The sequence below is a fragment of the Trematomus bernacchii genome, unplaced genomic scaffold (assembly GCF_902827165.1).
Source record: "Trematomus bernacchii unplaced genomic scaffold, fTreBer1.1, whole genome shotgun sequence".
Taxonomy (NCBI): domain Eukaryota; kingdom Metazoa; phylum Chordata; class Actinopteri; order Perciformes; family Nototheniidae; genus Trematomus; species Trematomus bernacchii.
Window position 1 is genome coordinate 8,566,948 of NW_022987567.1, and position 72,089 is coordinate 8,639,036.

Consider the following 72,089-nt stretch of genomic DNA (forward strand, 5'->3'; position numbering starts at 1 on the left):
ACGGCCATTGCCGTTCGAAAGCGCTGGAGACGCTGTAGTACATATGCCAGGCCTGTAGATGGTGCTGTTCTCACAGAATCAGCCCTTGCAAAAACAGGGGTAAAAAAGTGCAATTTGAGCGAAATGAGGCATGGCTAAAATGCATGATCTGTTTGGTATTTTGAAAAAAAAAAAGTATAAGTATGCCTTATATAGGTATGGTCCTACACTATATTATTATAATATAGCATGATAGGTCCACTTTAAGTGAAGCATGCATACATACATGCACAAAAACCTACAAGGAAAGGGAACACCCCAAAAGCAACAACTTATATATGTATGAGGACGACTTCTGTAATATATTCTATACTTACATGTTAGGCCATATGAAACCCATAAAACTACTTGAAATAGTCCATTAGTAAAGCATTTCCACACAGCATACCAGTAAAGAATAAATGCAACGTGCTTGATTGTACTGGGAGAAAAATTTTATAATGACATTTTAAGATGAAGATATGTGAACAAAGATGACATTCAACAACAGCCGAACTCAGAGGGTTGAATTCCCTCCTCGTGAGGATTTAATGAGAATAAATACAATTAATACATTCTTTGTAGGTCATGCATGCTTCTCCTTTCTTTCTCCTTGGATACAGCAAAACAACTTCCCTTTTTAGCCATTAATGTGCCACATGCGAACGATTAAACACCTTTAATTCTTCGGACCAGTTTGTCTCGTTTCCTTTTTTGTTTTTTTCAAAATGCTAATGATCAGACCTCCTCCAAGAGAAGGCCTTTCTGTCTTTTGACTCTGCATGAAAATGCTGCTTCTGCGCATTACTCATCGGTAACCCAGTACATTTTACTGGAATTGTGGGTAAAAAAAAAAGTGCAATAATCCACAGGGTTATGCTGCCAACATATTGAGTTATGAGAGTGAATGTCAGAGGAGTCGGTCGTATTGGTATCACGATTAAAAATAGACGTGGTGTCAGAGACATTTGAGGCTTTGGTTTTTATCTCCGAGCCAAATGCTGCGTTCACTGTCTGACCTCATCATGATGTGAGTCACAGCGTGCTGCACGGAGGTCTATCTGTGATCCAAACCCCCCAAAACCAGCCTGTAAAGTCTCCGTCTGATGGCAGATACAAGTCTGGGTGTCCTGCTGCTGCACAACACACACTCACAACACACACTCACAACACACACTCACAACACACACTCACAACACACACTCACAACACACACTCACAACACACACTCACAACACACACTCACAACACACCCTCACAACACACACTCACAACACACACTAACAACACACACTCACTAACACACTCACAACACACACTAACACAACACACACTAGACACACTAACAACACACACTCACAACACACACTCACAACACACACACTAACCACACACACTCACTAACCACACACACTCACCACACACACTCACTAGACACACTCACAACATACACTCACCACACACACTCACTAACCACACACACTCACAACACACACTCACCACACACTCACTAGACACACTCACCACACACACTCACAACACACACTCACTACACTAACAACACACAGTCACAACACACACTCACAACACACACTCACAACACACACTAACACACACACACAACACACACAACACACACTCACAAAACACACTAACAACACACACTCACTAGACACACTAACAACACACACTCACAACACACACTCACAACACACACTCACCACACACACTCACCACACACACTCACAACACACACTCACAACACACACTCACAACACACACTCACAACACACACACACCACACAACAACACACACTAACAACACACACTCACAACACACACTCACAACACACACTAACAACACACACTCACCACACACACACACTAACCACACACACTAACCACACACACACACCACACACACTAACCACACACACCTGTGGGATGGAAACAGTGAGTCATGTGCTACTGGGCTTCGGGAGTAACGGATCACATGTAACGGGTAATCAAATCAAAGCAAACTTTATTTATAAAGCACTTCTCAAACACAAAGGTAACTCAAAGTGCTGCACAAACACCAAATATAACACAGAGCTATGTGGCTAAAAAATGACTTTGAATAAAACAGGAATAAAATAATAATTTAAAAATAATTTAAAATAAATTCAAATAAATAAAAATAAATACAATTAATTAAATTAAAAATATATACAAATACAAATAATAAAAGGAATAAAATAAAACATTGGGTCTTGAGTTTGCTCTTAAATGTTCGAATGCTCTCTGCGTTGTGTAATCAGGATACAAAGAAAGGTTACCGTAGATACTTGTGTTTATCCTTCTAAGTGGGATCTTGCAGCCACTGACATTAAGCTTTTACTGAATTGCACCCAATGGCAGAATAAGGCTCCGTTAACTTTAAAAATAGGATGCAGCACTCGTGGAAAAACAAACATCATTAAGGCTTCCTCATCTCTTCCAAATGTGGCAGCTCGCGTGGTGCCAGACTTGCTGACGACCTGAAGCTCCGCTGGCCGGTTGTTAAGGCGGGGAAAATGTGCAGGACGCTCATTTCCTCAATTTGCACCAAGACGGCCGGGGGGAAACGAGGGCAAATGGGAAAGGTGTCACAGATGGCAAAAGTACACACATCCTTCACTCAAGTAGAAGTACAGATACTCGTGTTTAAAAATACTCTGGTGAAAGTAGAAGTACTGACTAAACTTCTTTACTCAAGTAAAAGTAAAGAGGGCTTTGAAATGTACTTCAGTAAAAAGTACCCATAACTAGCAGCTGTTTTAAAGAGTACCTGACCTCCCTTTATATTAATAGAACAATAATGTCATTGTTAGCTAATGAATGTTTCCATGCTGAACAACGGCAACATGACAACGTTTTCATTGGTCCCTCTTCTTTAGAGAAGACCAGGAAATGATGGATACACGGATCGTGTTCAGATCAATAGGCACGCAATGACTCTAAATAGTAATGATCACGCCACCAAACACACATTCAAACTAAAGGAACCAGCCTGTTTGGGAAATGTGAGAAGTAGAAAGTACAGGTATTTGTGTTCAACATGTAAGAAGTAGAAAGTACAGGTATTTGGGTTCAACATGTAAGAAGTAGAAAGTACAGGTATTTGTGTTCAACATGTAAGAAGTAGAAAGTACAGGTATTTGGGTTCAAAATGTAAGAAGTCAAAGTAAGAAATCGTCAGAAAAATAAGTAGTGGAGTAAAGTACTGATACCAGAGAAATGTACTTAAGTACAGTAACGAAGTATTTGTACTCCACTACTTCCCACCTCTGATACCTGGGAGGAAAGAGAAAACATCCCCCTTTTAAATGCTTCATGAAAGAAGAGGAACCGTTAGGTGGTGAATATGATTATATTCTGTAATACTGTAACATTAAAGAGGCCCTATTCTGCTTTGTGGGGGGTTTTCCTTTCCTGTAGTGTGTTATATAGATTTGAATGCATGTAAATGGTCTGCAAAGCCAAGAGGACTCTTTAAAGTAGAGACACTACATACGAGGTCACATGTTATACAAGTTAAACAATCTCCCTGTGTCTCAGACATTCTCAAATAAATACTCAACGTCTCATTTTTCTAAAGGGGGGAATTCACCTCAAGCGTGAACTCAAGGGTCTAAAAATATTCATGATCTCGGTTGGCAAACATGAGTTCCTACTCTGCATCATTAGCTTCTCACGTTCAGCACATTTGTGTTAGAGCCTGTGGGAATTGGTAGCAGCAGAAGGAACCAATGCAAAGACTTTCTGCAGGTCACTCCTTCTCTGCATGGGGCCGTCTGAGGAAGCATTTAAAAAGCAGGTTGTGGCCCTCATGCTCCGCCCTCAGTAAGACTCCTGTGATCCTAACATCCTCACACACTATTCAGACCAAGACACACAGACAGCAGCAGCAGCAGCAACCATGTCTCACTTCTGAGTCAAAAAGGAGGACAACGCAGACAGACAGGAAACTGTGTGATCAGTTACTACAGAGAAACTGCTGATCTGGGACCAGCTACAAAGGGACAAAATGGGTGTTTGGACAGCCCTGATTCTGGCCTCACATCTGCTGTTAAATCTCAGCCTACGTGTGGAAGCCCAGGCTTTAGGTAAGTTGCATAAATGCTTCTTAACAAAATGTGTCATTGATTGGTGATTGCAGCGGCTACGAGAATCTTTTTAAAGGTTGTCCGTTTGAGTTTCAAAACACGCACAAGGAGGAAGATGTCTTTGATTTAATTTGCACTTTTTCTTACAACCTGCCTGTGATGTAATCCTCCATTTTCCTTATCTGTCAAATAAGATTTAATGGCTCCACTCCACTGGGGATTTGTACACACTGTATGAGTTTTGATGCATAATGGATAAAGCAGAGCACTGTGAAAGAGAATATCATATGCAGAGGCACACAAAGGATTAGACATGGTGTGTGATACTCACTGAATAAAATGCTAAATATCCCCGTCACTTCGGGAATATATGAAGCAGTTTAATACATATTTTCTGAAGTAAAGCCACCCTGCTTTACAGACAGATCTGTGTGATTACTGCAGCTTCAGGAGGCCCAGCTTTCTGGCACGCATTAGTTCAAACAATGTCCCAGCTGGGTCACACATGGGAACAATCAGAGATGATCTGGGGGCAATATTGCACTTGAAGTCACACAAACTGTATGCACAAACTCTCCTACAGTCTCACGCACATCTGTTCAAGGTCACACACATTGGAGCTGCAGACGACATGTTGAAACATTGTGGTGTGGTGAGAGTTTATCAGCTCCTGTGATAAATGGAATACCTTTCACGCAGTCATTAATCTCTGCAAACTCTGGCTACGGACGCCTGATGGTATTTATAAAACAAGTCCAGAGTAATGGATTTCATCATCTATCATTTCCCTTGCAAATGACTCATTGTATGCATGACTCAAACGGAGCGGGAACAATGTAAAACAGCAGGATAGCAGAAAGCAGCAGTATCTCTGCAAAGGGTCATTGAGCAATATAAATGGCTTTACCTGGAGTTGAAATTAAAGGAATTCGAAAACTCATTTCTTATTCTGGGCACAAAGATAAGACAGGGCCACCCTTTGAATCGGATATAATCCATATTTCTATAATAACACTGTGAAAGGAGTTGCATTTAGTGATAAGCCTGCAGAGGATTATCAGCTTTTCACTGTAAGAAGCTCTTTAGTTTCAGCTCTTTGTTAAACATTGCAACATCACTGTTTTGGTTCACCGCTCTTATGGCATCTGTTGTCAGTGAGAAAGCTTTAAAAAGTGACTGTACACTACCTGGTAATCCCTATACAGCAGACAGACACAGTTATAGTGAACATGGTGAAGCATTTAGAGCACGTGTGTCAAACTCAAGGCCGGGGGCCAAATCAGGCCCTTGGTGGATTTAATTTCGGCCCGCAGGATAATTTCTAATTACTATTAGATCTGGCCCGCCGGTATATTGCACGCACACCTTCACTCCATCCTGAGGGTTTCCTCAGCTCAGAGCCTGAGCCCAAACATTGATGAACTTGCACCCAAGATGAGATGCCAAGTATCTGGCTTGAACTAGCATCACAGAGCAGCACACTGAGTTTACATGGATGTTTCCTTCTGCACTTTGTTTCTCACGACAACAGGACATGTTTGGTTTTTTCTTTGAGGGAAATAGTTTTTTTGAAGCTGTTGTTGGCCTGTGGGAAAATGTAATCATAAGAAATGACTCTGGACAAGCTGCAGATTGAGCCATAAGAAATGAATGCAACTGATTATTTAATGTTTAATGTTGTTTTTATAGGCAATCATTGAAGCTTTGTTAGTTCCAGGTTTAATATGTGCAATAAGTTCATTTCAATAAGTTCTGCAATAAACATTGAACCAGTCCGGCCCTCGACTAGTACCCATTTTTTAATTTTGGCCCACTGTGTATTTGAGTTTGACCCCCCTGACTTCGAGGCTAAAGAGACTCCCTAAGGTGGTGGTGGTGGAGACCTAAAACTGAGCAAAAATGGGGGAGACCCTAAAACTCTAAATAAATGGAAATGTCTCAGTAATTATTGGAGATTTAATTTAGCAAGTGTTTGTCAACAAGGTGGGCGTGTTAACTTTAAAAAAAGATGATCACAACTCGTTTCTGCTTACACCAAATGGCAAAAAGTTAACTGTTATTTGAGATGTTTTTGATTTTACATCTTGAACTTTAACGGATGTTTGCTCATGATTGGCAGACTACTTATTAATTCATCAACATGTGACTTCCTGTTGTGATTAATTGGCTGCTGATGATTACGTTTTTCCTTGGTCATTACTGGTTGAGGTTTAATTAAGTACGTCAAGTGATGTGAAGAAACTGAGAACATCTAAGCAAGAACTGTACAATTGTGAGTTTACCTGAGTATTTCCATATTATGCCACTTTATAATTCTGTTTTACTTCAACTTCGAGGCAAATACCTTGTACTACACTTTATTTGCTTACTTTAGTGGCTTGTCAGCTTTCAGATAACAAAATATTTTTAAAACATAAGTAGGATGTAGATATTTTTGTAGTTATTGTATTGTAAGTTACGACCAGATTGTTATTGATCTCCAACAGAAAATGTCCATGCTACCCATCAAGGGATAAGTATCATTAAATAATTATAATCCAATAATATGATATACATTATTCTGGAGTGGGCCATTCTGCATATTGAACACTTAAGCTTTTGGTACTTCTCAATGTTCTAATGGTAATAATGTTGTTCTTATAATGGAGAAAAGTTTAGATTGCAGACCTTTTCGTGTAATTTATTTACAGTGGTGTGCCTCGATTTTCGGCAACATCTAAAGATCTGAGTACTTTTTCCACCACTGGGTCTTCTAAACATGAAAGGTATGAGATATATCAACTTGACCGTGTTGGATTTATATTCAGGAGTTAAGAAGAGGACAAGACACTGCAGTATGGCTTCAGCTGAACTTTATGAAGCTTGAAATAGGAGGTTAATCAGGGGCTGAAATGAGGCGTTTTCTCAGGATCTCTGGGGTGAGAGGACCCTGACCCCCACAAAGCTCTCAGTCCTCAAGATTTATGATCTGCAGGACCCAGTGTGTCCGCCTCATTTGTTCTCCTGATCTGTTCAGTTTTGGAGTTTTATCAAATGAATGGACTGAGGAGTTAAAGGACCCATGACATGCTTTTTCGGTTATTACCCGTCCCCTTGTGTGTTATGTAGCTTCTGCAAGTAAACGGTCTGCAAAGTCTCAAACCCTCAAAGTACACCCTGTAGCGAGTAAAACTCTAACACAGAAAAGACCTGTCTATGCTGCCCCAGAACGCCTCGTTGGAGATTTTTATTTTTCCATTTTTTTCTTCCATGTCACAGTGACGTAACGACACATGGACCAATTGGTCCAAATGGATCAATCCGTGGAGCTCCTCACACACACATACTCACTCAGCCATATCTTGTCTCAGCCGCGCTACTCCGCGGAGTTTCGCCGGCACACACACTCACTCAGCCTTATCTTTTCTCAGGATGTGTGTGTGTGTGTGTGCTCAGGCTGAGTTCCGCGGTGTCTCGCTGTCTCGCAGACCCCACGCAGCAACCAGGAAACGACACCAGTAATCCAGCTCACACTGTCCGCTCCTCGGCCCTCAAAGGGCAGAGCAGCGAGCCCCGCAACGTCCCGCCAACACGGCACCCAGACCCCACGCAGCATTCTCATCTGTTTGTCATTACTGGTGTCATTTTCTGGTTGCTAACAAACGCCATTGTAACACATAATCACTGATGTTCCGCTGTAACGGTGGTGGACTCATCAGAACAGAGTGGGCGAGCTGACCAATCAGAGCACACTGGGCTCATAGGGAGGGGGGGGCAGGAGCTCCAACAAGCCGTTTAGGACAGAGAGTGAATACACATACTATACAGAGATGCTGTATGAGAAACCAATGTGAGTTTGGAACATTGAACAATGTAAATCTATTCTAGTCGGTGTTTACATTAGCATCGCTAACACTCAGAGCTAACCTGTACTGGAGAGCATGTGTAAATAGCAGGAAATAAAAAGGAACTCACCTTGTGGTATAACCGGCAAGAGAGAAAGCCTTTGAGCTCCATACTGTTTCAGAAATAATCCTTGATAATCCATGATATGGCGTTTCATCACGGCAGCATTTAGTTTAGACAGTAGCTGCCGGGTCCCGCATGAGCTCAGACCCCTACTTTTTTTTTATCAATTTTTTTTTTTTTTAAAGCTTTATACCCAAAATCAGCACTTTTGAAACAGGAAGTGAAATAGAGGGATATGAGGCATGGCTAGAATGGGTATTTTTATATATCTGAGACCTATGCTATTGCCTAAAAATAGCATGATAGGGCCACTTTAAAGTAGAGACACTACATACTGATATACACCTAAACATCAGCAGGAGAGTACTCTTTAAAGTAGAGACACTACATACTGATATACACCTGAACATCAGCAGGAGAGGACTCTTTAAAGTAGAGACACTACATACTGATATACACCTGAACATCAGCAGGAGAGGACTCTTTAAAGTAGAGACACTACATACTGATATACACCTGAACATCAGCAGGAGAGGACTCTTTAAAGTAGAGGACACTACATACTGATATACACCTAACATCAGCAGGAGAGGACTCTTTAAAGTAGAGATACTGACATACTGATATACACCTGAACATCAGCAGGAGAGGACTCTTTAAAGTAGAGACACTACATACTGATATACACCTGAACATCAGCAGGAGAGGACTCTTTAAAGTAGAGACACTACATACTGATATACACCTGAACATCAGCAGGAGAGGACTCTTTAAAGTAGAGACACTACATACTGATATACACCTGAACATCAGCAGGAGAGGACTCTTTAAAGTAGAGACACTACATACTGATATACACCTGAACATCAGCAGGAGAGGACTCTTTAATGTCCACATTTCCAGGAAACAGCTTGTGTCAAATACACGAGGACAGAGTTAATAGAAGAAACTCATGCTTTGCAGTCTTGGCTGACACCGGACAGTCTCTGGCAGCATTTGGGAACAATGTGAGTCCCTCCTGACTGAAGGCCCTGCAGACTGCTTGTGTATTCATGCTGCGTGCAGATGGTGGATGACACATTCCCTGCACATCCTCTCCTGCTCTGCACAGATCCCAAGTCACTTTATTAAAGCAGGAGGACTCTCCAGCCATGAGTGCAGCGTCCCTCTGGCTTTAACTCGGTCAAACCTCCGCCTGTGAGAAGAATGGAGGAACTGTGAAACACTTTATCAGCTGAGCAGATTTGGAGAGGATACAAAAAGAAATACATCATGCAACTAACTAGCGAAAATATATCGGTATCGTCTTCAGCATCAAAATGTACTTAAAGTACTTATTCTGCACAGTGGCTCATTTCAGAATAATATAAAGTTAAGAAGTATAATCAGATCAATATACTTTAAGTATTACAATTCAAACGTGTTATGCAGAATGGATCTTTTCACAGTATTACATTATTATGGTTGTTATATTATCCTTTTTGTGTTCAAGTAGGGGCATTTAAGTGTTGCAGTTTGTCAATGTGGACCAGATTTAGATACTAGAAGTACTGTGTGTTTTAGTAGTAAAGTACTGCATTGTAGCATATCAGCATATCATGTGTTTTTATATGTACAAAGTAACTGTGAGCGTTGAATAAAAGTAGGCAATATTTGAACTATAACGTAGTTTTAAATGGAAATAATCAAGTAAAGTACAAATATGTCAAAATAGTCAAGTGTAGTTACTTACATTACATTACATGTCATTTGTTAGACGCTTTTATCCAAAGCGACTTACATACATTCGGTACTGTGGACAATCCCCACAGGAGCAATTTGGGGTGAAGTGTCTTGCCCAGGGACACAACGACATGCTGACTGCAGTGGGATTCGAACTTGCTATCCCCTGATTCGAAGTCCAGCACACTACCCACTGAGCCACAGCCGCCCTCCCACTGGTTTATAAAAAATGTCATTGTGCAAATATTATGTAAAAGCATCAGTAGTCAACCAAACAATATGTTCCCAATATCAAAGAACTTGATGTGAGATATGATTTTTCTCTGTATAACCCAGCATGATTGTCTTAGAAATCCACATTTCACTGAGTAAATGCAGGGTCTCAAAAGATCAACAAACACTGGGTCAACATCATCATCATCTCCTCATGTGGACTCAGGATGTGTTTGGGTCATAAATATTCATACATCTGATCCTCCATTACTCATGTGCCTTTCTCCCTTCTCTCTTCCACAGTGTATGATCTGCTCACCTCACCGGACTGCCTGCCGGACCTTCTGCAGGGCGGCCTGGTGGAGCAGGGCGTGAACGAGGCTTTCATCCTGACCTCCTTCAAGCTTCAGCCCAAAACAGGAACCAGCATCTTCGCCCTGTTCAACCCGCGGGACAACAGCAAGTACTTTGAGTTCACCGTCATGGGGAAGCTCAACAGAGGTAAGAAGCTATACGAGAGAAGAGGCTCTGCTTTCTCTGGAGGACATTCTTAAGAGAAACTGATAAATTATTCATGGGCAAAGTTTTCTTTGTTATATTTAATAAAGAAAGTCAATATGCACGTGAAATCTATCTCAAATGTAGGAACAGAGCAACTTCATCCTCAGAGGATAAAGGTGTTCTGCTTACAGTCACACTATATATTCAACTGGCCCTTAAATTCCCTTAGGCATTATCTAAAGATCCCCATCATTAAACCATAAGTCCTTAACCATTTGCAAATCCACCTTATGCCCTCCTGAAATGTAAATCCTAACCATGTCTCTGTTAAACACATATAGGATTCAAAATACTATTTAAAGTGGACCTATTATGCTATATTTGAATAATATAGTGTAGGACCATACCTATATAAGGCATATTTATACTTTTTTTTTTTCAAAATACCAAACAGATCATGCATTTTAGCCATGCCTCATTTTGCTCAATTTGACAATTTCTAGCTCTGGGCTGATTCAGTGAGAACAGCACCACCTACTGGCCTGGCATATGTACTACAGCGTCTCCAGCGCTTTCGAACGGCAATGGCCGTGGCTGTCTCCTCCTGATTGGTGGAGTTGGCCCAATAGCCGTAGCGCCACCGTCCTGATGTCAGGACAGTGTTCAAATCTGAATCAGTTTTTATCAGATCCGTTGCAGCCCCTTTTTTAGAGATTTGGGTATGGAGGAAAATAGAGAGGGTTGTGTTTTCTGACACTTGGTGAGTTCCCTGGAACACCAGGGACACATATTCATGTATAAAAGACGTACAAAAGTGTATTTTGCATGATAGGTCCCCTTTAAACGAGTAAAAGGCAATCAGAGTATAAGACATAATCTATACATATTATTTAAATGATTATATGAACATTTGACACGACACTTTCCTATCATCTAAACCAAACAACACGACATTATAAACAAATAAACTAAACTAAACTAAATCTCTTCCTCTTCCTCATCCTCTCAGCTGTGTTGCGTTACCTGCGGAGCGACAAGAGGATGACCTCGGTGACCTTCAACAACCTGGTGCTGGCAGACGGCCAACAGCACCGGCTGCTGTTCCACCTGAAGGGCATGCAGCAGGGTCCGGGGGGCGTGGAGCTGCATCTGGACTGCAGGCTGGTGGAGACCATCAGGGATTTACCTGCCGCCTTCCAGGGTTTACCTGCAGGATACGGCACGGTGGACCTGAAGACCATGCAGGCCCGAGAGCAGGTGAGCCTTCACTCACAGTAGAGAGTGGTGCAGGAGTGAGTCCTAAACCAAGGAAATACCTCAGCATTTTAGCTCTTTATAAGGTCTGAGGTTAATGCAAGCTTACAAGATTTTGTTCTATGAAGTAAAATACTTCAATGAATTTTAAAACAGCGGTTGCTAACAAGTGTCTATAAAGTGGCAAGCCCAACATTAGCCGCCTTTAGCTTAGCGGTGGTGACGTGAAGTCATGTGACCGTGCTGTAGTTCCTTTATAGCCCAACGTTAGCCACCTTTAGCTTAGCGGTGGTGATGTGAAGTCATGTGACCGTGCTGTAGTTCCTTTATAGCCCAACATTAGCCACCTTTAGCTTAGCGGTGGTGACGTGAAGTCATGTGACCGTGCTGTAGTTCCTTTATAGCCCAACGTTAGCCACCTTTAGCTTAGCGGTGGTGATGTGAAGTCATGTGACAGTGCTGTAGTTCCTTTATAGCCCAACATTAGCCACCTTTAGCTTAGCGGTGGTGACGTGAAGTCATGTGACCGTGCTGTAGTTCCTTTATAGCCCAACATTAGCCACCTTTAGCTTAGCGGTGGTGACCTGAAGTCATGTGACCGTGCTGTAGTTCCTTTATAGCCCAACGTTAGCCACCTTTAGCTTAGCGGTGGTGACGTGAATTCATGTGACCGTGCTGTAGTTCCTTTATAGCCCAACGTTAGCCACCTTTAGCTTAGCGGTGGTGATGTGAAGTCATGTGACCGTGCTGTAGTTCCTTTATAGCCCAACGTTGGCCACCTTTAGCCAACCCGGTATCACGGCAAGACGTGAACATGTGACGATCTACCATGCTGGGAGACGTGAATATGTCACGGTTTCGTCCCTTCAAACGTGACAGTTACACGGTATTGTTAACATGGCCCAACCAGTGGAGAAATACCCGGAAGTGCCTAGCAAATGGTCTACCGCGCCTATTGGTCGGTTTTTATTGTCAAAATGAGGTGTTTTTAATTTATTTTTTAATCATCACACTTGATTTCGCCGATTTTCTTGTTGCCCTAGCTGGTCGACACCTCTTTTAGCAGAAACAAAGGCTACATTAATGTATTAAATCGATGTTAATCCATGTGTGTGGAGGTGAGGATGTGGAATTAACGGACGTGACGTTGTGTGATTGCGTTGCCAGGCAACGCAATTTACAAACTCTTCAACTACAACCCTAATTATATTTTAAAACATTTTAGAAGGCCTCACGAAATACTTTAATGTAAATTCAAATGTAAATGTGAAGGGGTGTGTGTAATATGGTGATTGACATTATTCACCCACGGATCTATGGGTTGGGGTATTGTTCCGCACGGACATTTTAGTTAAACGGACTTACTGTTGATGTGAAATCCGAAAAAAAATACGTTATACACCATAACGGTGCACAGCTGATATAAAAGGACTTGTCGTTTTTAAAGATATTACTGATTTTCTTTGAATATAAGAATGTAAATACTGAGTTGAGAGAATAGTCAGGGGATTTGGGTGATGGGAGACACATCTATGGATTCAGAATTTCAATAGCTAACGGGCCGTCTCCACGGCAGCGTTAAAAAATCTTGAAACGCTTCTGCCCATTCACTTTGAATGGGGTGACGTCACTTTTTTTCGCTTTCGCCGAAATGCATTGTGGGCAGGCGAGCGGAGATTCTCAGGATTTTCAAGATCCAAAGTTGAACAATGTTCAACTTTTGAGGCTGAGGTGGAAGCGTCAGCCAATCAAATCCCGTGTACGCAAATCTGACAGTTCAAGCTCTAGCCAATCAAACGGCGTGTATGCTGGGAGAGAAATACCGCAGGTCATTTCCTCATATTCCAAAAAATGGAGGAGAAATTAGCGGTAGCGAATCAATCACCCGGTGCTTTATGACCAGACCTACCGGGATATAAACCGGAGGAGCCAGGCATGGAGGGAGGTGGCAGAGACAGTGGTAGGTTTTCGCCTGTTTTGGGGAGTTTATATCCAGTTTACTTCGGGCTTTTTTGCTTCGTATGTCGCGGGCGGGAGATTCATGTGATTGGTTGCTCGCAAAAAATCCTCAAGCTTCAGATACGCCCACCTCCAAGATTTTTTTAACGCTGCCGTGGAGACGGCCCGTTACTGTTAAATGACGGATATACCTTTCTGTCTGTGATGTTTTACAAATCAGATATTATAAGTAAAACATGTGAAATAATATAGCAATATCCTGTACAATTATGTGAAAACATGAATAAAACTACACATCTTCAGATGTTATACATACACAAGTGTCCTACACTAATAATACAAAGTTATTATGGCTGTGTGTACCTTGTGTGCACCGCCTAGTGGTTAAAGCACGTTATTGAATTAGTTGTGTATATATGTCAATGATCCTTAGAAAATCTTGAAATCTTGAAAGGGATATGCAAAATAGCCATTATATACAGTCTTTAATTAACTATTAGTAGAGAATAACGAGTAATGAATATACTTTATAGGGATCTGCAGATAAATGTTTAGTCTTCTCAAGCAGCAACTATCAAATATCTCTCCTGATTGTTGGCACTTGACAATCACCTTTCCCTGAATTTTACTCAGGTGTAACTAAAGCCTGATTTAAGGGTTGTTTATATTTCACATCATTAATCAGAATCTGCAAAGTAACTAAAATAAATGTAGTGGAGTAAAAATACCAGGTTAACCTCTGAATTGTAGTGGAGTAGAATTGCTGTTTTGTTTAGTAATGGATATTGAATATGGAATAAAGGTTTTGACAAGACCTGGTGTAACAATAATCAAAAAGGACATTAAAAGAGCTCCAGATGTCAATGATCTAAACAAAACAGCACACCTGAAATGTATTAAATACTTTATTAAGGGCAGTGAATTAGTTTTTTCTGTATGTTTTTCAAATCAGTGTTATACAGTAAGTGTCATAGACAGTGTTACATTGCTATTATTATCCTTAAAATATATATTATAAAACAAAACCATTTATGATCTTTTTTTTTGGGTGGTTTACTAATGACAGTTAATTCTGTTTCTGCTATTGATGGTTTCATTTTTGTGAAAAATAATCAAATAATCAAATTCAATAACGTGCTTTAACCACTAGATGTGCCTTTCTATCAACTGTGCACCGTTATGGTGTAAATACAGCCTATCTACCAATTGGATCAAATATAAAAGTCAGCCGAATTATTATTGATACTGCAAGGAGACGTATTGTGTGAAAATAAATGTAAGATGTTGTTTAATTGCGGATATATTTATGATCCACGTCACGTTTTCAGTTTTGGCGGCAGTGCTTCCTGTTTGTCAAGAAGTCTTCTCATCAGGGCTCTATAAATACAGAACTACGGCAGATGTGTCATATTTAATGCAGCCAAACCGTGTATTACAATGCCGTTATGTGATGACCTCCAAAGAGAAAAGCAAGCAAACTCGGAATAAAGTATTATTTTATTTTTTTTAAATGTTTTCGGATTTCCCATCAACAGTAAGTCCGGTTAACTAAAATGTCCGTGCGGAATAATACCCGCAACCCATAGATCCGTGGGTGAATAATGTCAATCACCACATTACACACATTCCTTCACATTTACATTTTAATTTACATTAAAGTATTTCGTGAGGCTGTCTAAAATGTTTTAAAATATAATTAGGGTTGTAGTTGAAGAGTTTGTAAATTGCGTTGCCTGGCAACGCAATCGCACAACGTCACGTCCGTTAATTCCACATCCTCACCTCCACACACATGGATTAACATCGATTTAATACATTAATGTAGCCTTTGTTTCTGCTAAAAGAGGTGTCGACCAGCTAGGGCAACAAGAAAATCGGCAAAATCGAGTGTGACGATTAAAAAATAAATTAAAAACATCTAATTTTGACAATAAAAACCGACCAATAGGCGCGGTAGACCATTTGCTAGGCACTTCCGGGTATTTCTCCACTGGTTGGGCCATGATAACAATACCGTGTAACTGTCACGTTTGAAGGGACGAAACCGTGATATATTCACGTCTCCCAGCATGGTAGATCGTCACATGTTCACGTCTTGCCGTGACACCGGGTTGCCTTTAGCTTAGCGGTGGTGATGTGAAGTCATGTGACCGTGCTGTAGTTCCTTTACAGCCCAACATTAGCCACCTTTAGCTTAGCGGTGGTGACGTGAAGTCATGTGACCGTGCTGTAGTTCCTTTATAGCCCAACATTAGCCACCTTTAGCTTAGCGGTGGTGACATGAAGTCATGTGACCGTGCTGTAGTTCCTTTATAGCCCAACATTAGCCGCCTTTAGCTTAGCGGTGGTGACGTGAAGTCATGTGACCGTGCTGTAGTTCCTTTATAGCCCAACATTAGCCATCTTTAGCTTAGCGGTGGTGACGTGAAGTCATGTGACCGTGCTGTAGTTCCTTTATAGCCCAACATTAGCCGCCTTTAGCTTAGCGGTGGTGACGTGAAGTCATGTTTAACGTGAAAAAATACATCCCTTAGCCACTCTATTTCCATACAATAATAAAAATGTTTCCGTCCCATTAATGGATCCAAATTAGCTAAGCTGTCCTCTTTGTGTTGTTTTATTCCAACAGGAGAGTTTAGACGAGCTCAAGCTGGTGGTCGGGGACACGTTTGAGAATGTTGCTTCAATACAAGACTGCCATTTCCAACAAAAAGACTCCGTCCAAACTCTGGGTAAGAATATTAAAGCGGGAAGTCTACAGAGACAGCCGAGTGTTTTCTCAGTTTGTCACTTGAGAACAGGCTCAGAAACCCCCTCTCACCTTTCTTCAGTTTCACAAAGTAAACAGTGCCTTTCTCTCAGGGGTCAACACGAAGCAGCTGTCCAACCAAATGCTGGACCTAACGAAGGTGATAAATGAGCTGAAAGACGTCCTCATTCAGCAGGTGAGTTACACTAACAGCCCCACTGAGACCACTTCATCCCTGCTCCCTCACCCCTGACCCCCCCCCCCCCCCCCCCGACAGCTTTACTGCATACAGACTTATTTATGTTTCACCTTTTCACAGGTCAAAGAGACTTCATTCCTCAGAAACACCATCTCAGAGTGTCAGGCCTGCGGTAAGACAACTTCTATTAAACAGCAATTTCTTTAACAAACAAAATATCAGATGATGGTTTAAATGTGTTAGAAAAATCTCACCGGCTTGAGCTTCAACATCAGGATCCATGTATCTATGATCCTCTCAAGAATGGAAGTAGTCATCACATACAGAACATCAACTAGTTCCTGAACAGTGTCCTTCACATGCTGATATCCAAGAGAGGGAGTTACACAGTCACAAGATGGAGGAATATAAAGCAGTATTCAATGTTTACTTCAGATTAGCTCCACGTCAGAAATGATCATGCTTGTCATATGTCTATCTCCATAGAGGCTGAATCATCATGTTAATCACATAGCTATCATATGCCTCAAACAGTCCTGATGCTCTTCTAGGTAATCATACATCCTGTCATGTACACAGCTACAGTTGGGATACCTTTGTTATCATGTGGACTCTCATATTGGAAGAGTACATTCAGTATTTTCACAACAAAATGTGTTTTTTTGTCTTTCCTTCAAAGGTCTGGGGGGGACTGAGGTGGTGAAACCCAGGTGTGGTCCAGGTATGTGTTTCCGTGATGTACGGTGCATAGAGACGGCCGACGGTGTGGAGTGCGGGCCGTGTCCGGACGGATACACCGGGGACGGATTCAACTGTGATGATGTGGACGAGGTAAGGCTCAGGGAGGGAGGGAGTGTGAGTGTGAGTGTGAGTGTGAGTGTGAGTGTGAGTGTGAGTGTGAGTGTGTGTGTGTGTGTGTGTGTGTGTGTGTGTGTGTGTGTGTGTCATATTGTGCTAAATCTGGCAGCACCAACGCCCGGTCTGCCACATGTGGAAGCCCCTCATAGTTTCCCACCTGCTGAGCCCAGAATAAAATGCTTTTGTGTGCACAGACTAGAGGGGGACAGCAAACACCAGTGTGATTTTGGTGGGAGTACGACCACCCTTGACTAAGTTACAGTGGGGGTGCCAAACCAGACAGCTGCACCACCACCTGGTCTGCTGAACATGGGCTGTAGAGAAACCGTGCAGATCTTCCCTATTGACACCAGGATTAACCTTGTCTAAAAAAAAAAAGAACATTGTGTGAGAGAGGCACAGATACAATAACAATAATACAATAAAATTTCATTTGAGGGCACCTTTCACAACATTCAATGTCACCTTACAATACACAAATGAATAAAATACGAGTGGCATTGCAATACAAACATGTGTTGCATAGAAAACCACAGAGCAAAATGACATTCTAAGGAGCCATTCAAGTGAGTAAAGCCAGTCTGAACAATTATTCGTTAGGCTTGATTTGAAATAACAGTGTCTGACTATATCATATATGTCAGGGCTTCTCAAACTCCGGACCAAGGTCCGGATCCGGACCGAACTGCAAATCAATCCGGACCGAACCCTGTGTCCCATTATTAAAAAAAAAAAAAAAAAAAAAAAAAAAGAAAAATTTGATTCTGATAAATTAATGTACATCATCATGTACGCGCGTCTTGTGTCTGACGCGTTGTAAGAATGAACGTGCATATATATTTACTTGTGTGCGCGAATGTGACACGCATAGCAGACCGCAAGTTAACCGCAAGTTTACCTTGACATATTGTATGTATGTATTGAATGTGTGTATACAGGGGCGCCGTTTACCGACAGGCAAGGCAGGCAAGTGCTTGAACCAGAAGGGGGCCCCCAAAGAAGGTAGATTAAGAAGGTCCACAGCAACGACAACATGAAACACCCTTTAATTTACTGCAACGACATGTCGGGAAACTCCATGCATAGAGCGCCAATAAACTGCTTCTTAATTTCAGTTTCGATTCTCCGCTCGGGGGGGGGGGGGGGGGGGGGGGACTTTAGTGGCATTGATCCGGACCAGTGACCTTGTATAAAGTTCACAACTGGACCTTTAATAAAAAAGTTTGAGTACCCCTGATATATGTGATATCATTACTTGTCATTTTTACGTATTTTGTATTTGTGGTTATCAAGTATCAGACACTTAAACAACAGAGAATGTTTTATAAAATAGTACTATACTGACAACACACATCTTATCCTTTCACCATGTAGTCTGTAGGAATAAAACATAACACAAGTTTATTCCAATACGAAAAATGTTACAGAGTAAATAATTAAACGACAAGTTGTCCACCGCGACTATGGCAACACCGGGGGGTCTAAACTAATGATTTTAAAACGTGGGGGGGACTTGTCCCACCCTCATATAATGGCTGCGACGCCCATGATTATATATTTTTAGGATAAGATTTGTAAAGTTGTCTGACAATGAATCTTATGAACTGTTAGTCCTAGCGCATCGCAAGAAACAGTATATTCAAATTCTTATTTTGGATTCAAACGACTTTGTAAAAGGCACTCAAGAGAGCGCAGATCTCCACCAAGGCCATGCACTATCCAACATTAATATTAAAAACACAAATGTGTATCTACCCTGTGATTCAGATCTGCTTCAAAATGTAATGGGTCATTCCTTGGCCAATTCTACACCTTTCCCCCCAAGTTTCATTACAACCAAGTCTTTCTGTAATCCTGCTGACAAACAAACAAACAAACCGATCCCAGAACATAACCTCCTTTGTGGAGAATAATAACAGCTTGTTATTCTCACCCTTACCTCTGGTGTTAGCTTAAAGGTCAGGAGCAGAGGGGGTCCAACACCCTCTTTCCATTGTCCAATCCCCCAATGTGATGACTAAAAAGAAGATAATTAGCCGTACAATAGGAGGGTTGGTAAAGTGCAAATATCTTTCTAATCACATGACGTCACTGTTGGTCTGAGGCTGTCTGCAAAATGTGTTTATATTTCCACACAGAAGCTGCCATTGTAGACAAACTAAACCAGCGGTGATTATTTTGCATCTTTTTTTATATTAAAGTATTTTGCCTCTAAAACAAGCGTTGGCAGCAGAGAGGTGACAAGAAACGAGGTGAGACAACGGGAACACAACTTCACAGGAGCTGCAGAAATGACAGCAACGGGGAAAATTAAAGTTTGGAAATTACGTCAAAGTCTGTTAATTAGGAAGTACAGGAATGTGTGTGTGTGTGTGTGTCTCTGTCTGTCTGTGTGTGTCTCTGTCTGTCTGCCTGTCTGTGTGTGTGTCTGTCTGTGTCTGTGTGTGTGTGTGTGTGTGTGCACGTGTGTGTGTGTGTGTGTGTCTCTGTCTGTGTGTGTGTCTCTGTCTGTGTGTCTGTGTCTGTGTCTGTGTGTGTGTGTGTGTGTGTCTCTCTGCCTGTGTGTGTGTGTGTGTGTGTGTCTCTGTCTGTGTGTGTGTCTCTGTCTGTGTGTCTGTGTCTGTGTGTGTGTCTCTGTCTGTGTCTCTCTGCCTGTGTCTGTGTGTGTGTGTGTGTGTGTGTGTCTCTGTCTGTGTGTGTGTCTCTGTCTGTGTGTCTGTGTCTGTGTGTGTGTGTGTGTGTGTGTGTCTCTCTGCCTGTGTGTGTGTGTGTGTGTGTGTGTGTGTCTCTCTGTCTGTGTGTGTGTGTGTGTGTGTGTGTGTGTGTGAGTGTGTGTCTCTGTCTGTCTGTCTGTGTGTGTCTCTCTGTGTGTGTGTGTGTGTGTGTGTCTCTGTCTGTCTGTCTGTGTGTGTGTGTGTGTGTGTGTGTGTGTGTGTGTGTGAGTGTGTGTCTCTGTCTGTCTGTCTGTCTGTGTGTGTCTCTCTGTGTGTGTGTGTGTGTGTGTCTCTCTGTCTGTCTGTGTGTGTGTGTGTGTGTGTGTCTTCTCCTCTTTGCTCTCATCCCTCTTCATAAGGCCTGACCCCTTTAGCTTTATGTTTTTTGCATGAGTCAAAGTGTCATCAGACTTAAAAGCTTTTTTCGGTAAGCAGCCCTGAGAGACTCACACATTTTGCAGATTTTTTTTTCTTTAAACAGTCCCCGTGTCCTCTTTCCTTCCTTCTCTCCTGCAGTGCCAGTTTAACCCCTGCTTCCCTGGAGTGAAGTGTGTGAACACCGCCCCGGGGTTCAGATGTGACGCGTGTCCTCTGGGATACTCCGGCCTGGCGATAGAGGGTGTGGGCATCATATACGCACAGACCAACAAACAGGTAAAACACTGGATCAAATACGGAGGATCCCATGGCGTCTTACCAACTTTCAAACCCCTACTTTCCGTGCTGTAACTCAGAACACACCCAGCTTCAAAATCAGACTTTATTTGGATCTTAGCTACACACCTGAAAGGTTTAGAGCAGGGGTGTCCAAACTTTTTTCACCGAGGGCGACGTACAGAAAAAAATACGAAGGGCTGGGCCACTCACTAGAGGTGAGGTATATCGCCTCATAAGTTCAGTTATAAGTTAGCAAAATCAATCAGATGTAGGTACATGATGCTTGTGAGTGTTAGCAGCTCATCTCTTAAACCAGAAGCTTCAGATTGATTATAATAAGGAGAAATATTAAGGGTTTATTTCAAGCTTGTTGTGGAAATAAGTCATTTGGTTTTTTTCTTATCAACTAAGATATGTTAGAAAATGTTTCCAACTTTAATTGACTGAATTTATTTGAAAAGTGGTCTCATTAACACATGAATACTACTGTGTGATATATGTTTACATTTATATTTAAGAAGTACAATATTGGTAGTAGCTGTAGCTATAAAGACAGTGTATGTAGAAATGCTATGAAATACTTTGGCAAAAAGTGTGGGATGCTTCTGGTGATCTAAACTGATATAAAGGAGAACCTAGAACACTAATTATATCATCAGATAGTAAACAAGAGTGGATTATGTACAACATTTTTGAACAAAAGAACATTACTGTAGCCAATATAATCACTTTCCACCGCTGTTTGTTGTATTTTATGTGGTGTAACTGTCAAATCTGAACATAAACGGAGAAAGACACATCTTATATTCTCTAATTTAGGTCTGTGACGACGTTGACGAATGCAAAGGAACGAACAACGGAGGCTGCGCCGCAAACTCAGCCTGTCAAAACTCTGTGGTAGGAAAGCCATCCCCAACACTTCACTTTAACAGAAGATTATCTCAATGATGTGGCGATGAAAAGACACCTGCTGTCCTTGTCTCCTGCTCAGGGCTCGTATCACTGCGGCAGCTGTAAGACGGGTTTCTCCGGAGACCAGGTGAAGGGCTGCAAGCCGGAGGTCAGCTGTGGGAACAGCCTCACAAACCCCTGTGATCTGAACGCTCTGTGCACCATGGAGAGGGACGGCACGGTCACCTGTGAGGTGGGAGTTCCTGCTCTTTAAACTCATATACAGAGACGGCAAAAGTGCACACATCCTTTACTCAAGTAGAAGTACAGATACTCGTGTTTAAAAATACTCTGGTAAAAGTAGAAGTACTGACTAAACTTCTTTACTCAAGTCAAAGTAAAGAGGGCTTTGAAATGTACTTCAGTAAAAAGTACCCATAACTAGCAGCTGTTTTAAAGAGTACCTGACCTCCCTTTATATTAATAGAACAATAATGTCATTGTTAGCTAATGAATGTTTCCATGCTGAACAACGGCAACATGACAACGTTTTCATTGGTCCCTCTTCTTTAGAGAAGACCAGGAAATGATGGATACACGGATCGTGTTCAAATCAATAGGCACGCAATGACTCTAAATAATAATGATCACGCCACCAAACACACATTCAAACTAAAGGAACCAGCCTGTTTGGGAAATGTGAGAAGTAGAAAGTACAGGTATTTGTGTTCAACATGTAAGAAGTAGAAAGTACAGGTATTTGGGTTCAACATGTAAGAAGTAGAAAGTACAGGTATTTGTGTTCAACATGTAAGAAGTAGAAAGTACAGGTATTTGTGTTCAACATGTAAGAAGTAGAAAGTACAGGTATTTGTGTTCAACATGTAAGAAGTAGAAAGTACAGGTATTTGGGTTCAACATGTAAGAAGTAGAAAGTACAGGTATTTGGGTTCAACATGTAAGAAGTAGAAAGTACAGGTATTTGTGTTCAAAATGTAAGAAGTAGAAAGTACAGGTATTTGTGTTCAAAAGGTAAGAAGTCAAAGTAAAAAGTCGTCAGAAAAAGGTCTATCTATCTAGCATCTTAATATCTCTCCTTGTTGATGTTGCAAATGGAGCTGCTGGGATGCATGAAACATGACTTTGTATTGCACTGTGATGAAAGAGTTTCTATGTGTCTTTGCTCAGTGTGGAATTGGCTGGGCTGGTAATGGAAACCTGTGTGGGAAGGACACAGATATCGATGGATACCCAGATGACAAACTCAAATGTAAAGACTCCAGCTGCAAAAAGGCAAGTGCAAACTACACGAAGATTTTATAAAAAGTGATGTGATGTCTATTGTCTTGGTTATGTGTAATGCATAAAGACTTTTCTGCAGTTGTTATCTCTTGTTTTAACTTAATTTCCCATCACCTCCCTTCACAGGATAACTGCGTGTTCGTCCCTAACTCGGGTCAGGAGGACGCCGACAGGGACGGACATGGAGACACCTGTGATGACGACGCAGACGGTGACGGTATACCCAATGAACAGGTAGGTTTTAAAGGTCACCTATTATGCAGAATCCTCTTCTTCATGTCTCCTCTACATCAACATGTGTCCCCTCTTCTTCATGTCTCTTCTACATCAACATGTGTCCCCTCTTCTTCATGTCTCTTCTACAGCAACATGTGTCTCCTCTTCTTCATGTCTCTTCTACATCAACATGTGTCCCCTCTTCTTCATGTCTCTTCTACATCAACATGTGTCCTCTCTTCTTCATGTCTCTTCTTCATCAACATGTGTCCCCTCTTCTTCATGTCTCTTCTACATCAACATGTGTCCCCTCTTCTTCATGTCTCTTCTACATCAACATGTGTCCCCTCTTCTTCATGTCTCTTCTACATCAACATGTGTCCCCTCTTCTTCATGTCTCTTCTACATCAACATGTGTCCCCTCTTCTTCATGTCTCTTCTACATCAACATGTGTCCCCTCTTCTTCATGTCTCTTCTTACATCAACATGTGTCCCCTCTTCTTCATGTCTCTTCTACAGCAACATGTGTCTCCTCTTCTTCATGTCTCTTCTACATCAACATGTGTCCCCTCTTCTTCATGTCTCTTCTACATCAACATGTGTCCCCTCTTCCTCATGTCTCTTCTACATCAACATGTGTCCCCTCTTCTTCATGTCTCTTCTACATCAACATGTGTCCCCTCTTCTTCATGTCTCTTCTACATCAACATGTGTCCCCTCTTCCTCATGTCTCTTCTTCATCAACATGTGTCCCCTCTTCTTCATGTCTCTTCTACATCAACATGTGTCCCCTCTTCTTCATGTCTCTTCTACATCAACATGTGTCCCCTCTTCTTTCATGTCTCTTCTTCATCAACATGTGTCCCCTCTTCTTCATGTCTCTTCTACATCAACATGTGTCCCCTCTTCTTCATGTCTCTTCTACATCAACATGTGTCCCCTCTTCTTCATGTCTCTTCTTCATCACCATGTGTCCCCTCTTCTTCATGTCTCTTCTACATCAACATGTGTCCCCTCTTCTTCATGTCTCTTCTACATCAACATGTGTCCCCTCTTCTTCATGTCTCTTCTTCATCAACATGTGTCCCCTCTTCTTCATGTCTCTTCTTCATCAACATGTGTCCCTCTTCTTCATGTCTCTTCTTCATCAACATGTGTCCCCTCTTCTTCATGTCTCTTCTTCATCAACATGTGTCCCCTCTTCTTCATGTCTCTTCTACATCAACATGTGTCCCCTCTTCTTCATGTCTCTTCTTCATCAACATGTGTCCCCCTCTTCTTCATGTCTCTTCTACATCAACATGTGTCCCCTCTTCTTCATGTCTCTTCTACATCAACATGTGTCCCCTCTTCTTCATGTCTCTTCTTCATCAACATGTGTCCCCTCTTCTTCATGTCTCTTCTACATCAACATGTGTCCCCTCTTCTTCATGTCTCTTCTTCATCAACATGTGTCTCCTCTTCTTCATGTCTCTTCTTCATCAACATGTGTCCCCTCTGTGGAAAGAGACTCTGAAAGTTTCAGGAACAAAGATTCTCTCTCTTTTTGTCCTGATCCATTTCTATAAAAACCTGTCTGAAAATGAGCTGATCAGATTTTGGCCACTTTATGATGTCATAGCGATGTGTTGGCTTGTGTAACCATTAGCCAATCAGCAACCAAGGTAACCCCACCCCCCACCTTATCACCTGAATCTCCTCCTAGAGCACCATTGTGTTCTTTGTAACCAAATCTCTCTCAGAGGGGCGTGGGGAGGGGCTCCTTATTTTCATCTAAAGTAACAGACAGAGAATCAGCACTTTGGAAACAGGGCTGAAACAGAGGGGATTATGGGTAATGCTGCAATGATCTGTTTGGTGTTTCAGCCAATCAGAGACAGGCTCTGTATATATCTGAGAGCTGTAATATATTGATGAAAAACAGTATCATAGGAGATCTTTAACAAATGCATTCAAGCACACAACAACTTTTTCTAGGTTAATTGTTGAGTTTAAAGGTCAGGAAATAATGAAATATACACATAACAGTTTCCCTAAAGGTGTTATGTGCACGTCTTTTGCTTTAAAATGTCATAAAATAACTTGAGCTCTTTGTTGTTTATCTTAAAAGTCTCAAAGAAATGTCAAACCTGACAGCTACAGGTTGAGTCACACTTCCTTTAGGCCTCGTCTGCCAGGAGCTGTCAGTCTTAAAATGACTTTTAATCCAGTTTAAGCCCCATCTCACAGGTTCAAACCTCCCGTACGTTGAACAGTAACAGACTCCAAACTGGGAGAAGTGTAAAGCAATGACGACCAAACACTAAAGCACACTAAATCAATTCTAAAGCTTTGGATATCTTATCTGGTTTTCACATATCTCATATCTCCATTCGGTTCTTTGACCTTGTATTTCTAACTGTTTGATGCAGTGAATGAGACCTTTGTGTCCTCCTTGTGCTTCAGGATAACTGTCCTCTGAAGCCCAACGTGGACCAGAGGAACAGCGATAAGGACAGCCACGGAGACGCCTGCGATAACTGCCGCATCGTGGAGAACCCGGACCAGAGGGACACGGACAGTGACGGCCGGGGGGACGCCTGCGACGACGACATGGATGGAGACGGTACGGAGAGTTACTGAGTCTGACTAAAGATTATGTAACCAGCAGTGAATGCACCCTCTGTTATAACTCTGCTGCACGAGTGTTGCAGAGATGGCAAAGTGCACACATCCTTTACTCAAGTAGAAGTTCAGATACTCGTGTTTAAAAATACTCTGGTGAAAGTAGAAGTACTGACTAAACTTCTTCACTCAAGTCAAAGTAAAGAGGGCTTTGAAATGTACTTCAGTAAAAAGTACCCATAACTAGCAGCTGTTTTAAAGAGTACCTGACCTCCCTTTATATTAATAGAACAATAATGTCATTGTTAGCTAATGAATGTTTCCATGCTGAACAACGGCAACATGACAACGTTTTCATTGGTCCCTCTTCTTTAGAGAAGACCAGGAAATGATGGATACACGGATCGTGTTCAAATCAATAGGCACGCAATGACTCTAAATAATAATGATCACGCCACCAAACACACATTCAAACTAAAGGAACCAGCCTGTTTGGGAAATGTGAGAAGTAGAAAGTACAGGTATTTGTGTTCAACATGTAAGAAGTAGAAAGTACAGGTATTTGGGTTCAACATGTAAGAAGTAGAAAGTACAGGTATTTGGGTTCAACATGTAAGAAGTAGAAAGTACAGGTATTTGTGTTCAACATGTAAGAAGTAGAAAGTACAGGTATTTGGGTTCAACATGTAAGAAGTAGAAAGTACAGGTATTTGTGTTCAACATGTAAGAAGTAGAAAGTACAGGTATTTGTGTTCAACATGTAAGAAGTAGAAAGTACAGGTATTTGTGTTCAACATGTAAGAAGTAGAAAGTACAGGTATTTGTGTTCAACATGTAAGAAGTAGAAAGTACAGGTATTTGTGTTCAACATGTAAGAAGTAGAAAGTACAGGTATTTGTGTTCAAAATGTAAGAAGTAGAAAGTACAGGTATTTGTGTTCAACATGTAAGAAGTAGAAAGTACAGGTATTTGTGTTCAACATGTAAGAAGTAGAAAGTACAGGTATTTGTGTTCAACATGTAAGAAGTAGAAAGTACAGGTATTTGTGTTCAAAATGTAAGAAGTCAAAGTAAAAAGTGGTCAGAAAAATAAGTAGTGGAGTAAAGTACTGATACCAGGAAAATGTACTTAAGTACAGTAACGAAGTATTTGTACTCCACTACTTCCCACCTCTGAGTGTATATATCATGTTATAGAAACAGGGGTAGGGAAAGTACTCTTGTAGTAAAAGTAGAATTTGAGCCAAGTGAAGTCTTTAATTGCTTGTTTTGTCCAACCACAGTCCAAAAACCAAATATATTTCAATGAAAATCATATAAGGAGAATTAAAGCAGCACACTTTTAATATTACAAAACTGGGACTGATAGCTTAGCTTAGCATAATATCTGTAAAGGGAAAACATATTTATATAGCAAGACTGTGATTGTTAGAAATACAAGTAACTTTACTCTAAAATGCATTTAATTCATACTATTATGTTCCCTTGTTCCTATCTATCTCTGTTATTATATCCCACCAATTTGGGAAAGAAAGCAAAGTGATCCCCTACATCCACTCCCTGTTGGCCTCATACACACGAATATTCACTAGAAATGTGATGAAACTCATATCCAGTGGATTTAAAAAGCAAGCCGAGGCTTCTGCTAAATATAAATATAAAGTCCAAGGCTACCTTTCGGTCTCTGAGGGTCTGCTGCTGCCCCCCTGCGGTGAATAAAAGCAGCCTCTGAAAACAGAGGAGGTTTCGCTGCATGGGAAATACAACAGCGCAACCAAGTGGTGGAAGTTCAGATTACACGCTGTTATCCGTCGAGGAGAATGAGTGTTAAAAATATCTCTGTGCATTATTATTCAATTAAATACAATTCAGTGATTGAGACTTTGTCAAGAACATTTTAAAAAGTAGGAATGTATTTCTTATAATTTATTAATTTATTAGAGCCTTTTCAATGTAATTGATCAAGAGTATATTAGAGATTAGATATTTACCTGCAACACTTCCAAAAATGCCCCTAAAAAAACTTCTGGATTAATTTAAAAAAAATCTATTTAAGAAAAAAAACGTAAATACAATCAAATCTAGATTAATTTTAAAAGCTATAATAAAAATCTAAAAAAGTATTGAAATCTGGATTATTATTATTAGATATCATTAGAAGTACCATGTATTAATACAAATTAAGTTTGTTGTGCATCACGTCGAGGTCTGACTGTAACTCATCTGATTTAAAAAAAGTCATTCTTGTATTTATTTTGTGTCTTTTCGCAACATTTATAGAAACAAGTAATCATACAAATGCTCATAAATCTTTCCTCAGAGTCTCAAATAAGTGACAATGATAACAGATAATACCCTCCCTCTCTCCCGTTCACCTCTGTTAAGCCTGACAGTTCTCTATACCCCCTGCTGTCACACTGACTGTTTAATAACTCTCTCTCTCTCTCCTGTCGTTTCTCCGGCACCAGGCCTGAAGAACTTCCTGGATAACTGCCAGCGCGTCCAGAACCGAGACCAGCTGGACCGAGACGGAGACGGAGTGGGAGACGCCTGCGACAGCTGCCCCGACACCCCCAACCCAAACCAGGTAGGGCTCAAACTATCTCAGTATCATGAAGTATAATTGAACTGTGCCTGTGGGAATGTATGTATCATTATGTACAATTATTTGTATTTTTTTGTTAGGCCTTATGATGGCTAAAATTGGATGACCATTTTAGTTTTCATTTCATATATCATTGTAAATTGCATGAAATGATGAGCTGTTGTATGTTGTGAGGACCCCAGGAAGAATAGCCAGTGCTCAAGCTAGTGCTAATGGGGATGCTAATAAAGAATAAGAATAAATAAGACGCAGACACAGAGATGGGCCGAGAAATAAACAAACCAGTGCTGCAAAACATTTTTGGCATGTGTGCCTCAGTAAGAAAAAGCTCATCATATGGTTACTAGCATCTCTGAAAATATCATATCTCATCTATCAGACCGAGGAAGTTAGTAGTTGATTCAGTATTTACACAAAAAATGTGAAAACCTTACAAACTACCTCCAAATAAAAACCTTGCTCCTGGTTGTGATGGAAAAGATTTCCCCAACACTGGCGACATTTCAGACATTAAACTTTAAGAAGCTTCACAAATTGATATCAAAACGTCTCAGCTAGTTTTAATTAAAGGGATTTTTAGACACAAATAGGTACAAGTCTACAAATATTCCACCCTAATTTCACGTTACATTACATGTCACTTCAATACTGTGAACATTCCCCAAAAGTGTCTTTCCCAGGGACACAACGACATGCTGAATGCAGTGGGGACCGAACCAAAGATCAACGCATTACCCCACTGAGCCACAGCCTCCCAGTTGCTGTAGTGATACTTTTGTAAAATGAATGGATTATCAGAGCACTTCATGTGTGAGAAAAGTGCTTTTAGTAAAAATCTCTGCTCTTGTTTCAGTCTGACATTGACAACGACTTGGTGGGAGACTCCTGTGACACGAACCAGGACAGGTAATAATACTCTCTATTCCTGCAGATATATAAACTTATTTCCACTTGTTTTTCTCCTACAGCCTTTACTGACAACATGTGATTGTGTTTCCTCCCCTTAGAGATGGCAAAAGTACACACATCCTTTCCTCAAGTAGAAGTACAGATACTCGTGTTTAAAAATACTCTGGTGAAAGTAGAAATACTGACTAAACTTCTTTACTCAAGTCAAAGTAAAGAGGGCTTTGAAATGTACTTCAGTAAAAAGTACCCATAACTAGCAGCTGTTTTAAAGAGTACCTGACCTCCCTTTATATTAATAGAACAATAATGTCATTGTTAGCTAATGAATGTTTCCATGCTGAACAACGGCAAACATGACAACGTTTTCATTGGTCCCTCTTCTTTAGAGAAGACCAGGAAATGATGGATACACGGATCGTGTTCAAATCAATAGGCACGCAATGACTCTAAATAATAATGATCACGCCACCAAACACACATTCAAACTAAAGGAACCAGCCTGTTTGGGAAATGTGAGAAGTAGAAAGTACAGGTATTTGGGTTCAACATGTAAGAAGTAGAAAGTACAGGTATTTGTGTTCAACATGTAAGAAGTAGAAAGTACAGGTATTTGGGTTCAACATGTAAGAAGTAGAAAGTACAGGTATTTGGGTTCAACATGTAAGAAGTAGAAAGTACAGGTATTTGTGTTCAACATGTAAGAAGTAGAAAGTACAGGTATTTGTGTTCAACATGTAAGAAGTAGAAAGTACAGGTATTTGTGTTCAAAATGTAAGAAGTCAAAGTAAAAAGTACAGTAACGAAGTATTTGTACTTCCCACCTATTCCTGCAGATATATAAACTTATTTCCACTAGTTTCTCTCCTACATTCTTTAATGTCGTCATGTGATCATTTCTCTTCCCTCACAGTGATGGTGACGGTCACCAGGACACGAAGGATAACTGCCCCTTCGTGATAAACAGCTCTCAGCTCGACACGGATAAAGACGGGCTCGGAGACGAGTGTGACGATGACGATGATAACGACGGGATCCCAGACAGCATCCCCCCGGGACCCGATAACTGCCGGCTGGTGCCCAACCCCGACCAGATCGACGACAACGGTGAGTCTCAAACACACTGAAATGTGCTCTTAAAGGTGGGGTAGGTAATTCACTTCAGAAACACTTTTTCATTATATTCCATGGAATGCTCTTAACATCCCGATAGCAATGAATATATGAAATGCTTTGACAATAAATACATAAAAAAATGTCATCAGTGGAAGCCGTGGCGCTGTAAAAAGCACGACCAATCATCTGAGCCGGCCCGGCTAAAATAACTGGATGGCCTACCTGCCTGTCAGCCTTCCATCTGGGCACAAACTTATCTCGTGCCCTCATTGGTCATGTGCGCGTTCGTGTGTGTTGGAGGAGGGGCTCTGTAAGGAAGTCTGAAGGAAGGGGCAGATTTTCTTCGGCTTCGTACTTTCAAATTCAACCGCACTCGAGCTGGTTTCTCCATTCTTACCTACCCTACCTTTAATGTCTTTCATTCTTGTAAAGCACTTTGAATTGCCTTGCCTTGAAACTCCCCCAGGGAAAACAATCTGGTGATCCATCTACTAAATCTGATATAAAAGTATATTTGTGTTTTTAATATCGGTAAAAAATGTGAAAAATAGATTTGACGAGCATAATCTTTCTTAATCCCTTTAGAAAATATAATTATATTTATTTTATATTATTAGAATAATGCCTAGTACAAAAAAAAAGTGTTGACATGTGTGAAAAAATCAATAGTTTTGCCAGGAAAATATTTCAAAATCCCTAAAAAATGATAATAATCCCGAAAACATATGGTTTGAAAAGTGACAGGTGGAAAAACTAAAGTGTTTGACAGAATAATTTCACTGAGCAACAATTTTCCACCGCTGGAAATACTTTTAAAAGAAGGTTTCGGCCTTTTGTATTTGGTCAAGATGCCACCAGGCCAATCAGAGCATCAGCTTCTATTCTTAAAAACATGTTTGTGAGTTTTCAATGAAGCTCATTCACAGTATTCTGCATCACGACCCCCGGTATGGAGGAACACAAGCATTTTCTTTTTCATGTAATAATCCAAAACATCAGACGAATCAAACACCAAAAGGAGTGCTTCAGAAACTCCAGGGTGTATTTTTTATAAGCAGCATTTCTATTCTGAAAGCACACTCACACAGCAGGGTGCCAACGAGAGGCAGCTTCAATAAAAACACTCGTATAAACAAATGCAACACCGAGCTTTGTAGTTTTTACCAAAGAGAGAACATTTGAGGCACTTTTTGGCAGCGTGGTTTGGATGTGTTTGCCCTTTTTGACATTTGCATCAAAGCCAGTCTGAATCCTCCTGACAGGATAACAAACACACTTATTTTGAAACTTACATGAAACGTCTTTCTTACCCTAATTAATTCTCCCGCAGGTGATGGCGTTGGAGACGTGTGTGAGTCGGACTTCGATCAGGACAAAGTGATCGACAGGATTGATAATTGTCCTGAGAACGCCGAGGTGACGCTGACCGACTTCAGGGCGTATCAGACGGTGGTGCTGGACCCCGAGGGCGACGCTCAGATAGACCCCAACTGGGTGGTGTTGAACCAGGTGAGATTACTCAGTGCTGAGACCTTTCTCTGTATATACAGTGGCTACAAGTTACAGCAGCTATAAGCTATACTTTTAACATGGCAATAGATTAAGAAACGGCCAATGTGAGAGGCTTTTTTTGTAGTAATGAACCTACGGAGAATAATTACTTGAATTTCTTTTGGATCATTGTTCATCCGTCCATCACGCAATAGCCCTTTTGCTTCTCTACTCTCGTCGCTCTTAAAGTGATTGTTTTTTAGCTAAAAATCTCTCGCGTTGTGCACTACCTGCTCAGCAGTTAGAGATGGTTTCAACACAGTGGAGAAAATTGAAGAAAAGCCACTATTTTTGACAGATATTTAAATCAGGCGTTTGTGGAGAACTAAAACGGAGCTAAAAGAGAGTGCACTAACTTAAAGGGGACCTATCATGCAAAATGCACTTTTGTACGTCTTTTCTACATGAATATGTGTCCCCGGTGTTCCAGGGAACTCACCAAGTGTCAGAAAACACAACCCTCTCTATTTTCCTCCATACCCAAATCTCTAAAAAAGGGGCTGCAACGGATCTGATAAAAACTGATCCAGATTTGAACACTGTCCTGACGTCAGGACGGTGGCGCTACGGCTATTGGGCCAACTCCACCAATCAGGAGGAGACAGCCACGGCCATTGCCGTTCAAAAGCGCTGGAGACACTGTAGTACATATGCCAGGCCTGTAGGTGGTGCTGTTCTCACTGAATCAGCCCTTGCAAAAACAGAGCTAAAAAATGTCAAATTGAGCAAAATGAGACATGGCTAAAATGCATGATCTGTTTGGTATTTTGGAAAAAAAAAAGTATAAATATGCCTTATATAGGTATGGTCCTACACTATATTATTCAAATATAGCATGATAGGTCCACTTTAATATCTTGGTTTCTTTTCTAAGGCCACATTGTTCTGTTGTCTTAAATAATACACTTAAGTAAAAAACATCTTATTGATATTTCAATTTATTTGCATTTGATAATGAGCTAATCCAATAGTAAGGGAAAGCAATCAGGTTACATTGTGATACACTATTTTACAAGTAACCCTGCATAAATACAAAAGACAGACATTAGATATAAAAAAGGTAAGCCTACATGAAGGGAATACAAAATACACAAGTGTCACCTTCAGTCAATGTGAATAGGCCTTGATTATAATCTCTCTTTTGTCTTATATCTTTTGTGGATATTCTTCTTGGTATTTTGAAAAAAAAAAGGACAAATATGCCTTATATAGGTATGGTCCTACACTATATTATTCAAATATAGCATGATAGGTCCACTTTAATTAAGGGCCATAGAAATGACTCTAAGTAAATACAAATGTTGTTATATAACTTGTAAATGGAAAGGTAATTTAAATGTATATGGCAATGGCGTATTTACAGCTAGTTTTGCTGCCAAAAGTTGCCCAAAAATAATCAGTTATTACAGATTTCAGAGCTGAAGAGCAATGAATTGCAGCAAAGTGCATTAAAACAAATCCCGCTATCTCCGACTTCCCACTGAAAAAAGCAGTTCAGTGCTCCTTGCGTTTTCAACCTACAGAACATGCTCGCCTAATTGGAGCTTTAATTTATCACTCAAAACTAAATGTGCAATGCATCTCAAATAAATTGCTATAAACCTAAGATATTAGTTTCATAATTTGCAAAGACCTCCTCATTAACAACTCTCTTTTCCTCACCCAGGGAATGGAGATCGTGCAGACCATGAACAGTGACCCAGGACTTGCTGTTGGTAAGACATACAGTATATCCTCCCATTTGTCACTGAAATCACAACGCAAACACTAAACTGATTCCACTTCCTGTCGTCAGGTTACACTGCGTTCAGCGGCGTGGACTTCGAGGGAACTTTCCACGTGAACACGGTGACCGACGACGACTACGCCGGCTTCATCTTCGGCTACCAGGACTCCTCGTCGTTCTACGTGGTGATGTGGAAGCAGACGGAGCAGACGTACTGGCAGGCGACGCCGTTCAGAGCCGTGGCCGAGCCCGGCATCCAGCTCAAGGTGAAAGATAACATGAGATAAGATAAGAAGTATTTATTGATCCCAATTTGGGGAAATGTTGCGTTGCAGCACCATAAAGGGAACGGAGAACTTCCACACCACCACTATGTGCAATATGAATACGCCATGCCACAAGACACATTTAAAGGTCTCCTATCATGCTATTTTTCATCAATATATTATAGATCTCAGATATATACAAACATGTCTATGAAGTGTTTTGCTGAAAATACAAAAAACAGATCACCCTCATATCCCTCTATTTCAGCCCTGTTACTAAAGCGCTGATTATGGGTCCGTAGCAGAGGTCGCGTTAACCGAATATTTATGACCGATTTTTTTTTAACAATGACTTTTCAAGCAGTCCGTCATTTTGACAGATTAGAACAAACTCGGAAAAGCGTCAAAGTTTCCCCGCAGCGAGGCTCCAGTGTTATGCCGTGTTATGCACGCCCGCCAAAAAGGGAATGATACCGTTTCCAAACCTAACTTTGCCGTACAAATCATTGAAGTGTCTGTGAGTTTTGGCTTAACACGGCGCTAAGTTGATGCAACATAATAATATGTCGTCAGAGTTGTGTAAAGGCCGATGGGTAATACTGGATTTTGACGAAAATGATACGATCCTGCCGTGATTAAACGCCACATCAAGGATTATTTCTGAAACAGTATGGAGCTCAAATGCTTTTTCTCTCTCAGGTTTACCACAAGGTGAGTTTTATATCTTTTTATATTTCCTGCTTCTTTACACATGCTCTCTCCAGTACAGGTTAGCTCTGAGTGTTAGCGATGCTTGCTAATGTAAACACAGACCATATTACGACCATAACACGTCAGGCATTGTGTCTGATAACAACGTTTCTGATAGGCCCGTGGGTGTAAAGCCCGCCCACATTTCAGATATTACGTCATATCGGCAGCAAATCTGGATCAGCTCCGTTGTTCCCCCGTTTTTAGAGATTTGGGTACGGAGGAAAAGAGAGAGGGTTTTATTTGCTGACACTGCGTGAGTTCCCTGACACCCCGGGGACACATGTTTATATATAAAAGACATAAAAAGGTGCATTTTGCATAATAGGACACCTTTAAAACACTGTGAGCATACACTAACACACACTGTCTGCCCCCTCCTCTGTTATCTCTCTCTCTTCATCAGGCGGTGAAGTCTCGCTCGGGCCCCGGAGAGCACCTGAGGAACTCTCTGTGGCACACCGGAGACACCAACGATCAGGTGCGTCTGCTGTGGAAAGACCCCAGGAACGTGGGCTGGAAGGACAAGGTGTCGTACAGATGGTACCTGCAGCACCGCCCGCAGGTCGGGTACATCAGGTACGAGAAAACACGTGCTAGATACTCGACATATAGCACATATCAGAACTAGATGTCCAGGGGATGTCCATAGCAGAAGTGTAGTAGACATTACCAATACTGGTGAAATCTCAAGATGCCTTTTTGTGGCTTTACAATGAAACTATGGAGTCTTAAAGTAAAAGCAGGGTTGGAGTTATGTGGGAGCCAATAAGGAGGGTCTGAGCTCCTATAAGGAGGGTCTGAGCTCCCATAAGGAGGGGTCTGAGCTCCCATAAGGAGGGTCTGAGCTCCTATAAGGAGGGTCTGAGCTCCTATAAGGAGGGTCTGAGCTCCTATAAGGAGGGTCTGAGCTCCCATAAGGAGGGGTCTGAGCTCCCATAAGGAGGGTCTGAGCTCCTATAAGGAGGGTCTGAGCTCCCATAAGGAGGGGTCTGAGCTCCAATAAGGAGGGGTCTGAGCTCCTATAAGGAGGGGTCTGAGCTCCTATAAGGAGGGGTCTGAGCTCCTATAAGGAGGGGTCTGAGCTCCAATAAGGAGGGGTCTGAGCTCCCATAAGGAGGGGTCTGAGCTCCTATAAGGAGGGGTCTGAGCTCCAATAAGGAGGGGTCTGAGCTCCCATAAGGAGGGGTCTGAGCTCCTATAAGGAGGGGTCTGAGCTCCTATAAGGAGGGGTCTGAGCTCCTATAAGGAGGGGTCTGAGCTCCCATAAGGAGGGTCTGAGCTCCTATAAGGAGGGGTCTGAGCTCCTATAAGGAGGGGTCTGAGCTCCTATAAGGAGGGGTCTGAGCTCCTATAAGGAGGGGTCTGAGCTCCCATAAGGAGGGTCTGAGCTCCCATAAGGAGGGGTCTGAGCTCCCATAAGGAGGGGTCTGAGCTCCCATAAGGAGGGTCTGAGCTCCTATAAGGAGGGGTCTGAGCTCCTATAAGGAGGGGTCTGAGCTCCTATAAGGAGGGGTCTGAGCTCCTATAAGGAGGGGTCTGAGCTCCCATAAGGAGGGGTCTGAGCTCCCATAAGGAGGGGTCTGAGCTCCAATAAGGAGGGGTCTGAGCTCCTATAAGGAGGGGTCTGAGCTCCAATAAGGAGGGGTCTGAGCTCCTATAAGGAGGGGTCTGAGCTCCCATAAGGAGGGTCTGAGCTCCCATAAGGAGGGTCTGAGCTCCTATAAGGAGGGTCTGAGCTCCTATAAGGAGGGGTCTGAGCTCCCATAAGGAGGGTCTGAGCTCCCATAAGGAGGGTCTGAGCTCCTATAAGGAGGGTCTGAGCTCCTATAAGGAGGGGTCTGAGCTCCCATAAGGAGGGTCTGAGCTCCCATAAGGAGGGTCTGAGCTCCCATAAGGAGGGTCTGAGCTCCCATAAGGAGGGTCTGAGCTCCTATAAGGAGGGTCTGAGCTCCTATAAGGAGGGTCTGAGCTCCCATAAGGAGGGTCTGAGCTCCCATAAGGAGGGTCTGAGCTCCTATAAGGAGGGTCTGAGCTCCTATAAGGAGGGGTCTGAGCTCCCATAAGGAGGGTCTGAGCTCCCATAAGGAGGGGTCTGAGCTCCTATAAGGAGGGGTCTGAGCTCCAATAAGGAGGGGTCTGAGCTCCTATAAGGAGGGGTCTGAGCTCCTATAAGGAGGGTCTGAGCTCCCATAAGGAGGGTCTGAGCTCCCATAAGGAGGGTCTGAGCTCCTATAAGGAGGGTCTGAGCTCCTATAAGGAGGGGTCTGAGCTCCCATAAGGAGGGTCTGAGCTCCCATAAGGAGGGTCTGAGCTCCTATAAGGAGGGGTCTGAGCTCCTATAAGGAGGGGTCTGAGCTCCTATAAGGAGGGGTCTGAGCTCCCATAAGGAGGGGTCTGAGCTCCTATAAGGAGGGGTCTGAGCTCCCATAAGGAGGGGTCTGAGCTCCCATAAGGAGGGGTCTGAGCTCCTATGAAAGCGGTACAATCATACATCTGTGGGGGTCGCTAATACATTACCAACAACCATTATTTTAATCACAAATAATGCATGTGTCACTGTGATGAGTATTATTTACGTTAACGAGGTAAATCGGCTAAAAGAAAAACGTGTTTTCCAAAAGAACTACGAATCGTATTCTCTCTTGAATGACAATATGCCTGCCCTTCACCTCCAAGGTATATAAATATCACCCGCTCTTTACGTTATTACCCGGCTGTTATTGATATATTGATCTCCGCCCCTAACGTTAGTTTTAAAGACCCCCATAAAGCTCAGATTATAACTAGAACTCTGAGTAAAAGGTAAACATGTTGTGTTTTTGTTTAGGGCGCGGTTTTATGAAGGAACCCAGCTGGTGGCGGACTCTGGAGTAACGATCGACACGACCATGAGAGGAGGACGACTCGGAGTGTTCTGTTTCTCTCAGGAAAATATCATCTGGTCCAATCTGAAATACCGCTGCAATGGTAATAAACAAATCCACATATTGTATTACTTACATTTTGAATGCCTGTGATTGCATGCTATGGAGCACTCGTCTGTTTAAATACAGATCTTCTGAAACTCCTACATATCTTGTGTCTGAAAAGTAGGACAGCATTTTAATGACGATGCATTAACAGGTGTGAATATTATTAGTTCGTCCTCGCTCGACTTTATTTCGTCTCGTTAAACTTTTTCTCACTTCCACAGACACAATCCCCGAAGATTTCCAGGAGTTCAGCACTCAGCACGGCGGAGACGCGCACTGAAGACACAACAGTCTCCAGATCTCTAAAGACTGCTCCTCAGTGTGAATGTGAGAGAGAGTTTAAGTGTGTGTGTGTGTTTGTAGATGTGTGTGTGAGAGTGTTGATGTGTACAGTTTCAGTGCATACATGACCAAACTCTTTGTACTGTTTGAGCATATTACCTACTTTTTATCGACTGTTTAATCATCTCTTACTCCAGCTGAGCTTGGTATGCTGAACATTGTAAGTTATAATGGTTTTTAATGAACATAATGCAGCATATCACATGGATATATTTTCAAAATAAAAGGTTACTTCTTTATAAAAACAGTATTTTCTCACACAGATGTGTTTAGCTTAATTTTGGGAGCATTATAAACTTGTTCAAACAGCTGGAAAGAAACGTTTTGTAACATTTTGATTGCAAACAGGTTGTTTTTGTTTTGAACAATTCAAATTCCAGACTGTTCCTTGTCTCACTTCCTGTAGAAGATGAACCTAAAGCTCATGTTTTATCTTTCCAACATCATTTCATGTCTATGTTCTCATGAACCTGGTCAAAATAAAGTGATTTAAAGAGTCCTCTCCTGCTGATGTTCAGGTGTATATCAGTATGTAGTGTCTCTACTTTAAAGAGTCCTCTCCTGCTGATGTTCAGGTGTATATCAGTATGTAGTGTCTCTACTTTAAAGAGTCCTCTCCTGCTGATGTTCAGGTGTATATCAGTATGTAGTGTCTCTACTTTAAAGAGTCCTCTCCAGCTGATGTTCAGGTGTATATCAGTATGTAGCGTCTCTACTTTAAAGAGTCCTCTCCTGCTGATGTTCAGATGTATATCAGTATGTAGTGTCTCTACTTTAAAGAGTCCTCTCCTGCTGATGTTCAGGTGTATATCAGTATGTAGTGTCTCTACTTTAAAGAGTCCTCTCCTGCTGATGTTCAGGTGTATATCAGTATGAAGTGTCTCAACTTTAAAGAGTCCTCTCCAGCTGATGTTCAGGTGTATATCAGTATGTAGTGTCTCTACTTTAAAGAGTCCTCTCCTGCTGATGTTCAGGTGTATATCAGTATGTAGTGTCTCTACTTTAAAGAGTCCTCTCCTGCTGATGTTCAGGTGTATATCAGTATGTAGTGTCTCTACTTTAAAGAGTCCTCTCCAGCTGATGTTCAGGTGTATATCAGTATGTAGCGTCTCTACTTTAAAGAGTCCTCTCCTGCTGATGTTCAGATGTATATCAGTATGTAGTGTCTCTACTTTAAAGAGTCCTCTCCTGCTGATGTTCAGGTGTATATCAGTATGTAGTGTCTCTACTTTAAAGAGTCCTCTCCTGCTGATGTTCAGGTGTATATCAGTATGTAGTGTCTCTACTTTAAAGAGTCCTCTCCTGCTGATGTTCAGGTGTATATCAGTATGTAGTGTCTCTACTTTAAAGAGTCCTCTCCTGCTGATGTTCAGGTGTATATCAGTATGTAGTGTCTCTACTTCAAAGAGTCCTCTCCTGCTGATGTTCAGGTGTATATCAGTATGTAGTGTCTCTACTTTAAAGAGTCCTCTCCTGCTGATGTTCAGGTGTATATCAGTATGTAGTGTCTCTACTTTAAAGAGTCCTCTCCTGCTGATGTTCAGGTGTATATCAGTATGTAGTGTCTCTACTTTAAAGAGTCCTCTCCTGCTGATGTTCAGGTGTATATCAGTATGTAGTGTCTCTACTTTAAAGAGTCCTCTCCTGCTGATGTTCAGGTGTATATCAGTATGTAGTGTCTCTACTTTAAAGAGTCCTCTCCTGCTGATGTTCAGGTGTATATCAGTATGTAGTGTCTCTACTTTAAAGAGTCCTCTCCTGCTGATGTTCAGGTGTATATCAGTATGTAGTGTCTCTACTTTAAAGAGTCCTCTCCTGCTGGTGTTCAGGTGTATATCAGTATGTAGTGTCTCTACTTTAAAGAGTCCTCTCCTGCTGATGTTCAGGTGTATATCAGTATGTAGTGTCTCTACTTTAAAGAGTCCTCTCCTGCTGATGTTCAGGTGTATATCAGTATGTAGTGTATCTACTTTAAAGAGTCCTCTTCTGCTGATGTTCAGGTGTATATCAGTATGTAGTGTCTCTACTTTAAAGAGTCCTCTCCTGCTGATGTTCAGGTGTATATCAGTATGTCGTGTCTCTACTTTAAAGAGTCCTCTCCTGCTGATGTTCAGGAACTTCCCCTCGATTCTATTGGCTCTAACGGAGGGGGGCCAGAGATAGGTCAAATCCACCCAAATTACCCCAGAAGTGGGTTTTTTTGTGCTAAATCTCTCTAAAAAGGTCAAATTTCACTTGTTTACAGGGTACTTGTTATAGTTTGGATTCCTAAAGCTTTTAGTCTCCGATCCCATCATTCAAGGGTGGTTTTCATTATAAGTAATGTTTTTTTTTGGACGGACTTTTGTCATTTGTTAGACGCTTTTATCCGAAACGGCCACAGCCGCCACACAATAATTGACATTTTTTTACTATGTTCAATCTATATTGATTCTGACTTTTCTACATCTAACTCACAGGTTTATCATTGCTTTGAGAAAAAAGATCATTAATTTACCTCTTTTAGAAGTGAAGTTATAGCCATTTGTTCTGGGAATGTCATTTTCGAGCCTGAGGCCTGAAAAACAGGCTCGGGGCTTAACTGGTTAAACCAGATCATGTTTATGTTATATCATGTAGCCACACATACTGGTCAATCACACCACTTTAATGCATGAAACTGACCTCCCACAACAACCTAAAGCTACCTTCATGAAATTGGCACATTGCATTCAGCTCAGAGGGTGAATCTCCAGAACCAAAGGCCTTTGTTTTGCTGCAGCAGGAAATACTTTGCTCATAAGAAGTCTTATCCCTGATTAGCTGCACAGATGAATGGGGAGACTTCTCTCCGCGCTGCAGGCAGGGGTTCCTCTGGAAAACAGACAAGGATTTGTAATATAGACAGGAAGAGCCCGCGTCACATCATTCCTTTATAGCTGGAGGTTACGTGCGTGTTCATTAACTCAGCTGGTGGAAATCAGAGCGGTGATTAATCCTCCACTCAGAGGTAAGAAAAACAACTTTAATTTGCATTATTTGAGATGTTAAAGGCTCAAATCAGATGCTCTTTGACAACATTTAGATATTCTTTTGGTCACAAATGATAAAAATGTAACTGATAAAGTCAGCATATTTACACACTCTGTACTGTTTGACTGTATGCTGGGAATATTTAAAGATCAATAATCAAATGGCCATAAATCAGAATGATATAGTTTGCATCTCCAACTTCTTTACAGATTAATATTTTTGACATATATTTCCTATAATGCATTTGACTCTGGCTCTTAAATGCTATTCTGTTATCTATTGACTGATTGATTTACTGGTTGATTGGATAAGAAGAGTTTTTATCTGTATCTTTTAAAAGGAGAATCACATTTGCATACAATCTGACAATCAAACAAGGTGCTGCCCCCACTTAATAAAAGCTATATTTATCCTAGAGATAATCACAAACCCTGCATGTGTTATTTCCATGAGGAATAAGTGTGTGCACACGGCAGCACATCTGCAGAAGTGTGAGGAGAAAGCAAACCCCCCCCAAGGGCCCTTTCAAAGTCCTCAAACAGATGAGTCAAGAAGTCAGGGTTTGCAGAGGCAGAGCGGCGTGTTGGTTTTTAAATAAAACAGTGAGAAGGGTACGTTACCTCAGGGCACCTACATGGCTGGGTAATAAGGCACTGTTTTATCACACATTCAATCAAAAAAAGTTCCTGCAGAGTTGAGTTCAGCAGCTTCTATATGTGTTGCAGTCAGAAGAAGAGAGGCTGCAGACAGGGCTGAGGGATCAGAGAGGTTCACGACTCAGAAACACAGAAACATCAGAAACAACAGAAACAACAGAAACACAGAAACAACAGAAACATCAGAAACACAGAAACACAGAAACATCAGAAACATCAGAAACACAGCCGGCTTTCAGCAGAGACTGCGTTTGTTCACGGGAACTGTGGGAATCTGCTCTGAACACTCCTTCAAATACATAAATATTAAGATGAAAAGAGTAGAAAAGGATGCTGCAAACAGACAGAGAAGTTTAGAGTCCTCTGTTGGAGTTGTTTCCAGAAAAGGAATCGTCTTCACACTTAGTTTGAGTGCAGGGAGGCGACCATATATCTGTTGTTGAATAGAAAGGAATGTGTGGAGGATGATACCTGACAACATCAGGGTTCACATTATAATATAAGGGAAAGACACCTAAAGATGTGGATTGCCTAAAGTGTAGAAATAGACTAAGCACCCTATTTAACACCTATGCAAATGTGATGCAAGTAGCATGCTACCTGCACCCTTTCCTGCACTTATGGATGTGTTATTAAAATACAATTAAGTCAGGTGCATTGCTCTCTTGATGAAGCAGAAATAGACTGAGCATTGATCAACTAAACCCCTTAAAGTCAATGGTGCAATATGTTTCAGCTTTTAAAAAAGGACACATTGACATTACAAAGCGGCCAGGTTCACATTCAACTCTCGTCTTGTTGCACTAAACAGCTTTCTTCACCAATTTGCATAAATCAAAACGTAGATGTATGCTTTTAAAGGCAATAGGAGATGACCCTCTTGATGGTTTGATTAAAGGAGACCAAACACACCCCCATTGCCAGTTGTGTCTTACTTTGCACCCAGATTATCCTCTGCTTTACAAGCAAAAGTAGAGTTGTAAAATGCCCCGCTGAAGCCTTAGATCCACACTATTGCAACCTGTACATACAACTGATACTCATAAACACACAACCACGCAGCTGCAGACACAGACACACACAGACACACACAGACACACACACAGACACACACACACACACACACACACACACACACACACATCACTCATCACTCATCACTCATCACTCATCACTCATCACTCATCACTCATCACTCACCTGTGTGAACGTGTTGCTCCCAGTAAAATAACCCAGTCCTCCTCACTGAAGGCAGAGCACCTGCAGGGTCCACTGTTAGAATGTTAGCATTAATTAGCATGTTGGCTAACACGGTGCGCAACTGTTGTTGACGCAAAAACGTTTGTTTGATTTGCGTCACTTAACGTGCCGCGGTAGCATTAGCGTTAGCGTTAGCATTAGATCACTGTTATTGAGGAGCTGCAAATTATTACTTTATGGGAATGTTATTCTTTGGCAGAAGCAACTTAGGTAAGTACAATACTTAATTTAAAAAGCATATAATTACAGATTTAAAAATAAATACTGTCAAAAGTAGAAGTTGGCAACACAATTATGAATTTGTTTATTTATGTATTAATTAATTACTTACTTATTTAATCATTATTTATTAATCAATAACGTATTTAATAAGTTCAAGATTTATTTAATTATTATTTATTAATGTTATCAGTTTATTAATTAAGTTATTTGTTTATTTTTCTTGGTTTATTTGTTTGTTTTTACAGTTAGAAAAGAGGCTAAATACTTACATTTCACAGGAACAATGCATTAAAGCAAACATTACTGTAAATATTTCAGAACCAGGAAGATAGTCTTTTATCTCCAGTCTCTGGTGTGGATATGGCAAGATCAAATCAGGATACAATCAAGAAAATAAACTTTAATAAACAATAATCATGATTGAAAACAAACAAGAACACACACTGTAGAATCTGGAAACGGCCGGTCGTCAAGGGCCGTTGACAACCGGCACCAGTTGCGCTGACAGGCGACAGAGGTCCACCGTTACCCCGCAGTGAGACTCTCCCCCCCCCTTTGACAATTTACGTGGGCCGGGTTGGGTGAGATTCCAGGGCAGATCTTTAGTCCCAGTCCGCCCCTGTGTAATACTAATGTAATCTGTTACTTCCACCCCTGTTAAAATGATAGTGAGTGACATCATGGAGAACAAAGACCCTCCCTCACCTGGAGAAGCTCCGTCTGGCTCCTCTTTCCTCAGAGCTGTGGGGCTGATCACCGGAGACATGAGGCTCTGTGGGGAGTGGGTCAAAAGTAAGTGATTTAGGCAATTAAAACTACAAAATGTACAGAATTGTATCAAAAGTTCATACAAATTATGGGAAAACTCAGATCTGATGCAATTGATCAAATTGCTTGTTTAACATCAACTTCCTGCAGGTATTGCATTCACTAACTGGGTTAATGGTGCAGTTTATCAGATGTTCTGCACTGTTATTGTCATAATATGAGATATTCATCAGTCTACTCAATGATAGAAAGGGTTTCTTTACATAAAAAGGGCAGAGAGGGCAAAAGTACACACATCCTTTACTCAAGTAGAAGTACAGATACTCGTGTTTAAAAATACTCTGGTAAAAGTAGAAGTACTGACTAAACTTCTTTACTCAAGTCAAAGTAAAGAGGGCTTTGAAATGTACTTAAGTAGAAAGTACCCATAACTAGCAGCTGTTTTAAAGAGTACCTGACCTCCCAGGAAAGTACAGGTATTTGGGTTCAACATGTAAGAAGTAGAAAGTACAGGTATTTGTGTTCAAAATGTAAGAAGTAGAAAGTACAGGTATTTGGGTTCAACATGTAAGAAGTAGAAAGTACAGGTATTTGGGTTCAACACGTAAGAAGTAGAAAGTACAGGTATTTGTGTTCAACATGTAAGAAGTAGAAAGTACAGGTATTTGTGTTCAAAATGTAAGAAGTAGAAAGTACAGGTATTTGTGTTCAACATGTAAGAAGTAGAAAGTACAGGTATTTGTGTTCAAAATGTAAGAAGTAGAAAGTACAGGTATTTGTGTTCAACATGTAAGAAGTAGAAAGTACAGGTATTTGTGTTCAAAATGTAAGAAGTCAAAGTTAAAGTCAGAAAAATAAGTAGTGGAGTAAAGTACTGATACCAGAAACGTGTACTTAAGTACAGTAACGAAGTATTTGTACTCCACTACTTCCCACCTCTGTAGACACTGATGAAATGATCTCCTCCTCCTCAGGACAGGTGCTGGTGGTCCAGCTGCTGGACTGGGTTCTGAGAGGCGTGGCTCAGGTGATGTTTGTGAACAACCCGGTCAGCGGTCTCCTCATCGTGGGCGGACTCTTCTTGCAGAACCCGTGGTGGGCTCTGAACGCTCTGATCGGCACCTTCATCTCCACAGTATCTGCTCTGCTGCTGGGACAAAACAGGTCCAAATGCATCATCTTATCCTCATCTAACTTCATAAAACAACATAAAACAGTACAATTCAGAATCAGAATCAGCTTTATTTCCAGGTCGGTTGACACGTCAGAGGAATTTGAAGTAAAACAAAAATTAAAAAACACAGATAGAGAACTAGAAAAATATTTAAAATAATGAAAATATTGTAAAAATATAACAGTATTTACATAGAAATGGAATAAAATATGGAATAAAAATCGGCAGTAAGAAAAAACAGATATTGTTGTACATTGTGTGTGTGTGTGTGTGTGTGTGTGGTGTGGTGTGTGTGTGTGTTGTGTGTGTGTGTGTGTGTGTGTGTGTGTGTGTGTGTGTGTGTGTGTGTGTGTGTGTGTGTGTGTGTGTGTGTGTGTGTGTGTGTGTGTGTGTGTGTGTGTGTGTGTGTGTGTGTGTGTGTGTGTGTGTGTGTGTGTGTGTTGGGCTTTATCTCTTCAGGTCGACTTCTAACTGCTTTGTATTGAAGTGTGTTTTGTTTTCCCATCACCACAGGGGGGGCCGTCTCTGCAGGTCTGCACGGCTACAATGGCACGTTGGTGGGCATGCTGATGGCTGTTTTCTCTGCAAAGGGGAGCTGGTACTGGTGGCTTCTGCTGCCAAATGTGTTCATGTGCATGTTGTGGTAAGGGTCCTCTTTTAAAATTCATCTCATGCATTTTCTGCAGAATAGAATCCAGTTTAAAACAGTCCTTCACAGATGTTCTTATCCTCCAGCTGTTCAAGTGATCAAATCCTTACAAAGGCTCCACCCTAACGTAAACACAATCACTTAGGTGGGGTTTTAATGTCCGATTGTTATGATAGTTCTCCTTCCCGCCTAATCAGTAATCCACTTCCTGTTTACAGCCCGGTGGTCTCCAGTGCTTTGTCCTCAGTGGCCGGTAAATGGGACCTCCCAATCTTCACCCTGCCCTTCAACATCCTGCTGTGTCTCCATGTGGCAGCGACAGGAGGAAACCACCCCTACTTCCCTCAGGTACAGTATCACCCACCCCCGCTCTAAGAGGCAGAGGTGGGAAGTAGTGGAGTACAAATACTTCGTTACTGTACTTAAGTACATTCTTCTGGTGTCAGTACTTTACTCCACTACTTATTCTTCGGACAACTTTTTACTTTGACTTCTTACATGTTGAACCCAAATACCTGTACTTTCTACTTCTTACATGTTGAACCCAAATACCTGTACTTTCTACTTCTTACATGTTGAACCCAAATACCTGTACTTTCTACTTCTTACATTTTGAACCCAAATACCTGTACTTTCTACTTCTTACATGTTGAACCCAAATACCTGTACTTTCTACTTCTTACATGTTGAACCCAAATACCTGTACTTTCTACTTCTTACATTTTGAACCCAAATACCTGTACTTTCTACTTCTTACATTTTGAACCCAAATACCTGTACTTTCTACTTCTTACATTTTGAACCCAAATACCTGTACTTTCTACTTCTTACATTTTGAACACAAATACCTGTACTTTCTACTTCTTACATGTTGAACACAAATACCTGTACTTTCTACTTCTTACATTTTGAACACAAATACCTGTACTTTCTACTTCTTACATTTTGAACACAAATACCTGTACTTTCTACTTCTTACATGTTGAACACAAATACCTGTACTTTCTACTTCTTACATTTTGAACCCAAATACCTGTACTTTCTACTTCTTACATGTTGAACACAAATACCTGAACTTTCTACTTCTTACATGTTGAACACAAATACCTGTACTTTCTACTTCTTACATGTTGAACACAAATACCTGTACTTTCTACTTCTTACATGTTGAACACAAATACCTGTACTTTCTACTTCTTACATGTTGAACACAAATACCTGAACTTTCTACTTCTTACATGTTGAACACAAATACCTGTACTTTCTACTTCTTACATGTTGAACACAAATACCTGTACTTTCTACTTCTTACATTTTGAACACAAATACCTGTACTTTCTACTTCTTACATGTTGAACACAAATACCTGTACTTTCTACTTCTTACATGTTGAACCCAAATACCTGTACTTTCTACTTCTTACATGTTGAACACAAATACCTGAACTTTCTACTTCTTACATGTTGAACACAAATACCTGTACTTTCTACTTCTTACATGTTGAACACAAATACCTGTACTTTCTACTTCTTACATGTTGAACCCAAATACCTGTACTTTCTACTTCTTACATGTTGAACACAAATACCTGAACTTTCTACTTCTTACATGTTGAACACAAATACCTGTACTTTCTACTTCTTACATGTTGAACACAAATACCTGAACTTTCTACTTCTTACATGTTGAACACAAATACCTGTACTTTCTACTTCTTACATGTTGAACACAAATACCTGTACTTTCTACTTCTTACATTTTGAACACAAATACCTGTACTTTCTACTTCTTACATGTTGAACACAAATACCTGTACTTTCTACTTCTTACATGTTGAACCCAAATACCTGAACTTTCTACTTCTTACATGTTGAACACAAATACCTGTACTTTCTACTTCTCACATGTTGAACCCAAATACCTGTACTTTCTACTTCTCACATGTTGAACACTAATACCTGTACTTTCTACTTCTCACATTTCCCAAACAGGCTGGTTCCTTTAGTTTGAATGTGTGTTTGGTGGCGTGATCATTATTATTTAGAGTCATTGCGTGCCTATTGATTTGAACACGATCCGTGTATCCATCATTTCCTGGTCTTCTCTAAAGAAGAGGGACCAATGAAAACGTTGTCATGTTGCCGTTGTTCAGCATGGAAACATTCATTAGCTAACAATGACATTATTGTTCTATTAATATAAAGGGAGGTCAGGTACTCTTTAAAACAGCTGCTAGTTATGGGTACTTTTTACTGAAGTACATTTCAAAGCCCTCTTTACTTTGACTTGAGTAAAGAAGTTTAGTCAGTACTTCTACTTTCACCAGAGTATTTTTAAACACGAGTGTCTGTACTTCTACTTGAGTAAAGGATGTGTGTACTTATACCCTCTCTGCTGAGATGCACGCACACAGAGCTTAGAAGCAGATTCAAGGTCTTTTTTTCTGCCGTTCAGGTGGATTTCAAGCCAAATGACCATCTGCTCGCTCTGAACGAGTCCGTGCAGAGCCTGGATATCTCTCAGGTAAAGTGGAACAGATCCTGTACTGTAGCTCTTTGTTCTATATCATATTAAAATGAATATCTTTGCATGCTTTTAGTGACTCCTAGATAACCTAGATACGAAAAATCGTATTAGGTAAGATAAGATAGTACTTTATTGATCCAAATTTGGGAAATGTTTGTGTTGCAGCAGCATAAAAAGACATGGCATTGTACAATAACAATTAAAAGACAAGAAATAAACAAGAAAGTAGAAAATATACATGTTGAATTATACATTTACAGTAACAAATTATAAAGCAAGTTATTATATATACATAAGTATGTGAGGCAGGTATGTATGATTGTTAAAAACAAGACAGAGACAAGACATGCAAAGCCTAGATATCTCTCTGGAGCAGTATGAAATATCCTCTGGCTCTAAAAAACCCACACAATCCAGTGGCTATTTTGCACACATGTTGTATAATATATACTAAATGTAGGCTATGCTCTCACAGCTCTTCTTCTCGGTGCCAGTGGGAGTGGGCCAGGTGTACGGCTGCAGCAGTCCGTGGACAGGAGGTGTGTTCCTGCTGGCTCTGCTGCTCTGCTCTCCAACAATCTGCCTCCACGCTGTGTGCGGCTCTGCTGCCGGCACGCTGTCCGGTAAAACTCATTCACCCATTTGCATGAAAGGAAATGCATAATTCATGCTGAGGCGCCAGCAGGGGCTAACAAACCGTGACGTGGTTCCTCCAAATACCCAGTTATCTTGACCCAGTTTTCCACTCTGACGTGTGTGTGATTATTTGCTTTAAAATAATGAATTTCATGGTGAATATTGAGCTTTTTATGATGTGTGGTCAGAGGTGGGAAGTAGTGGAGTACAAATACTTCGTTACTGTACTTAAGTACATTTTTCTGGTATCAGTACTTTACTCCACTACTTATTTTTCTGACGATTTTTTACTTTGACTTCTTACATTTTGAACACAAATACCTGTACTTTCTACTTCTTACACTTTGAACACAAATACCTGTACTTTCTACTTCTTACATTTTGAACACAAATACCTGTACTTTCTACTTCTTACATTTTGAACACAAATACCTGTACTTTCTACTTCTTACATTTTGAACCCAAATACCTGTACTTTCTACTTCTTACATTTTGAACCCAAATACCTGTACTTTCTACTTCTTACATGTTGAACTCAAATACCTGTACTTTCTACTTCTTACATGTTGAACACAAATACCTGTACTTTCTACTTCTTACATGTTGAACACAAATACCTGTACTTTCTACTTCTTACATGTTGAACTCAAATACCTGTACTTTCTACTTCTTACATGTTGAACTCAAATACCTGTACTTTCTACTTCTTACATGTTGAACACAAATACCTGTACTTTCTACTTCTTACATGTTGAACCCAAATACCTGTACTCTCTGCTTCTTACATTTTGAACACAAATACCTGTACTTTCTACTTCTTACATTTTGAACACAAATACCTGTACTCTCTGCTTCTTACATTTTGAACACAAATACCTGTACTTTCTACTTCTTACATGTTGAACCCAAATACCTGTACTCTCTGCTTCTTACATGTTGAACACAAATACCTGTACTCTCTGCTTCTTACATTTTGAACACAAATACCTGTACTTTCTACTTCTTACATTTTGAACACAAATACCTGTACTTTCTACTTCTTACATTTTGAACACAAATACCTGTACTTTCTACTTCTTACATGTTGAACACAAATACCTGTACTTTCTACTTCTTACATGTTAAACACAAATACCTGTACTTTCTACTTCTTACATTTTCCAAACAGGCTGGTTCCTTTAGTTTGAATGTGTGTTTGGTGGCGTGATCATTATTATTTAGAGTCATTGCGTGCCTATTGATTTGAACACGATCCGTGTATCCATCATTTCCTGGTCTTCTCTAAAGAAGAGGGACCAATGAAAACGTTGTCATGTTGCCGTTGTTCAGCATGGAAACATTCATTAGCTAACAATGACATTATTGTTCTATTAATATAAAGGGAGGTCAGGTACTCTTTAAAACAGCTGCTAGTTATGGGTACTTTTTACTGAAGTACATTTCAAAGCCCTCTTTACTTTTACTTGAGTAAAGAAGTTTAGTCAGTACTTCTACTTTCACCAGAGTATTTTTAAACACGAGTATCTGTACTTCTACTTGAGTAAATTATGTGTTCCTCTCTCTCTGTGTGTGTGTGTGTGTGTGTGTGTGTGTGTGTGTGTGTGTGTGTGTGTGTGTGTGTGTGTGTGTGTGTGTGTGTGTGTGTGTGTGTGTGTGTGTGTGTGTGTGTGTGTGTGTGTGTGTGTGTGTGTGTGTGTGTGTGTGTGTGTGTGTGTGTGTGTGTGTGTGTGTGTGTGTGTGTGTGTGTGTGTGTGTGTGTGTGTGTGTGTGTGTGTGTGTGGTGCAGGGTTAGCGCTGGCGGCTCCTCATCAGGACATTTTCTCCGGGCTGTGGGGGTATAACAGCGTTCTCTCCTGCATTGCCATCGGGGGGGTCTTCTATGTCCTCACGTGGCAGACACACCTCCTGGCTGTATTCTGTGGTGAGGTCTCCAAACACTATCAGCGTTTTCCTCCTTCAGAAATGTTTGTGAATTAAAAATGCGTTTCTCTTTCAGCATTGTTCTGCGCTTACATGACTGGAGCGGTGTCACAACTCATGTCTGTGGTAAGTAGGATCAATTCTTCTTCTGGTGATATCATGACTTTAAGACCACTTTCGCATACATAAATATAATTACAAAAAATGTCGTTAAAATGTTACAAAATGCAATAAAATAATTAAAGGGGACCTATCATGCAAAATGCACTTTTGTACGTCTTTTCTACATGAATATGTGTCCCCGGTGTTCCAGGGAACTCACCAAGTGTCAGAAAACACAACCCTCTCTATTTTCCTCCATACCCAAATCTCTAAAAAAGGGGCTGCAACGGATCTGATAAAAACTGATCCAGATTTGAACACTGTCCTGACGTCAGGACGGTGGCGCTACGGCTATTGGGCCAACTCCACCAATCAGGAGGAGACAGCCACGGCCATTGCTGTTCGAAAGCGCTGGAGACGCTGTAGTACATATGCCAGGCCTGTAGATGGTGCTGTTCTCACTGAGCAGAGCTAAAAAAAAGTGCAAATTGAGCGAAATGAGGCATGGCTAAAATGCATGATCTGTTTGGTATTTTGAAAACAGAAACGTATAAATATACCTTATATAGGTATGGTCCTACAATATATCATTTAAATATACCATGATAGGTCCACTTTAAATAAAAAAATGCAATAAAAACATCTATTAAAAACATTTATATGTAAGAAAAAAAACAAAAAAAATGTTTAAAAGTTAAGAAATTAAAAAAATTAAAGAATTAAAAAAGTAAAAAATGATAAAAAAATTAATATATAATAAAAAATAAAAACATTATTAAATATTTCAAACGTAAAAAAAATGTAAAGATTAATAATAATAATAATTTAAAAAAATTGAATTAATAAATACAACTTATATAATTGTGTATGTTTAACCTGTGTCATTAAAAAACGTCCCAAACGTATCCAAATATCTCTCTCTCCTCTGACGTCTCCTTTCAGCTGGCGTTACCCGCCTGCACGTGGCCGTTCTGCCTCTCGACCCTCATCTTCCTCCTCATCTCCTCTGAGATCCGGGCCGTGTGCAGACTGCCTCTCTCTGCGGTCTCTCACCCCGAGGAGAACTGGAGACGGTTAAAGGAGAAGGAGAAATCTGAGCAGAGCCGAGGAGAGGGAGAACGGAGGAACAAACGCCACGATGGTGGTGGATCTGACCCCCCTGTGTGATCTTTATTCGGATCCCCATTAGCACTAAAGCATGAGCATTGGCTCTGGGGTCCTCACACGCACAAAACATACATAGACATACATAAAACAAAACAGCTCGTCATTGCATGCAGTTTACAGTGCTATATGATGTGAAAACTAAAATGGTCATTCAATCTTAGCCATCATAAGGCCAAACAAAAAAATACAAATAATTGTATACATAATAATACATACATACTGACGTCTAGGAGAGTTGAACTGTGGGATGGTAAGCTTCTTTTTAGTGGCTCCTTGTGGCTTTGCCTAAAAAAACATGGCAATTCAATGAGAAAATTGTTATTTCTCTAACATTTTACTTGTTATGTAGCATTTTTGTACTCCTCAAGTGGTTCTTATACTCTCTAAATGCCAAAATATGTATCATACACAGCAAATAAACATGTTTTTCCACATTTAAGTCAACTTAAATGTCCCTTATAGCCTTCCTACATCTACCTACCATATCCTCTAAATCCTCTAGCCATGCCACATTACGAACATATTGTGAATCTGTGTGATCTGACCTCTGAGAGTTGAACTGGGGGACAACCAGACATTAAGCCTCCTTTAAGTGGCTCCTTGTGGCTTTGCCAAAGAAAACGTGGAAATGAGGTGATGGAGTTGTTATTTTTCTATAATGTAGCATTTTTGTAAGTGGTTCTTATACTCTCTAAATGTAAAAAGATGTAGCATACACAGCAAATAAACATGTTTTTCCACATTTAAGTCAACTTAAATGTCCCTTATAGCCTACCTACATCTACCTACCCTATCCTCTAAACCAGGGGTGTCCAAACTACTGAAAAAAAAAATGCGGCCCGCGGACCATTTTCAATCGGCCCTCACTCAGCAAATTTAAAAAGTATAATGACTTAAGTATAATAAACTTCTGCTTGTCTTATATTGTACTTCTTAAATATATATGTTAATAGGCCAAATGTTCAAATAAATTCTGTCAGTTAAAGTTGGAAACATGTTCTGACAAATCTAATGAGAAAAAGCCCAATAACACATTCACATAACAACCTTGAAATAGACCCTCCATATTTCCCCTCATTGTAATCAATCTGAAGCTTCTGTTTTAAGGAATGAGCTGTAACTGAAACCCTCTGGAGAGCTGTGAGCTGTTTTTATCTAACAGCATTTCCAAGTATCAAGCATAATTTACCGACATTGGATTGACTTTTCCAACTTATAACTGAACTTATGAGGCGATATACCTCTAGTGAGCGGCACAGACCTTCGTATATTGTTCTGTATGTGGCCCTCGGTGGAGAAAGTTAGGACGCCCCTGCTCTAAATCCTCTAGCCATGCCACATTACAAATATATTGTTTAGACAGATTTGTTGGTGTTTACCGGTGATGCTGCTGGCTCTCCAGGACGCGTGATCAACGGCCAGAAATAATCAAACAAACAAAGCAGTATTAAAGCACACATCCAGAACAAACACACTGCATTTGCTGAAAAGTATTGAGTTTAGCGACGAGAGAAATAGAGCAGAGACTGCATCAAAATCCACATATTTTCTCCCTTTCGTTGACTTCAAAAACAAAACTCAGATTGGTGGTATGCTCCTGCTCAAAGATGAACAAAGACGGGTTCATTCGAAATATGGATAAATGTTCATTTAGACATATTAGTAATGTTTGTAGGCTCGTTGACACATAATAAGCTGTATCTCCCTCGATAAAAAGCAGACAGATGTAGTCTATTCTTCCTCTTGCTTTGTTATATAATAAGTCTGGCTTTGCAGTGGAAAATATCCTCTAAATGTCCAACATTTTCTCATGCAGTGTTCTGCTTCTACACAGCAGAGGGCAGCAGTTTCCAGGGAAAAACAAAAAACCACTGTTTTTGCTTTTAAATCTAAATATACTGAGGAAAATACTGAGAAGATATGATGTGAAAATGCTGCTTTAGGAGAGTGATGTTAGCTGAGGAACGGACCAGCATGCAGGAGTAGATTTTCAAAATAACACCAAAAGGACATTTCATTATGTATATTAAGATTATGAGAAAATACCTTATAATTAAAGGTCACCTATCATGCTATTTGTAGGCAATAGCATAGGTCTCAGATATATAAAAAACATGTCTATGAAGTGTTTTGCTCCAAATACCAAACAGATCACCCATTCTAGCCATGCCTCATATCCCTCTATTTCACTTCCTGTTTCAAGAGTGCTGATTTTGGGTATAAAGCTTAAAAAAAAAAAAAATCGATAAAAAAAAAAGTAGGGGTCTGAGCTCATGCGGGACCCGGCAGCTACTGTCTAAACTAAATGCTGCCGTGATGAAACGCCATATCATGGATTATCAAGGATTCTTTCTGAAACAGTATGGAGCTCAAAGGCTTTCTCTCTTGCCGGTTATACCACAAGGTGAGTTCCTTTTTATTTCCTGCTTCTTCACACACATGCTCTCCAGTACAGGTTAGCTCTGAGTGTTAGCGATGCTAATGTAAACACCGACCATATTACGTCCAAAACAGTCAGGCATCCCTGCTGATAGCAACGTTTCTGATAGGGCCGTGGGTCCACATTTCAGATATTACGTCATATCGGACGCAAATCTGGATCAGCTCCGTTGTTCCCCCATTTTTAGAGATTTGGGTACGGAGGAAAAGAGAGAGGGTTTTATTTGCTGATGCTGCGTGAGTTCCCTGACACACCGGGGACACATGTTGATGTATAAAAGACATCAAAAAGTGCATTTTGCATGATAGGTCACCTTTAAGAGAAATAAAGTTGTCATTATGAGAAAAGACCTAATAATTATCAGAAATAATCTTGTAAACATGACATTGAGGAGAAAATATTCTAACAATGAGGAAAAACTTGAGGAACGTTTCCCTGTAAAGACGTTTTAGATGTGGGTGCAGCCGTGGGCAGAGAGACAGCAGAACGGCACATCCAGTAACTGTCACAACAACAACAACTCATATTTTATCACCAGGAGAAATGAGATGTTCTGATTTTCAAACTCTCGTCTCGCACCTTCCCCCCCGATGTACCAACTCCCACGCATGGCTGGGACTGAAAATGTCTCGAATGCGGAGATAGCCAGAAGTCTGCTGACAGCAGATGGTCAAACAACTTACTCAGAAATGTCTATTTAAATGCAGACACCGAACCAGACTGAGATTTAACATCATGGTACTTTCAGATCTTACTGCTCGAGGAGAAAAGAGAAAGGTAGTCATTATGAACAAATACCTTATTATTATTATCAGAAATCATCTTGTCAAAGCAGAGGTGGAAGAATAACTCAGATCTTGTACTTGAATAAAAGTAAAAGTACTAAAATCTTGAGTAAAAGTAGAAGTACTCAGAGCTTGTACATGAGTAAAAGTAGAAGTACCCATATCTTGTACTTGAGTAAAAGTAGAAGTACTCAGATCTTGTACTTGAGTAAAAGTACCCATATCTTGTACTTGAGTAAAAGTAGAAGTACTCAGATCTTGTACTTGAGTAAAAGGAGAAGTACTCAGATCTTGTACATGAGTAAAAGTAGAAGTACTCAGATATTGTACTTGAGTACAAGTAGAAGTACTCAGATATTGTACTTGAGTACAAGTAGAAGTACTCAGATATTGTACTTGAGTACAAGTAGAAGTACTCAGATCTTGTACTTGAGTAAAAGGAGAAGTACTCAGATATTGTACTTGAGTAAAAGTAGAAGTACTCAGATCTTGTACTTGAGTAAAAGGAGAAGTACTCAGATCTTGTACTTGAGTAAAAGTAGAAGTACTCAGATCTTGTAATTGAGTAAAAGTAGAAGTACTCAGATCTTGTACTTGAGTAAAAGGAGAAGTACTCAGATCTTGTACTTGAGTTAAAGTAGAAGTACTCAGATCTTGTACTTGAGTAAAAGTAGAAGTACTCAGATCTTGTACTTGAGTAAAAGTAGAAGTGCCAGAGTGTAGGAATACTCTGTTACAGTAAAAGTCCTGCATTCAAAATGTTCCTCAAGTAAAAGTAGAAAAGTATTCTCATCAAAATATAGTGAAAGTAGCGACAGTAAAAGTAGTCATTGTGCAGATTGGTCCATTTCAGAATAATATATATGATATGTTTTATAATGATTGATCATGAAAGTGTTCTCAAAGCTGGTAATGGTGCAGCTAGTTTGAATGACTTTGTATACTGCAGGGTAGCTTGTGGATTTACTCCAGGTGGAACTAAAGTCTGATTTAACACTTGATTATATTTCACATCATTCATCCACATCTGTGAAGTAACTAAAGGTATTAAATACATGTAGTGGAGTAAAAGTACACCATTTACCTCTGAACTGTAGTGGAGTAGAAGTATAGCAAAACATGTAAATACTCAAAATTGTACTTAAGTACAGAGTACATGTACTTAGTTTCTTTACACCACTGCTTCATCAATATAATCCAATGTTTTCTTCATAAAGTGATCGTTTGGTCTTTAAAGAGTCAGAAAATAGTGAGAAACGTCCCAAATACAGATGATAGTGGAGAGCATTTGAGGACAGAGGAGAGAAGGGTTTTATATAAAGATTTCAGACGGAGAGCAGCACAGTAGAGGAGAGGTGAAGAGAAGCGATTGGAGCAAACAAAGGCACAGATTGCGGTGCAGCAGGCGAGATGGATTGTGTTTTTGGCAGAGAAAAGGCTTTGTGTTGCTGGGGAGCACTTTATTAAATCTGCCCTCAGCTCACTGTCTGAGCAAATGTCCCATTACACTCATTTGCATATGTGTATTTTGTTCCTCTACTGTGCAGCCGAGCAGACAGCCACGACTCAGGAAAGAGTGTTTGTGCTTTTATAAATATATATATTTTATTCCCTGCTGTCTGCTCAGACAGACTCCAGACAGTCACCTGACGTAGCCCCTGTCCTCAAAGGGCTTTCATTTCCCTTTTTTCAACCTGAACACAAGCCCACGTGTTTTGAATATTATTCAAGCTATATTACTTTGCTGTGCAGGAGAGAGTGCTGGGTTTATTTTAGTGGCATATTTCATAAGTAGCGTATAATTCTGCCCTGGCATAAAGCACAGTAATAGTAAAGAAGCAAACCTAGGTTAGTCTATGATCAATTAGTATTTAGTGTCTCTACTTTAAAGAGTCCTCTCCTGCTGATGTTCAGGTGTCTCTACTTTAAAGAGTCCTCTCCTGCTGATGTTCAGGTGTCTCTACTTTAAAGAGTCCTCTCCTGCTGATGTTCAGGTGTATATCAGTATGTAGTGTCTCTACTTTAAAGAGTCCTCTCCTGCTGATGTTGAGGTGTATATCAGTATGTAGTGTCTCTACTTTAAAGAGTCCTCTCCTGCTGATGTTCAGGTGTATATCAGTATGTAGTGTCTCTACTTTAAAGAGTCCTCTCCTGATGATGTTCAGGTGTATATCAGTATGTAGTGTCTCTACTTTAAAGAGTCCTCTCCTGCTGATGTTCAGGTGTATCTCAGTATGTAGTGACTGCCTGTGCTGCAGCCCCTCTTTTCACTCTCTGTCTGAAACCAGAGCCCAGTCTGCTCTGATTGGTTAGCTGGCTGGCTCTGTTGTGATTGGTCAACTTGCTTAGAGATGTCCCGCCCCTTAGCCTATCACGTACAATGTGTTGGAGCGCTAGCCAATAAGAGCGCGAGTGTTACCTAGTGATGTCACCATGTTCAGGAACACAGGGATTTTAGCCTCTGCAGACCATTTACATGCACTAAAACCTAGAGAACACACTACAGGAAAGGGAGAATGCTCAAAAAGCAGAATAGGGCCTCTTATTCTATACAAAGATGTCACTTGTCAGGGACACGCACACCCATGAGGAGAAACAAAGACACTATTTTTAATCAATGTTGAAAATAGCAGGACCAGATTATCAACGGTGTTTGTTCTTGATTTGAATATATTATCATAATTATGTAAGCAGCACAAAGATGTTGTCTTTTCAAAGCATGTACTCCTGAGTATGAGGTTGAACATACAGGAACGAGAACACTGCATATTCTCCTCCTCCACCTCCTCCACCTCCTCCTCCACCATAACAGCAGCTCTGCATCTTGGCACTTCAATTATCGCTCCCTGCTCTGAGACTGACAGGCACTTTGTCTGTGTTCCTCTGAGAGAGACGGTGTGAATGTGTGAGAAACACAGTCAGACTGTTCCTGTGGGCTGAGAGAGAGAAATGATTCACTGCCTCTCTCTCTCTGTGAATAGAACATGTCGAGCTGCGAACTGCTGCATGACGCTCCGGTGGGCAACATGTTTCATACCAAATTTGTCTCGTGTTTCCTGTAAGACGAGCGGAGAATCCTCGGGAAACTCCAGCAGCCATTGGACGTAAAAGAGCATCAGAGAGCAGGAAGCACGGCCATGTTTGAGCTGTGAAAGAAACACACACAGGGGAAGGTGCATTAGAGCAGAGCAGATGAAGTGATGATACATCAGTTATCAACATTATGAGTGTGCGAGATGTTTTTCGATGAGTTTTACACACGTTTTAATAATCTGGAACATCACACAAGCCCTTATAAATAGACTTGTAAATAGACTTATAAATAGGATTTCTTGTTTTCCTTCATGAGATATGTGCTACAAATATATTCTGTTCTGGGGAGAATTTAGAACAGCTAGTGGAGAACATAGAAAATGAAATGCACAAATTAAAAACATGGTTTGACAAAAATAAACTATCATTAAACTTTAATGCTGTTCGGTAAACATAGAACAAAAACACAAATGCAAATAAAAATAGATGGGGTTGAAATTGAAAGAGTCCATGAAATTAAATGTCTTGGGGAAATAATAGATGACACAATAAGTTGGAAATTACACATAAAACACATACAATGAAAGCTGTCAAGAAGCATTTCCATACTAAACAAAGTAAAACAAGTTCTGGATCAGAAATCACTTCTCATTCTCTACTGTTCACTAGTCTGACCATATCTGACTGACTGTGCTGACATCTGGGGCAATAACTACAACAGTTCTATACATGCAGTATCTATTCTACAAAAAAAAGCCATACGAATCATTCACAATGCCAAATACCTTGATTACATTACATTACATTACATTTCATTTAGCTGACGCTTTTATTCAAAGCGACTTACAATTACCAATTACAGGGACATCCTCCGTGGAGTAACTAAGGGCTAAGTGCCTTACTCAAGGGCACACTAGTGCTGGTGTTCCAGGCGGGATTTGAACTCTCAACCTTCCGATCTTCAGCGATCTTCAGCCCACCTCACTATCCATTAGACCACCACTACCCTTGATCGCACTAACGAATTATTCATGCAGTCAAAATTGTTAAAATTCACAGACCTGGTAGAATTCCAAACGGCACAAATCATGTTTAAGGCAAACGTATTCACTCAACGAGTGGGGGGATATAGTTCAAGGACACAATTTCAATTCGAAATTCATAGGGTCCGTACAACCAGAAGAACTTTTTGTATCTCAGCCTGTGGAGAGAGACTATGGAACAGTGTGAATGTGGAGTGAGACTATGGAACAGCGTGAACGTGGAGTGAGACTATGGAACAGCGTGAACGTGGAGTGAGACTATGGAACAGCGTGAATGTGGAGTGAGACTATGGAACAGTGTGAATGAGGAGCTAAAGCCATGTCCAGACATTAACCCTAACCCTGTGGAGTGAGACTATGGAACAGCGTGAATGTGGAGTGAGACTATGGAACAGCGTGAACGTGGAGTGAGACTATGGAACAGCGTGAACGTGGAGTGAGACTATGGAACAGCGTGAATGTGGAGTGAGACTATGGAACAGCGTGAACGTGGAGTGAGACTATGGAACAGCGTGAACGTGGAGTGAGTCTATGGAACAGCGTGAACGTGGAGTGAGACTATGGAACAGCGTGAACGTGGAGTGAGACTATGGAACAGCGTGAACGTGGAGTGAGACTATGGAACAGCGTGAACGTGGAGTGAGACTATGGAACAGCGTGAACGTGGAGTGAGACTATGGAACAGCGTGAACGTGGAGTGAGACTATGGAACAGCGTGAACGTGGAGTGAGACTATGGAACAGCGTGAACGTGGAGTGAGACTATGGAACAGCTGTGAACGTGGAGTGAGACTATGGAACAGCGTGAACGTGGAGTGAGACTATGGAACAGCGTGAACGTGGAGTGAGACTATGGAACAGTGTGAATGTGGAGCTAAAGCCATGTCCAGACATTAACCCTAACCCTGTGGAGTGAGACTATGGAACAGTGTGAATGTGGAGTGAGACTATGGAACAGTGTGAACGTGGAGTGAGACTATGGAACAGCGTGAACGTGGAGTGAGACTATGGAACAGCGTGAACGTGGAGTGAGACTATGGAACAGTGTGAACGTGGAGTGAGACTATGGAACAGCGTGAACGTGGAGTGAGACTATGGAACAGTGTGAACGTGGAGTGAGACTATGGAACAGCGTGAATGTGGAGTGATACTATGGAACAGCGTGAACGTGGAGTGAGACTATGGAACAGTGTGAACGTGGAGTGAGACTATGGAACAGCGTGAACGTGGAGTGAGACTATGGAACAGCGTGAACGTGGAGTGAGACTATGGAACAGCGTGAATGTGGAGTGAGACTATGGAACAGCATGAATGTGGAGTGAGACTATGGAACAGTGTGAATGAGGAGCTAAAGCCATGTCCAGACATTAACCCTAACCCTGTGGAGTGAGACTATGGAACAGCGTGAATGTGGAGTGAGACTATGGAACAGCGTGAACGTGGAGTGAGACTATGGAACAGCGTGAACGTGGAGTGAGACTATGGAACAGCGTGAATGTGGAGTGAGACTATGGAACAGCGTGAACGTGGAGTGAGACTATGGAACAGCGTGAACGTGGAGTGAGACTATGGAACAGCGTGAACGTGGAGTGAGACTATGGAACAGCGTGAACGTGGAGTGAGACTATGGAACAGCGTGAACGTGGAGTGAGACTATGGAACAGCGTGAACGTGGAGTGAGACTATGGACAGCGTGAACGTGGAGTGAGACTATGGAACAGCGTGAACGTGGAGTGAGACTATGGAACAGCGTGAACGTGGAGTGAGACTATGGAACAGCGTGAACGTGGAGTGAGACTATGGAACAGTGTGAATGTGGAGCTAAAGCCATGTCCAGACATTAACCCTAACCCTGTGGAGTGAGACTATGGAACAGTGTGAATGTGGAGTGAGACTATGGAACAGTGTGAACGTGGAGTGAGACTATGGAACAGCGTGAACGTGGAGTGAGACTATGGAACAGCGTGAACGTGGAGTGAGACTATGGAACAGTGTGAACGTGGAGTGAGACTATGGAACAGCGTGAACGTGGAGTGAGACTATGGAACAGCGTGAACGTGGAGTGAGACTATGGAACAGCGTGAATGTGGAGTGAGACTATGGAACAGCGTGAACGTGGAGTGAGACTATGGAACAGCGTGAACGTGGAGTGAGACTATGGAACAGCGTGAACGTGGAGTGAGACTATGGAACAGCGTGAACGTGGAGTGAGACTATGGAACAGTGTGAACGTGGAGTGAGACTATGGAACAGCGTGAATGTGGAGTGAGACTATGGAACAGCATGAACGTGGAGTGAGACTATGGAACAGCGTGAACGTGGAGTGAGACTATGGAACAGCGTGAATGTGGAGTGAGACTATGGAACAGTGTGAATGTGGAGCTAAAGCCATGTCCAGACATTAACCCTAACCCTGTGGAGTGAGACTATGGAACAGTGTGAATGTGGAGTGAGACTATGGAACAGCGTGAATGTGGAGTGAGACTATGGAACAGTGTGAACGTGGAGTGAGACTATGGAACAGCGTGAACGTGGAGTGAGACTATGGAACAGCGTGAACGTGGAGTGAGACTATGGAACAGCGTGAACGTGGAGTGAGACTATGGAACAGCGTGAACGTGGAGTGAGACTATGGAACAGCGTGAACGTGGAGTGAGACTATGGAACAGCGTGAACGTGGAGTGAGACTATGGAACAGCGTGAACGTGGAGTGAGACTATGGAACAGCGTGAACGTGGAGTGAGACTATGGAACAGCGTGAACGTGGAGTGAGACTATGGAACAGTGTGAATGTGGAGCTAAAGCCATGTCCAGACATTAACCCTAACCCTGTGGAGTGAGACTATGGAACAGTGTGAATGTGGAGTGAGACTATGGAACAGTGTGAACGTGGAGTGAGACTATGGAACAGCGTGAACGTGAGTGAGACTATGGAACAGCGTGAACGTGGAGTGAGACTATGGAACAGCGTGAACGTGGAGTGAGACTATGGAACAGCGTGAACGTGGAGTGAGACTATGGAACAGCGTGAACGTGGAGTGAGACTATGGAACAGCGGTGAACGTGGAGTGAGACTATGGAACAGCGTGAACGTGGAGTGAGACTATGGAACAGCGTGAACGTGGAGTGAGACTATGGAACAGCGTGAACGTGGAGTGAGACTATGGAACAGCGTGAACGTGGAGTGAGACTATGGAACAGCGTGGAACGTGGAGTGAGACTATGGAACAGCGTGACTGTGGAGTGAGGACTATGGAACAGCTGTGAACGTGGAGTGGACTAGGACAGCGTGAACGTGGAGTGAGACTATGGAAACAGCGTGATACGTGGAGTGAGACTATGGAACAGTGTGAATGTGGAGTGAGACTATGGAACAGTGTGAATGTGGAGCTAAAGCCATGTCCAGACATTAACCCTAACCCTGTGGAGTGAGACTATGGAACAGTGTGAATGTGGAGTGAGACTATGGAACAGTGTGAACGTGGAGTGAGACTATGGAACAGCGTGAACGTGGAGTGAGACTATGGAACAGCGTGAACGTGGAGTGAGACTATGGAACAGCGTGAACGTGGAATGAGACTATGGAACAGCGTGAACGTGGAGTGAGGACTATGGAACAGCGTGAACGTGGAGTGAGACTATGGAACAGCGTGAACGTGGAGTGAGACTATGGAACAGCGTGAACGTGGAGTGAGACTATGGAACAGCGTGAATGTGGAGTGAGACTATGGAACAGCGTGAACGTGGAGTGAGACTATGGAACAGCGTGAACGTGGAGTGAGACTATGGAACAGCGTGAACGTGGAGTGAGACTATGGAACAGCGTGAACGTGGAGTGAGACTATGGAACAGCGTGAACGTGGAGTGAGACTATGGAACAGCGTGAACGTGGAGTGAGACTATGGAACAGTGTGAATGTGGAGCTAAAGCGATGTCCAGACATTAACCCTAACCCTGTGGAGTGAGACTATGGAACAGTGTGAATGTGGAGTGAGACTATGGAACAGTGTGAACGTGGAGTGAGACTATGGAACAGCGTGAACGTGGAGTGAGACTATGGAACAGCGTGAACGTGGAGTGAGACTATGGAACAGCGTGAACGTGGAATGAGACTATGGAACAGCGTGAACGTGGAGTGAGACTATGGAACAGCGTGAACGTGGAGTGAGACTATGGAACAGCGTGAACGTGGAGTGAGACTATGGAACAGCGTGAACGTGGAGTGAGACTATGGAACAGCGTGAACGTGGAGTGAGACTATGGAACAGCGTGAACGTGGAGTGAGACTATGGAACAGCGTGAACGTGGAGTGAGACTATGGAACAGCGTGAACGTGGAGTGAGACTATGGAACAGCGTGAACGTGGAGTGAGACTATGGAACAGCGTGAACGTGGAGTGAGACTATGGAACAGCGTGAACGTGGAGTGAGACTATGGAACAGTGTGAATGTGGAGCTAAAGCGATGTCCAGACATTAACCAGTTCAAGAGGAAATACAGAGAAATTATTTTCTCGAGGTACAGGGATGGGGAAGGTGTTTGACTATGTGTATGTGTATACTGTATGTGTGAGTATGTAGGTGTGTATATGTATGTGTGCATATATGTATATGTGTGTATGTACATGTGTATATGTAAATATGTCAATCAACAGGTAAAGCAGATTAATAATAATAATAATAACAATAATAATTAATAATAATGATAATTATTGAAGATTAGATTATAAATAAATCATTTAGGGACAAGGGGGTGAGATTAAATAAATTATACTTCTCACTCCTTTTCGAACACTAGATGTGCCACTGTTTATGTTGCTAATGCTGTTGTTGTTGTTGTTGTAAATGTCATTTTTTGTTTTGATTTCTCTTACATGACTATGCACTGCAACATTTGTTTTGTTTTGTAATTATTTATTTTACTTGTTCGAAATAAAATGTATCAATCAATCAATCAATCAATCAATGTGCTAGTTTGAGAACTGTACGTAAAATTACTTGGGCAAAGGTTTTATATATTTACTTTTGCAAGAAAAAGGGTTTTCTGATTGTTTTGGGAAGCTGGGTGGGTTATTTTTCATATTTAAAAAAAAAAAACATATTGAACAATATTCAACTCCAGAAATACCTTTTGTCTGCACTATAGACCATATCAGATAAGAGAAGATATACTTAGATACATTTGAATAACATTGTGCAGGTGAAAGAAACAGAATGTAAGGTTAAATATTGTACAGTGAAATACAACTAACTATTACTGTTATGATAATAAATTAAATACATTCTAAAGACGCAACCAGATGAATGCTTTGGGTTTTGGAGGCACTTTACAGTGTTCAGGAGTTTAGCAGTTGTATTGCCTGAGATGGAAGAGGCCATTCAATCAGAGAGGGCAAAGGTACACACATCCTTTACTCAAGTAGAAGTACAGATACTTGTGTTTAAAAATACTCTGGTAAAAGTAGAAGTACTGACTAAACTTCTTTACTCAAGTCAAAGTAAAGAGGGCTTTGAAATGTACTTCAGTAAAAAGTACCCATAACTAGCAGCTGTTTTAAAGAGTACCTGACCTCCCTTTATATTAATAGAACAATAATGTCATTGTTAGCTAATGAATGTTTCCATGCTGAACAACGGCAACATGACAACGTTTTCATTGGTCCCTCTTCTTTAGAGAAGACCAGGAAATGATGGATACACGGATCGTGTTCAAATCAATAGGCACGCAATGACTCTAAATAATAATGATCACGCCACCAAACACACATTCAAACTAAAGGAACCAGCCTGTTTGGGAAATGTGAGAAGTAGAAAGTACAGGTATTTGGGTTCAACATGTAAGAAGTAGAAAGTACAGGTATTTGTGTTCAACATGTAAGAAGTAGAAAGTACAGGTATTTGAGTTCAACATGTAAGAAGTAGAAAGTACAGGTATTTGTGTTCAACATGTAAGAAGTAGAAAGTACAGGTATTTGAGTTCAACATGTAAGAAGTAGAAAGTACAGGTATTTGGGTTCAACATGTAAGAAGTCAAAGTAAAAAGTCGTAAAAATAAATAAGAGTAAAGTACTGATACCAGAAACATGTACTTAAGTACAGTAACAAAGTATTTGTTCTCCACTACTTCCCACCTCTGTTCATTATGATGGACTCATCTCATTGTTTCTGGCAGGACAAACAGCCTCCTTCCATCAATCAACAGGATTTCTAGGTGATATTTCACAGCAGGAAGATTTGAGAAGACTCACCAAAGCAACACATTGCAGTTACATAACCTGGAGCTGCCGCTATCAGCCATCGCTCTGCCTTCATTGTTCAAGACACTGAACAGAAGGAGTATGCAGAAGGGGTGGAGGAGGGCACCACACACACACACACACCACACACACACACACACACACACACACACCACACACACACACACACACACACACACACACACACACACACACACACACACACACACACACACACACACACACACACACACACACACACACACACACACACACACACACACACACACACACACACACACACACACACACACACACACACACACACACACACACACACACACACCACACCACACACACACACACACACACACACACACACACACACACACACACACACACCACACACACACACCACACACCACACACACAGTAGAGCTTGTTGACCTTTGCAGTGAAACTCCATTCTCAGAACACTTTGGCTGCAAGTTCAATTAAGCCACGGGGAAATAAAAGGAAACTTTGAAGGGCTGTAATTTGCTGCAATTATAGGCGTAATTATAAAAAAAGGCACTCTATTTTCTCTCCGCTACACTTTATATTTAGATGTTTGAAGTGGAGTGAAGCACCACAACACAGAAACATACTCCATCAAGAAAGTCTCTTTCATTGCTGGAGAATAACTAAGTCAATTTAATTAAGTACCATTTTTGAGTACATAAGACTACTAAGGCTTAGTATTTATTTGTGTACGTATTACTATACCACCTTTCGGATAGCATTGGACTCCGTTGTTCACTTCAGGAACATGATAGTGGCATCACTATGTAACACACACGCTGCTATTGGCTATCATTGTAAATGATAGGTTAAGGGGCGGGACATCTCTAAGCGGTTGACCAATCAAAACAGAGCCGGCCAGCTAACCAATCAGAGCAAACTAGGCTCTGGTTTCAGACAGAGGGTGAAAAGAGGTGCTGCAGCACAGGCAGTCACGACATACTGATATACACCTGAACATCAGCAGGAGAGGACTCTTTAAAGTAGAGACACTACATACTGATATACACCTGAACATCAGCAGGAGAGGACTCTTTAAAGTAGAGACACGACATACTGATATACACCTGAACATCAGCAGGAGAGGACTCTTTAAAGTAGAGACACTACATACTGATATACACCTGAACATCAGCAGGAGAGGACTCTTTAAAGTAGAGACACGACATACTGATATACACCTGAAACATCAGCAGGAGAGGACTCTTTAAAGTAGAGACACTACATACTGATATACACCTGAACATCAGCAGGAGAGGACTCTTTAAAGTAGAGACACTACATACTGATATACACCTGAACATCAGCAGGAGAGGACTCTTTAAAGTAGAGACACTACATACTGATATACACCTGAACATCAGCAGGAGAGGACTCTTTAAAGTAGAGACACTACATACTGATATACACCTGAACATCAGCAGGAGAGGACTCTTTAAAGTAGAGACACTACATACTGATATACACCTGAACATCAGCAGGAGAGGACTCTTTAAAGTAGAGACGCTACATACTGATATACACCTGAACATCAGCAGGAGAGGACTCTTTAAAGTAGAGACGCTACATACTGATATACACCTGAACATCAGCAGGAGAGGACTCTTTAAAGTAGAGACACTACATACTGATATACACCTGAACATCAGCAGGAGAGGACTCTTTAAAGTAGAGACGCTACATACTGATATACACCTGAACATCAGCAGGAGAGGACTCTTTAAAGTAGAGACGCTACATACTGATATACACCTGAACATCAGCAGGAGAGGACTCTTTAAAGTAAAGACACTACATACTGATATACACCTGAACATCAGCAGGAGAGGACTCTTTAAAGTAGAGACACTACATACTGATATACACCTGAACATCAGCAGGAGAGGACTCTTTAAAGTAGAGACACTACATACTGATATGTCCTTTTTAATAATGTAAGGATAAAGCCTACTTCAATGTAATCTCAGATCTAATGTACATTGAAGGTTCTCGAACATATTGTCAGTGATTGTAGTGTTAATATATGCGTCCTTTATTCTTGTTTTATTTGTCTTTGTCGATGTTGCTAAGTGATCATATACCCTTACCTAGGTTTGATTCTTTACTTTACTCCAGTGCAGAATTATAGGCTATTTATAAAATATCCAACTAAAACAATTCCTTGCATTTTCTCAATCTATCTAAAATATTCATAAGGCGTGGGCTCGTATTTACAAAATTGAAATGAAAGCCATTTTGAGGACAGGGGCTCAGGATCAGGTGACTGTCTGGAGTTTGTCTGAGCAGACAGCAGGGAAATATATATATATATTTTCTTTTAAAAAACCCTCTCTTTCCTGAGTCGTGACTGTCTGCTCGGCTCTGCCTTCAAGAACTCCGGAAAGAAGTCTCCACAAGGAGAAGAAGGCTGTAACATCCGGGGGATCATCACCGGAGAACCAATGGATGTGCGCGAGGACACCGGCATTCCCTGCTGCGCGTCACGAGGACCGGGGAAAGCTCGGTCACAGTGCGGGGGAGGGAGAGAGAGAAAGGGAGGGAGGAGAGAAGCTATTTAACGGAGAACCGAGGAGAGCAGAGACACACCGGAGCAGCTTCAGCACCACGGACAGAGACTACAGAAACACTCAGAAACACTCAGTACCGGCAACATGGTTCTCATCTGGACTCAGTTTGGAATGAAGCAGAAAAATGGCAACGTGAAATGCAAAGTGCGCGTGATGCACAGAGGAGACAGCTCCGGGTCCTCTTCATCAGGGGTAAGAGCAATTTTTATTTCCCTTTCTTCTCTTTTTTTTACCGGTTTGTGTATGTGCTAAATCATCAAATACTCACACTATAGTGAGTTAATGCAATTCCTGAAGACATGGCAGTTTGAATGCTGTTTGCTAAAAAGCTGGCTCAACTTAATCAGAACACTTGGATGAATTTTGGTTAATATGTCGGGAATTAAAAGCCGTTGTTTCTTAATTCAGCTGAAGGTTTAATATTTTAATCGGAATTCCTGCGATGAAGAATGTGAATGCTTCCAGAATTGACACCAAATTAACATAAGTCAAATTATATTCGCTGTAAATGCATTAGTAGTGGTTGTAGTGGATATTTTTTGTAGTGAATGAATCGTCAGTTGTGATGCAAAAGTCGCCTCTGTGCGATCAGCCAATCACTGCAGAGATCTCGGTCGTTGGGGCAAAAAAAAAAAAATCTCCCCTTTTGCAACTTCCCCCCTCTCTCTCACTGTATTGTGCATCAGCCTTTAAAATGCATAGATAAGCATCTGCACAGCAGCACAGGGGATAAGGGAGTTCACCCCCACACAGAGAGAGAGAGAGGGGTTTTCTGCATATTAATATATACAGTGCAGGCAGTGTGGAGGATGTCCGATGCATGAGCCATGGTGTCTGTACTCTAGGGGATTCATATTTACATAAAGTCATCCCTTATTCATCATCAGCCTTCTTGTAACATGCACCACTTTCAAATTCACATGCAAGACAAAGTGCATTCATCCCCCCCGTTTTTTTTTTTTTAATGTACTAAGTGTGATTGTTCTTTTTTTCCACAGGAAAGCAGCAAATCTGAGCCGGAAGCACCGTGCATGGCCATCAAACCCACCGGCAAAGACTTCTACAAAGTGCTGGGAGTCTCCCCGGACTCCAACGAGGACGAGATCAAGAAGGCCTACAGGAAGATGGCTCTGAAGTACCATCCCGATAAGAACAGCGATGCAGACGCAGAGGACAAGTTCAAAGAGATCGCCGAAGCCTACGAGATCCTGAACGACCCCAAGAGGAGAAGCATCTACGACCAGTTTGGAGAAGAAGGTGAGAATTCATTAGCATGAGTTAGAGAGCTTGAATAGTGACTGACATGTGGTTATTACTGCAGCACAGTTTGGTGCATTACATATTCACTACGGCTAAGTACTGGGGAGCAGAGGGAGGATCATGACTCAGAGACTTCCTTTTGAAACCGGCTTAACATCAGCTGTGGGGGGGCTCATAAATGATTCAGCAGAGTGAGAGTTTTTCCTGCCGAATTTGCATGAAAGTAGACAGGAATGAAGAACCATCAATCTGCAGGTTTAACCTCTTAGTGACTGATTGGGAACTTAGTCACCACAAGCTAAATTAAAAGAGGAAACATTGGCAGGGAAGAATATTATAAAAACATGGTTAAACATCTGTACTTACATCATTCTGCATTTATATTTAAAGTGATCCTATAGTATGAAGCATGTTCAGAGTAACCCAATCAGATTCTAATGAACTTGTTCTGTTTTTCCCAGGTCTTAAAAGTGGATTCTCGACAAGGGAAGGGAAGGTTTTCCGCAACACCTTCCACACCGACCCCCACGCCACCTTCTCCACCTCCTTCCACGGCGCCGACCACTTCGACATCTTCGGCAACGAGGCGGACGAAGACGACCTCTTTAACCCCTTCAGACGCTTCCCCTTCAGCCACGTTGGCGGCGAGGGCGGTCTGCGGAGAGGTCAGAGACGCCTGCAGGGCGACGAGGTGGTGCACGACCTCCTGGTGACTTTAGAGGACGTGATGCAGGGCTGCACGAAACACGTGAAGATCACCCGAAGCCGCCTGAACCCTGACGGTCGCAGCCTGAGGTCAGAGGAGAAGGTGCTGAACGTGGTGGTGAAGAAAGGCTGGAAGGCAGGGACCAAGATCACTTTCCCCAGGGAGGGAGACGAGACCCCCAACAACACCCCCGCGGACATCACCTTCATCCTCAGGGACAAAGAGCACCAGCAGTACAAGAGGGACGGCTCCAACATCGTGTTCACCGCCAAGATCACGCTCAAAGAGGTGAGTTAGTGTCATCTGTGTCAGGCTGGAAGACTCAAAGGCTTTATAGTCAGATATCATTATTGAGGCGGATCATGCATTAAAATACATTCATCTCAAAAAGAGAAGACGCTATAATTAATAATAATAATTCATTCTATTTAGAGGCAGCTTGCAATTCATAGAGTATTCGAAGGACAGGTTTAAGACAGGGAACAAACCATCTGCAGTCCCTGGACTCACATACCAATCAACACACATTAAAACATGTCTTAGTGCTTATCACACTAACATGTGAAACAGATCTTAAGTCCCAGGCTCCTCCAACAATGCAACATAATGTATATAAAAGATAACACGTTTAAAAAAACAAGAAGAAGAACCAAGGAAGAAGATATAAACTGGGCTTCTGATTCTCATTGTTATATATAAGTCTATACATCTACTACTATATATATATAGAAGTAGATATGGTATGTAACTGCCAGCAGCTTACACCCACTCAGATGAAGGCTCACCTCCACCCACCACTTCCTATGTGTTCATGTAACAGAAGCCAGAGAAAAACGATTACAGAAAGGCTTCAAAAAGACATGAAACCGGAAGGAGGATCCGAGCCAAAACGAGGGACGGATTGGTTATATTCTCAGGAGGGGACACAGTGTTCTGCTGCAGGGATCTGAGCCCCTGGTTCACAATAGGCTGACAGAACCCCCCCACCCCCTCAGCAGCAGCTAGCAGAATCCTGCCCACGCTAGTTACCTCACCGGCCCCTGCAGAGCGAGAGAAATCAGGATCTAAATTTAGCCTCAGCGCCGACCGCCCCCACCAATCACAGCTCTCTCTCTCAGCTACTATCCGAGCTGCAGACTCCTCCGCCAGAGAGGCTGTTCTGGCTCGCTCACCTCTCACTTCTAGTAAACCCACGCACAGATTAGCAAGCCTCGCAGTCACAGAGAATGACATTTCAAAGAGCGCCCTCCATCTCCCTCTGGCTCACTTCACTCCCACACAGGAACTGCAAAATAGAACCAGTGATTATAACATCTGTAACACCGTTTGTTTGTCTGTTGCATAACGGCACCGCAGAGGGAGAGATTTTCTTGGAAACTCCTGCAGAATAATTCAAGATTGAACAAGATGTCTTATATAAAGTATTTATGTTGCATTGTTGGTGGAGCCTTCCGATTCTCATTAAGACACAATAAAGCCTTTGAGTCTTTGAACCGTTTTAGACCAGACCAGCTTATTTATCCATTATGTAACTTCATAAAGCTTGTTCTTAATATATTTTCTATCTTCCTCTTCCTCCTCCAGGCTCTCTGCGGCTGCACGGTTAACGTCCCGACTCTGGACAGCCGGATGATGCCTCTCCCCTGCAGCGATGTGATCAAACCAGGAGCTGTGCGGCGGCTCCGAGGCGAGGGGCTTCCT

At 41.4% G+C, this 72,089-nt stretch overlaps 3 protein-coding genes and 1 long non-coding RNA gene across 4 annotated transcripts in view; 3 read left to right on the forward strand and 1 right to left on the reverse strand.

Moving 5' to 3' along the window:
• The first annotated feature begins 3,861 nt into the window (after positions 1 to 3,861).
• Positions 3,862 to 38,668, forward strand: thbs4b (thrombospondin 4b). The gene is made up of 22 exons (XM_034125935.1): positions 3,862 to 4,145; positions 10,332 to 10,529; positions 11,539 to 11,786; positions 16,372 to 16,474; positions 16,605 to 16,687; positions 16,811 to 16,862; positions 17,370 to 17,521; positions 20,779 to 20,916; positions 21,739 to 21,816; positions 21,911 to 22,063; positions 22,999 to 23,103; positions 23,239 to 23,346; positions 25,775 to 25,934; positions 28,401 to 28,519; positions 29,391 to 29,443; positions 30,357 to 30,550; positions 31,890 to 32,068; positions 33,777 to 33,825; positions 33,906 to 34,102; positions 35,259 to 35,431; positions 37,683 to 37,822; positions 38,049 to 38,668. The coding sequence occupies exons 1-22, from the start codon at positions 4,067 to 4,069 to the stop codon at positions 38,105 to 38,107; spliced, it is 2,820 nt and encodes a 939-aa protein (XP_033981826.1). The 5' UTR covers positions 3,862 to 4,066; the 3' UTR covers positions 38,108 to 38,668.
• Positions 38,669 to 41,059: 2,391 nt separating this feature from the next.
• LOC117478961 (urea transporter 2-like) lies at positions 41,060 to 52,311 on the forward strand. Its single transcript, XM_034125936.1, has 10 exons — positions 41,060 to 41,158; positions 43,989 to 44,111; positions 45,062 to 45,259; positions 45,775 to 45,904; positions 46,129 to 46,258; positions 48,365 to 48,433; positions 48,912 to 49,057; positions 50,941 to 50,993; positions 51,069 to 51,118; positions 52,037 to 52,311. The coding sequence occupies exons 2-10, from the start codon at positions 44,000 to 44,002 to the stop codon at positions 52,259 to 52,261; spliced, it is 1,113 nt and encodes a 370-aa protein (XP_033981827.1). The 5' UTR covers positions 41,060 to 41,158; positions 43,989 to 43,999; the 3' UTR covers positions 52,262 to 52,311.
• Positions 52,312 to 58,304: 5,993 nt separating this feature from the next.
• LOC117478953 overlaps positions 58,305 to 72,089 on the reverse strand; it is a 15,143-nt gene continuing 1,358 nt past the window's right edge. Inside the window, exons 2-3 of the long non-coding RNA XR_004555516.1 lie at positions 58,524 to 58,632; positions 58,305 to 58,422 (exon numbers count right to left, since the gene is read on the reverse strand). This is a non-coding gene — a long non-coding RNA (uncharacterized LOC117478953). The remainder of the gene's footprint in view (positions 58,423 to 58,523; positions 58,633 to 72,089) is intronic.
• Positions 68,465 to 72,089, forward strand: part of zgc:122979 (uncharacterized protein LOC641576 homolog) — a 4,285-nt gene continuing 660 nt past the window's right edge. Inside the window, exons 1-4 of the mRNA XM_034125927.1 lie at positions 68,465 to 68,614; positions 69,421 to 69,679; positions 70,144 to 70,676; positions 71,973 to 72,089. The exon at positions 71,973 to 72,089 is cut by the window's right edge and continues 660 nt beyond it. Of these exons, the coding sequence (XP_033981818.1) occupies positions 68,507 to 68,614; positions 69,421 to 69,679; positions 70,144 to 70,676; positions 71,973 to 72,089 (1,017 nt within the window). The 5' untranslated portion in view covers positions 68,465 to 68,506. The remainder of the gene's footprint in view (positions 68,615 to 69,420; positions 69,680 to 70,143; positions 70,677 to 71,972) is intronic.

Bases quoted from the DNA above. Each gene is read 5' to 3' on its own strand.
- thbs4b (XM_034125935.1), top strand. From the start codon at position 4,067: ATGGGTGTTTGGACAGCCCTGATTCTGGCCTCACATCTGCTGTTAAAT. The intron at 16,688-16,810 runs GTGAGTTACACT...ACCTTTTCACAG, and splicing joins AAGACGTCCTCATTCAGCAG to GTCAAAGAGACTTCATTCCT. The intron at 28,520-29,390 runs GTAGGGCTCAAA...CTCTTGTTTCAG, and splicing joins ACACCCCCAACCCAAACCAG to TCTGACATTGACAACGACTT.
- LOC117478961 (XM_034125936.1), top strand. From the start codon at position 44,000: ATGGAGAACAAAGACCCTCCCTCACCTGGAGAAGCTCCGTCTGGCTCC. The intron at 45,260-45,774 runs GCATCATCTTAT...CCATCACCACAG, and splicing joins GGGACAAAACAGGTCCAAAT to GGGGGGCCGTCTCTGCAGGT. The intron at 51,119-52,036 runs GTAAGTAGGATC...GTCTCCTTTCAG, and splicing joins TGTCACAACTCATGTCTGTG to CTGGCGTTACCCGCCTGCAC.